Genomic DNA, 60,948 nt, shown 5'->3' on the forward strand with positions numbered 1-60,948 from the left:
CCATAAACCTGTTCCAACAGAAAGAGTGAATATTAATACAGCTTGTGTTTGTACAGTGCCTAGTGCAGTGGTCCATGATCGGGATCCTAGGTGCTGCCGCAATACAAATACATTAATAAATAATAATTACAGTGAATGGGGGGTTGTTAGTAGTAAGGGCTCCTCCCATTGATTTCTCTCATGGGTGCTGCATTGTGTGGGACAGCCCAAAGCTGGACCCGATTTTTACAGTAGTCCCACAGTCCTGTATTGCCATTGAAAAGTTCTGGAGGGGCCGCTGGAGTCAGGAGCAGGCAATCCCTTCCATTCACAACCTGCCACTGGCTAAGTGCTCGGGGACGGGGGTCAGGGGGCATGGCCTGGAGTTGGGCAGGGGTGGGGCCTGTCAGTCGGCAGTGCCTCCTCCCCCATATGGATCTTCCCCCTGCCCCCAGCATCAAGCAAGATGAAGCCCTACATGAATTTTGGAAAGTCACATTGAATTATCCGATCACGATAGGTCGGCGTAAATGATGACTGGTGACTGCACATAGATATAGATGGAATTTTCTCTGCAGAGGCATTGTGAAATGAACAAATTTATCATAATGCCAGCTGGCAATGAGGACACACCCACCTGCGTATGAGTGTCGCTAAAAACCAGAATCCAATACAATTTTCTGCAGGAAGATTTGTGTTAAATATTACATTAATTGCACAGTCTTAGACCTTTATAGAATTAACTGGATCTCCCTGCACTCATTCATTACAATGTCAGGAATGTGTCTGAGTCAGGTCACTTTATTAATTTTAAATGGGGGTGACCCATGTTATTTCCATGATTTAGCCAAGATGATGTGATATCCAGAGGTAAGCAATGTGACCACAGTCAGTCATACACGTCTGTAGTCATGTTTGAACCACTTATGTTTTACTTTTCCAGGTGCAATGCTGTGACATTACCCAGGGCACAATTGGACTTATGGACCAACCTGTCCAACCTGGGGGGCCTTTTACACTCCTTCGATATGAGCGCATCCACTTCTGGCCAGCTCACGCAGCTTTCAGCATGTAAATTACCCCCTATTATACTGCAAGAGTGCATCAGCCAGCCTGCCATCCTTAAATTATACTGCAGAGTGGCACCAGCAAATTCCCAGTCCCAGATTTTCCCCGGAAATGTGCATCTTGTACTGACCAGCACCCTCCTGGACAATACAAGCTCACATAAAGTCCGTCATTTCATTAATCGAAAATGGTATGCACAAACCCTGTTTTCTCAAATGGAATTTCCCAAACTCTTCAATCCTAACACCCGTTGGTTGTGCTAAAACAAGTTTATTAAGTACAGAAAGATAGATTTTAAGTGATTACAAGTAATGAGGCATAAAAGTCAGAATTGGCTACAAGGAAATAAAAGGCAAAGTGTAAACTAATACCTAACTTAACCCACTAAAATGAATTCAAAGTAAAGGAGCTCTCTCACCACATGTTCTAGCAGTCTTACTGGATGAATCTTTCAGCCAGGATCATTCCCCAGTTCAGTGATGTTTCCTTTGTCTTTCAAGCATTGTCAGTGCCGTGAGTCGAGATGAAGGGAGAGATCATTTGTGTCCTCTGTTCTTACTTCTTATAGTCGTTTTCCTCTTTGAAAATCATCTCCAGCTGAGTTCAGGAGACAGAGAGTCTGTTTGCATGGGAATTTCAAGCTGTTTCATTGCCAAGATGTAAATTTCTTGCTCTCACTCTTTTTCCTGCCATTTGATAATTTATTTGATTTTGTTGACACCTGGCTGAGGAGTCAGTTTGACTTTTGTCTCTGAGGAACTGGCTTGGGCTGCTTCCCCAGATTTGGGATATGCCTTAGTAACATCAGACAGTAGACTCTTATAACTTTACATACAATGTTGCCGCACATATTTTACCAGGACAATAATGATCAGCAAATTATGAGTTTTCAAATGATACCTCAAAAGGCATACTTTGTACAGAATTTATCATAGTCTCATAAATGTGGTGAATATCTGGGTACAGACTGTCACAAATGCATTCAAACCTTAATTACCCAAAGGCTGGTTAACCAAAATTCCAGGTTATTGGATAGCTGAATAAATCTGCCAGGTTTGTCGTCAATGCATAAATCTTCAGCTACATCAGTGTATAAGAGTATAGCCTGTTAGGCTAGTTATTCTGTCAATGAAGTTAGACTCCTAAAGTCTGTCTTTAGGCACTGAAATGACACGGCTTTCAAAAGTGCTGAGCACTCACCAGCAGAACTGAGTGAATATTTTCAGATGAGTAGTTTATTTGCTGAAAAAATCAGTTTTGAATTGACCAAAATCATTCATGAATTTGGATCAAATTTGGACAATAGTTTCAGATGAAAGAATGAGAAACTCAAAATGAAATGTTTTGATCTTTCACTTTGCAATGATGTTTTGTTTGAAAATTTAGCTCTCTTTAATTAGAAAAACAAAACAAAAAAGGGTCAAAAACACCCAAACATCCAAAAACAAAAAGCTGAAAACAGATTGTTTCAGGTCCAACAGAATGTTTTGTTCAATCTGAAACAAAAAGATTTTGATTATTTTTTGTTTGGGGACTAAGAATTTAGAATTTCCATTTTGGGGGGACCAATTGTTATGCTCCAAACCAAAAAAATGAATCATTCTCTCTTCTCAACTCACCAACTCCTACTAAAGCCAATGAGCGCTGCTGGATGCGCAGCACTTTGGAAAATCAGGTCATCTAAGTGCCTGGCACTCAACTTGGGAGCCAAAATTCATGCATCCATTTTTGAAAATCCTGGCCTAGCTGTCCAAAGGTGTCTAATATCCCCTGAGACCTTTCTGGATGATTTGAGGTCTCTGTATTGCTTTGAATTTGTACGGTGAACATCTATAATGACATTATAAAGATGAGAGACACGGTGGGTGAGGTAATATCTTTTATTGGACCAACTTCTGTCAGTGACTGGTGGACACACTTACGAGCTACACAGAGCTCTTCTCAGGTCAAGTCTGTGGAAAGTCTGTGGCATGAAAATGGATGGTGAATTTGGGGCATCTCTCACAGAGATAGCCAAAACCAAGAAATGCCTGTGAACCTCTGAAGGGTCACCTACCTTTGGGTGACATCACAGGCCATTTATTGTCAGAGATGTGTTAGCTGAAAGTCCTCATTTTTAAACACAGGAACGGTGGAAGTTCCCTAAAAGTGTGGGGGGGGGGGGGGCTCACTGGTGCCTGAACCATGACCCCGCCCCCCACATTGCCCCGCCCCTGCCTCGCCCCTTCCCCCAAGGACCCACTCCTGCCCCGCCCCTTCCCCTCAAGACCTCGCCTGCTCACTTGCTCCTCTCCATCCCCCCCTCCTGCTCGCCATTATGACTGGTAAAAGTGATGGGGCCATGCCCTCTGCCCCCAGCCCCATTCCAGTGCCCCTGCTGTACATAATAGGGCAAAATTCCCCTCTCTGAACTCACAGTGGAGCTTGACTGTGAAATCCTGCTACATCCACATGCAATGAATGCCAAGGGGGTTCAACCAAAGCTCCATGCAGAGAGCAGATTCCCAGCAGCCATGTCCACTTGTACCCTTACTCACATTGGAGAACAGCTATGCACCTGAGACATCCCATTTACTTCAGTGTGAGTCACTGTTCAGTGGTGTATGGGGTTCAGGATCTGACCTGGAGGATTTACAGGTGTGCTTTCAGCTCCCAGTTGTATTCCATTTTCACATTCACAGACTTAGGCTAGAATTTAGCGGGGAGCGGAATAATTGGATTTAGAATTTGCAACACGAGGATTTGAGATTAGAGAGTTTGAAAGGAATTACTGATAGAAGCTTGACATCGACCTTGGACTCTTTTGTTGCTGAAGATTGTTCTTGGGCATTACAGAGATTTTATGTCGTTTCCAATGTTTGGTTTAACCTGTTGCTGTAACTTAATGTTATGTTCTATTGTTTTTGTTGACCTACAGACCCACGTGGTGCATTGTAAAAATGTATAAGGTAAAATGTATTCAACCACTCTCTTGGCTGGAACCTGGAACAAGGCTCTTGTCTCAGATAGATTTTCCTTCCTGGGTAAGTAAAGGATATAATCACAAATGTAATTCTAAACTTAGGCTCCTTTATGCAGCATTGAAGATTGGTGCCAAACAAAATAAACTGATAACTTTATTGTCCAGACACTACACACTTTCGATGGGTCTGGAAGATAAGTCTTAATTTTTTGGTGGTGGACATGTCTTTTAAGGCCTTGGGGAAAGTTTTCATGTTGATCAACAGATTTGCTTAGGCTCCCGTTGTAAAAAGCAATCAATATACTGGATGTTTCCCTCTTTGGGTGCCCAGTTTGAGCCATCTAGGGTCTGGTTTCAGAGGCAATGAGTCCTTGCAAGACCCACTAACTTTATGGAGTTCTGGGGTGCCCTTGCAAATCAGCCCCTGAATGTCTCACATTGGATGCCCAAAAACGGAAACACCCCAAATTAGAGGATCTTTCTGAAAGTTGGGCCTTTGGCTTTCCACACACTGCACCCCTCTCCTCCGCCTCACACAGAATATTATTTTAACAAACATCTTGAGACTTTGAAATCCAATTCACAACCTCTAAGGAAAGTTGTACAATCTAATGGTCTTTCAGATATAACTTCCCTGTCACTGACTTGCTAACTACGCAAAAGTTCTATTTATTTCTGCAGCCGAGAATGGCAGGGAAAAGTACAGCTATTCACACAATCAGCACTTGTCACCTGCAAGTACTTGAGTGTTGTTCTCATTGTGACACAATTGGGAGCTATTCAATGAAGCCAAGATTTTCAAAAATAAAAGCCTAAGTCCATTTTTAGGCATTTAAATAAGTGGCCTGATTTGCAAACATTCTGAGCTCCCAGTAGCTTCCACTGAAGACAGTTGGTGCCAGACTTATGTAGGATCTTAAGTGGGAGATTTCAAAGGCATGAAGGGGTATTTGTGTGCTAAACTCTCATTCAGAGACCATTATGCCCATGAAAATCTCCCACTAAATATAGATTTAGGAGCTTAACTTTAAGCACCCCGTTGGCATTTACTGAATATTCAGTACAATTGTTCATACATTTTATTTACAGATATTTCTCTATTTCAGCTACTGGAGTATCCAAGCTCCTCACAAACATGTCAACTAGGTAGGGAAATATTTGTTCCATTTTACTGAGGGAGTTGATGGATATGCCCAAGATCACATGGAAAGTTTGTGGCAGAGACTGGTACAGGACTCAGGTCTCAGTCACAAGACCATCCTTCCTCTAAATGGAAACAAAACCTTTCCTCCATCACCTTCTGTAAAGTGTGACCCAAAGCTTGCAGGAATGTAAGAGAAAAAAAACCTGTTGGCATTACATAGCAGCCCAGGAGCCAAGAGGTTTCATTTCTCATTCATGGAAGTGACCCACGCAATCAGCCCCAGGAGGGTTTAAGCAAACACGCAGAGTACGGGTAAGAATAGAGGGATAGGATGACAAATGTAGAATAAAAGAGCCCAAAGTGTCAAACTGCCCCACATGACACAAGTTTCAGGGTTTGGCACACAGAAACCTCAGCCTGCTTAGCACCATGGCAAACACACCGTAAAAAACCCTGTTTACCTTGAATTAAAGATACAGAAAAGCAGGTAAAGCATTTGAAATGTAAAGAACTAAGTAAGGCTTTTATTTTAACATCCCTTGTTCCATCTCTCTTTAGCTGGAGAGTCTTTCAGGGGGAAAAAAAATCCCCTTGTTTAACAGTCTCTTACACGGCATCAAAGATGGTAAGAACAGTCCTTTTGGGGAAAAGAGAAGCTAGCTGAGATGGTTTTGCTGTGTTGCAAAAGGCACAGTTTTGGCTGGCTCAGCCAGACTCTCATGAGACAGAGGGGAAAAGGAAAGGAATGGGAAAGAGATAACCTAAGGGCGGGGAGGAAAAGAACTCACATCCCAGGTGGTCGCTGGGATTTAGCCAAAGCTGTTGGAAGTGGCTCCCTCTCCCTGGCCTGGTCTGTTCAGGACATCACGCAGGATTAGAATACAGACAGTCCAGGGTCCCATGAGACAGTGGGGATGGCAGCCAGAATGGTGAAGCTTGCTTTAGGAGCCAATTTTTCTCCTAAAGTCTCTTTCCTTAAGGACCCAAAAAGCAGCGATGGGTGGAATAGCCCATCCCCTCATTATTTGTCCACGAATTAGGCCTAATTTCGAACACACCAATTTTGGTTCATTGATTTCCAATCTCACGCTGTTCTTGTTTACCAGGCATGATCTTTACACAGTGCTTGAATTATATCATTAGGTCTTTTTTTTTCTGGGCTAATTTAGTCTGTCTCTTTCTTACAGTTTTTTTTTTTTAAACAAGGTCGTTGTGTAAAATGTTGTGAGTTCACTCACTTTTTACACTTGTAGGCTCAATTCTTGCAACAGGAATGACATTAGGATCCTGGACTGAAATGGCTTTATCATTGGGTTTTGTGCTTACATATATCCACCTCAATACCACCTTAAATATACACACAGGGTGTTTCTAATCTGCATTTACTAATTCTATCTGATGCCAGCACTAAGCATTCCAGGCAATGCAGTTCCAGTAGAGATGCGTGGGTTTTGGGGGAGGGGGTTAAGTTAAAAATCCTTGAAAATGAAAGGTTTTATATTGTGTTTGGAATAGGAAAAAGTGGTCAATTTTCATGAGAACACTGTGACAGTCTGCAGAGGGTTTACACGCCTCATTTCACTCAAAATGGCCCTGTCTTCAAGGAAAACAATGGCAATTCTGTAATTTCAGATGGGAGCCATTCCATAGAAATTGATTTGTATTGAAAACCTATGAAACTGTGAAATGTGATGGGGAAATGGCCATTCTTGCTGAGATGGCCTGAAAAACAAAAGTTCTGGGTTATTTTTTAATAGAACAAAAAATCAAACGACAAAAATGTTCACTCCCTCTGTCTCTTCCCCTCTCTTTCTCCTAACTTTCTCACAGTTCCAGTTTCTAGTAAAGAACTGAATATACTTCTCTAGTGGTTCCAGACATTTCACCTTTGTCCCTATTATACAATACAGTCACACAGCCAACTGTAATCTCCCAGAAATGCACTGCTTCCCTCCCAGACATTTTTGATTGCTTACTCACATTTTCTCAAGATCATTTCAGGGCATACAGTGCTTCTTCTGGATTAAGTTTTAATGGGGATTGCTTTCCCCCTTGGTCATTCTGGGAATGCTGATGCTCCTCTGAGCTCAAAATTAGTGAAATCTTATATGTTTAGGTTTATTCCAATGAGTGGGAAAATTGTTCCTGTTCCTGAAACACACTTGGGGCCCAGGAATGCTCACTCCGGCTTCAGTTTGGTTCAGTAATACTTTTGGCTCTGCTTCTAGGTTTCTCAGGTAGCCGTACTGAGGGCTTGTCTACACAAACATTTCGTCAGAGCAGGCTGGGGTGTGAATCTCCCCCACACCGGCCTCCCGTGGACTAACTGTCTCTGTGGACCCTGCTGACACGAACTAACAGTTTGGTGGTGATCTGTCAGGAGTAGATCAAAGTGCATTTGACTAGGAACTGTAAGTGCATGGCAGCGGGGTCGACACAGACAGTTAGTGTGCAGCAAGCTAACACAGAGTTGATTTATACCCCAGCTTGCCATGAGCTAAATGTTTGTGTAGACGAGCCCTGAGTGAAGTGAGGCTGTAGCTATCTCAGGTACATAGGCAGCAGCTGCGCACCTCACAATCTGTAGTGTATTTATCCGCACAACCCCCTGGTGAGTAGGGCATTGCTACTATCTCCATGTTCCAGATGGGGAATTGAGGCACAGAGCAACGAAGACCCAGATCCTTAAAGATATTTAGATTTTTAACTTCCATGGACGTTAGGAGCCCACATACCTTTGAGGAGCTGGGTCTGGGAAGTGACTTGCCCAGGAACCCTGCAGTGGTGCAGGAATTGAACCAGTCATCACCTCAGCCCTGGAAGTACCCTTCCTCTCTTGCCTATACACAGACATCCTTGGGCCACAATGGCCCCCGCCACACTACACACTCCTGAGAACTACATGAGGGTAGACGTGGGTTTGGCTAGCCCAGTGCTAGTCCAGGGTCAAAGCAAGTGCCGGAGGAGCACAGTTCCTTGTCTCTGCCTGGCCTGGGAGCACTTCCACACACACACATACACCCCCCTCATCCTTGGCTGATGCCGGGAGAGCGTCCCTCGAAGCACTGGAGCTAACATGGTCTCCCTGGCCAGTGCAGAGTGGGACAGATGGCGTTACAAACACTCGCTGTAGGGCTCGGTCCCTCAGAGGCAAGACCGGGCAGCAAGAGGCCACCCCCATTTTTCCCTTGGTTTTGAGAGGGGTGTCGCTCAGCTAGGCAGTGGGGGGACCAGGTGCATTGGATGGCGTGCATTGAGGGGCAAGGGGGTCCCAGAAGAGGGTCCTGTAGCTGCATGGAGAGTGTGGCCCAGTGAGGAATGCACCAAGAGAGGGGAGAGGAGTGCAGACAGTGGGACATGTCCCCGCAGTGGACAGCACTTGAGAAGGGGGAGCAAGGGGGACGTTACTTTACAGAGGAGGCAGCTCTCCAAGTGACCCTCTCCCACCACGGTCCCTCTGTCTTCCGGGGCAGGGAAGCAGGCTAGCCACATCTTCCTCCACCACCATTGCCTATAGCAGAGCCTGGAGTCGGACACCAGCCCTTTAGCATAAGTGGTGACTCTGGCAACCTGGGCAGGGCTCCCTTATCATGAGTGGGGGCTGAAGCTCCCAGCTGCTGGGTGGCTTCATTATCCCGTTCAGCAACGGCCGGCTGCCCCGTCGAACAAGCGAGGAACAGAAACTAATTTTAAACAAGTGCAAACCAAGTTCTGTACATCAAAGTCTCCATCAGCATTCCCAGCTATGATCAGGTGGTGGTATGGTGCTTTCTGGGCTACTGTAGAAAGCTACCCTGAGATCATCTAGTGGAGACTGTGGATGCCATTTCAGCATTAGGTCCCATAATGTAGTGCTCTGCTGGGCTGGCTTTTATTATTATTTGTATCACAGTCATGTCTAGTGTCCCCAGGGGAGATCAAGGTCCCACTGTACTTATACATAATAAGAGACAGTTCCCGCCCTAAGGAGCTTCCACTTGGATCACTTGATGATTACCTGTTCTGATCATTCCCTCTGGGGCACCTGGCACTGGCCACTGTCGGAAGACAGGATACTGGGCTAGATGGACCTTGGTCTGACCCAGTAGGGCCATTCTCATGTTCATTCTAAATAGACGAGAGGGACAGAGGGACGGGAAACAGAGCATGGAAGCAACTTCCCCAAGGTCATCAGCAGAATTGGAAAGAGAACCCAGCTATCCCATGTCCCAGTCTAGTGCCCTCCCTGCTAGGCCAGGCTGTCTCTCTGATATGAATGTGTGTCTTTCAAAATAAGAGTATAGACACCATTACATTCATTCCTTGCCTATAAAGAACAGCTTTTAGCGCGAGCTGTTTTCACATAGTGCAGGCAGGCTCAGATTAGATCTAGTCAGAGAAACGTCGTGTTCTCTTTGCCGAGAAGAACAGGCTAGAAAAGCTTTGTGAACTCCACCCACAGACTTACAGGATATGCTCAACTTCTACAGTTTCAATCGGCAAAAACCCTGCTGCTTTCACAACCTGGTGGCACATTTTCGTTCTCTGCGATGGGGAGGTTCCGGGCCCTTGCATTCTTGGGAGGAGCACAAGAGGAGGAACAACTCGCAATCCTAGCCTTGCGTCTGCTGCACAGGGAAATTTCTGCAAAATGTCCCCTTGCTTGTGTGCTACTACTCAGGCTTTGACTGGGGGATTAGCCAGGCTGAAGGATCAGCAGAGGCTAACATAAACTATAGGTAGGTTCAAGGGGGTTGGCTTGGAAAAACGGAAATATTTGCCGGTTCCTCTGCATTTACTCCAACTTTTCTGCCACTATCCCTCCTCCCAAGCAATGCAGAGCCTTTGGCCTCCTCCTGGGCCTCCCCCCGACAACTGCTTCTCAACGACTGCAGCCCTCTACCGAAAAGAGCCCCTCAAAATAACTAAAGCAATCCCTGGGACTTCCCTTTAAAGAGGCCCCCAAGTCTCTTGTCAGCCACATGGGATGAGAGGGGAAGAGTCTCCTTGCTCTGACAAACTGCTGTACCTGCATGTCATGAGTATGAGAGCTTCCCCAGGTCAGAGGATCGTAAGCCACTCCATTCCCAACCCCAACCCCCAGCAAGTAAATGTATCTTTTTATGGACTGAAAGTCCCAGCTCCTGGGAGGCAGAAGAGCATGAGCCACAGGACTCTTGGGGAAATCTCCGGTTAAAAGTGTAGTTTCAATGCTATCTAAGGGATTTAGGCACATAAAAATCATGGTACTTGGGCCTTCGAATCCTCAAGGGGGCTTTGGAAATTTCAGCCCTACTACAATTCACACTGCTGGGCCCCTCCATGGTCGGCGATTGCTGGCTGCACCACAGCTCCCGCTCACTCCACCAGGACAATGGAGCTGGCCTGTCGGAGATCAGCTGAGGTTCTTTTTCCCACTCCACCGTATGTTTTAGATGAGTTCTTTAAACATTTTTGATGACTAGCACTGATTCATGAGAATATGGCTCTCTCCAAGCAGGTCACCACAGAGAAGGGGAATGAAAATGCTACTGTTGTCCATAGCATTGTTTCTCAACCTTTCTGATGCCAGGGACTGGCTTGCTGCCTTCCTAAACGGTGTCAGGGAGATCTCAGGGACCGGCGCCAGTCCATGGACCAGTCGTTGAGAAACATTGGTCTATAGCAGCCCCCGTTGGCCTGGTAAGATGATCCCTTGGCTCAGAGCATAGTGCAAAGGTGAGACAATGCTGCTCATCCAACATATACAGCAGGCATCGCTAATGGCGGGGTAGCATGCCCACGGGTTTTCTAGTTACACGTTTCATCAGACCATAGTTTAATGAGTTCAAAGGGAGGGGGGAAAACGCAGCTTGGTGGTGTGTTTTGGAGTCCGTTTTCACAAGAGGCAGGTGCATTGCAGACAGCAGCTCTGTGAGCTGAGCTTTGGGACACTGTGCTAGCTCCCCTGACCTGAAATACTTCTGAGCAGAAGCTGCTAGAGGTGATAAATTGGTTGGGGGAGGCGGGGTTGTGATTTGCCCAAGCATCTCTTTAGTCTCAAATTAGAACAGCAACCTCCTCCCTGTTTGTGACCTAAAAGGCACATTTGAATTCAGGCCAGTGCAGTCACTCACTGGCTGACTCACCGAGGCCCTAGTCAGGTGTGAATTAGAATGACTCCAGGTTTTGGAATATTTTAGTGACAGCAGCTGCAGTAGCTGATGGCTGGCTCTGTGTAAGCCACTCTGAGATTATTCAGCAGCTGTATGTGAGTGGCAGGCATTTTAACCCAAACATGTACCCATTTCTAGTTGAGTTCACACGCTCTTACCCAGGGCAGGTGAGTTCCTTTCAAACTGCAACCCGCCCTGTAGCAGTACTGGGAGGAATGACTGCAGCTTCAGTTATATCTCAGCATGATGCGTACAACTCTCATGACAGTTATCACATGTTATTGCTGAGGTCCCTCAAAGCGCAAACATCCCCTTCCAGTGGCGAACAATCAAAAAGTCCCACCCACACTTAACCCGTGCACTGTCTCCTGCCTTGGGATCCCCTTCCATTCCAAGCACAACAGAACCAGACTCTCCTGCCTGCACATAAGCAATTCTACCCACGCCGTAAGCATCTCTCACGCACGTGTCTGATACACTCTCACCTATGCCCAGAGTGGTGAGCCCCAGCCATCAGCCAAAGAGAATGCACCTGAAGTCCATCAGGAAGTGATGGGACCATGCCCTTGCTGACAGCCCAACTAGGGGCTGACATAGTGAAAGCAACCCAAGGGTTTTCCTTTATAGTTTCAAAGCAGCGTGCAGACATACGTTCCTGAGACTGACACAGCCACATAGCAGTCTGCTAGCTTCCAAAGGTTTTATATCTGTATAACCCACTCCAGGCAAAGCTGAGAGCAGACAGTGGCTTTGTGAAACAATTACACAAAGGTTTAATGCAGCCACAGGCTAGTGGTAGCCAATGGCTGTGAAGACGGGCAGGGTACTGGATTGAGTGGCCTCAGAAAATCATGGCCTTGGTCTGACCAGTGCCCCCACACCAAGCCAGCTCCAGGCAAAATCAAAACCCCAATGACCCAGCCACCAACTATGGAGGAAAAGATTGGGAGCCGAGCCTCCCGGGTAATTAGTTTTCTCCCTGAATCCATCATTAGTTAAGCCTGAAGAGGCTACGGACTGTCTGTAGCTCAGACTGTTCACTGCTTTAGGTGCTGGCGTGGCACGCAGCTTGCCTCAACCTCCGGCGTCTGCCTCGCTTAACCATACGCTACGCACACTAACATCTGGTGCTGAGGTTGTCTGTGACAGCCACAGCTCGGCGCCAGTCAACATCACCTCTCCACACAGGTTCGAATCCACCCTGTGGGATTTCCTGCCTCCCCAAGAGGGTCATTTTAACCTATTACATTGAAAGGGAACCTCTGCCTTTGCGACACTGGTGCAATCATTGGCTGCCTGCCCTACTGAGATGCCTTAAGCAGCATCATTACGGAAAGGTGTGCCTTTCCAGTGGGGCAGCGCCAGCATGGCCTGCTTCTGTTCAAGTGTGGTTGAAGCTTCTCCCTTTTTACCACTGTCTCATCTGCGCAAGCCTCACACTGTGAGTGTGATCAGCCCATGGCGCAGAAAGAGAACTGGGACGCAGCCTGATGACTTGCCCAAGGAGCCAATGGCAGGACCAGGAAATGAACCCAAATCCCAGTTCAATGCTCCAAGCACCAGGCCATCCTGCCTTCAAACAGGCACGCTCTTAACAAACTCTAGTTTCAGCTTATAAAGCATGTGACATGATAATTTTCATAATTTATTTTCAGTGAAAGCTGCTCCAGAATAGCCCCCCCCCTTGCCCCCTGTAATGGGGAGCTCAGTCTTAAGGGGCAACTTTAAAAGTAGCTCTCTGATTTTTTTCAACCTTCAGATAAAGATCTATCTCTACTATGCAGCAGATGTTGTATTTAAATTAAAAGAACACTAATATGCATCAGCTGTCTTGGCCTTTTATCTTCGCGGTGGCTCGGATTCAAAGGTAGGATTCAGTGGTGTGTATGTAAGTCACCAAGCAGGCTTATTCCTTTAGCAATGATTCCAGTAATGAAGGACTGGCCATTTATTATATATGGCCCTCAGAAGTGCAATTTTTATTTCTCCCTGAGAGAGAAATGGATCCACTGGCAGCCTGTTGGCCCACAACTCAGAAGAGAATTTATATACCCCATAAAAAGGCCATTGTTTCATGTCCTCTCGAGCAAATGTTAAGAAAACTTTTGTGTACAGCAACTTTTGTTCTGCATTAGACACAGGAGGAGATAAAACAGCCTGTGGAAATATGTATCAGTGAGTTACACAGCCTATTGTAACATATGACAGGAGTATTTCGCCGAGGCAGCAGAACAAGGCTGACAAAGAACATCTGAACAGCGACAGCCGGTCTGACAGCCCTGAGCCATTCTGGTAAGGCCAATGGGGAGACAGATTTTGGTAACATTGTCTCCCTCTTTCCCTGCCCCACTGTGATACACACACACTGATGTCGCCTTTCAGCAGGGGAAGCTCAATCGTGCTAACCGAGGTGGCTGACCGGTAGTGCCTGTACCCCATGGATATGCTTCGTCACAAAAGATTCTGGGCAAACCCGGGAAAAGCTCATTTTGAAGCCGCTCAAGGAATGGGCGTGGGGAGATTACCTGTTACTTTACATAGTGCTTTCTACACACACATACACACACACATGACAAGGGAACGGGGTTGAAAAGGACCTACAGCCCCATTTTCCAAAAGTGACGTAGGCACTTAGGCCCATGTTGTCAAAGGTATTTCGCTGACTAACTCCCATTGATTTCAATGGGAGTTAGGCACCTGTCTCCGAGGACCGGGGCCATAAGTGTAGAAGTCACTTTGGAAAATGGGACGAAGGCTCCCAAGTGACTTAGGTGCTTTTCAAAATGGTTTCCTCAGTGCTTACAGTAGCTGAGATGCACACAACAGCATCATAGAGTTCAAGGCCAGAAAGGAAGTACCAGCTCACCTGGGCTGACCTCCTACATAGCACAGACCACCCAGCACCTGCACACTGAACCCAGCAACCCAAACTCTAACCCACGGTGCAGTCCTTGCTGGTGAGCAGAAGTGCCCTGGGAAGCTCTGCAGATGGAAATGTGTGTTTTCAGGAGGGGCTCGATGGAAGAGTAATCAAATAAAAAATTCATGCTTACCCAGCACTTTCCATCAGAGGAGTACCATGTGCTTTATGGAAGGTGCTGAAGTATTATACCCATTTTACAGAGAAACTGAGGGAGAGAGGTTGTGGAATGTGCCTGAAGTCACACAGCTGGTAAATAGTCAAGGGAATACTACCAGCTTTATTAACTCCCAGTCCCCTCTAACCACTTGATTACTCTTGGGTGGGAGGCAGCTCCAGCTGCAGGGGCTGGTATGAAGAGTTACATAGAAGGAGGTTGGAAGAAGCCTATGAGGAAATAAGGGCATAGTTCAAAAAGCCAGAGCAGGGCTGTACAGGGACTTGGAACTGAAGCACAGAGGGAGGGAGCCAGGGAGCGGATTCGAGTGTCTACGTGCAAGGTAACAGATGAACATTGACGGAAGGGTATTTTTTTGCAGGGAGTGGGGAGGTGAAAAGGTTTTTCCAGGCTGATTGAGCAGGTAAAGCAGGAGGCTGGAAATCTGGATTCCTGACTCTGCCACCGCCATGCAGTGTGACCTCAGGGTAGTCACTTGACTTTTCAGTGTCTCGGCTCCCTCCAAGGTAACTGTCCCGCTATTAACAGTTCATAAGCAGAGATATATATGATGCACCTTGAAATGATTGTTCCTGAGACCTGAGTACTGGCTATACTGCATCGTAGGCTCTAATTAGGTCGGGGATGACTTTTTCTAAGGAGGTGGTGGGAACTGGCCTGGAAGCAGGAAGGTTTGAGGTCTGAGTGCCACAGGAATTTCTCACCATTATCTTACCTGGCACTTTTCCTCTCTGTGTGTCACTGCTAATTCCCTGGCTCCGTCTGACTGACTTGGATCACTTGATGATGCCCTGTTCTGTTCATTCCCTCTGGGGCACCTGGCATTGGCCGCTATCGGAAGACAGGATACTGGGCTAGATGGACCTTTGGTCTGACCCAGTCTGGCCGTTCTCATGTGTTTGTACTTTGATTACTTGAACTCTGCAGCAGCAGCAGGTCTGCCCACGTGACTAGGAACCCAGAGGAACGCCTCATCAGCACTCTGGAATTACACTCAGTAATTTCTCTCCAGGCCGTGAACTGCTTTTGACACCAGCTTTAAGCACCGTAAGCAGGCACTGAAATAAGAGTCTTATAGGTAGCTCTCCAGGGACTCTTGCAGTGCAAAAAGGGAGGGGGAGGAGCTTGCTAAAATGAAGCAGTGCGTCATTTCAACATGTGTTTGCGGCAGGGTCACACCCCTAGCAAGTCACAACAAGGAGAGAGAGCAGCACCAACTGGAATGGGCGGCTGCTGACGCAAGAGAAGATCTCGCTTGTCAGAGCGGCTCCTTGAGTGCATCTTTGCCGCACAGGTGGCTCAGCGAGTGAGGCGTGGAGGCTGGGACCGAGACAGGAGGTGTAAAGCCTTTGCTGCCCACCGCGAAAGGAAACAGAATGCAGCACTGCACTACAGCCACGTCCCAGCGTGAAGCTGGGTTGCTGTAATGCTGGACGGTACAGGCCAAGATGGGCAGATTGTACAGGCCAATTCTAGCGTGCGCATCAGCTCCTTGAGCAACTTCCTGATGAGTCATGCTCTGTTTCTTCAGGAAGCCACACCTGGTCGACAAGCCTAGAAGAGACTGCGGTCACCTGACTTCGCATGGCACCCAGTGGAGTAACAGCCACAGACTCACCCCTCCTCTGCCTCCACAGCATCAGCTCGTGTCATGGGGCCTGTCCTTTAGCTACACTTATGGATCCACTTCACAGCCCCTGAGTCATACCCCACGGTGGATTCAGAGCCAGGCCACAGAATAAGACTTCTCCTTTTAAGCGATGGGATACAGGCAGCCCCACCTGGAGCAGCTCACGGCCCAGGTTTCCACCCTTCACAGTCCCCAGAAAGAATCCAAGCAGGTTTCTGAGCACAAAGGCCCCTGTTGGGTTATTATTAAATGAGAGAGCCCTGGGCACGTGCACCAAGTCCCAACGCCAAGTCCCACAACAACCATAGTCCAGACAGTACATCGAGTAGAGCCCCGGTGTCCCTCCCACGCCTCAGCTCTCCGGCACAGCCCCGCTGTCCCGCCCTCATGCCCCAGCTCTCCGGCACAGCCCCGCTGTCCCGCCCTCACGCCCCAGCTCTCCGGCACGGCCCCGCTGTCCCTCCCCACGCCCCAGCTCTCCGGCACGGCCCCGCTGTCCCGCCCCCACGCCCCAGCTCTCCGGCACGGCCCTGCTGTCCCGCCCCCACGCCCCAGCTCTCTGGCACGGCCCCGCATTTTCCTGGGATCCTGAGGAAAGATTTTTAATGAGTGAAGTGGCACTGGCACACATGCTTTGTCTTGCTTTTTAAACTGTGCGCTGTTTGGGGAAGTGACTATTGTTTCCTGTGTATTTATACAGCACAATAGAGCTCTATACTGATGGCTAATACCACAATGATGAGCATCATAAAACGCTGATGTTAAAATAACCTGTAATGATGCCAGCCAGTCATGCAGTGACTTAGCTATTTCTTGTACAAAAAGGCATGCGTCTCACACAGGTGTAACTCAAATGTTTTGAATAGAGAGCACCACATATAGGAATGCTTTTGAAGTGCTATTAGTTTCCACATCCTTTCTGTCCCAGAGCTACAGCAATACATGAAATGCTGGAAATTCAAAGAGCTGAGAACTTTCAAATGATTCTCAGCGTTAATAGCCCTTTGGGCGTTCGAAGCACTGTCCAAACGTTCACGTAAACGGGTCTTTCTGTCAGATTGGGTAAGTGTGCAAGCTCTTCCTGCTGAAACATTTGCATGTGAGAAACTAAAATTTAGTGTCTGTACAAGCTCAGACAGACACCTTTGCAATTCTCTTTCTGTGAATCCCTGCCAGTGAAACTCGCTTCAGACAAATGCATGCAGAAAGGAGCACAAGAGACATGAGCGCTGCTACAGCAAATTCTTTTCGAGTAGTGAGTGAATATTGGGGGAAAGAATTTTCCCCAGCCCATAAAATGAATATTTAAGTATCTATGAACTAAATTTAACTTTACATTTGGCTTGAAAACTTTTAGGGCCTTAAAAAAAGTTTGCAATGAAAATAAAGTCTCCAGTTGCTTTTAATGACTCATTGCCTAAACCAACAGCAAGATTCATATTTTCCCAAAGTATTACAGATTGTCTGTGGCCAAAGCGAGAGAAAGTGAAGCTTGATGTTCAGCTCTTCGGTTATATGTATGATACATTTCTCAAGCTGATTGTATTGCGTGTCATGCTTTAGGATTTCAGTGTTTGTTTATTTTTAGTGAACAAAGAGCGACAGATCTGTTCCCCTCTGCCTACAGGAGAGAGTTCATCTAAGATGTCCCACTATTCAAGGTCATAAAGCTTGTGGTAATAAGATGATACTATTAAAAGAAGCAGCTGGCGTATGGTTCAGCAAGAAGTTGGATTGTGGAATCTTAGTTCATTTGTGAGAGAAGCATTCCATGCCAGCGGGACTAAGAACTACAATCACATTAATTAGCAATGGGATTCCAGCTTTTAATTCCCAGGCATGAAGGTGGTCTTTCTGTTGGTGGCCTTTGGGAAAGAGGAAGGGGAGTTTCGATCAGTTATATAGACCTGAGCCAGTCCAAGCCACTGCAGCTATGGCTAAGGAGTGCAAGGGGGTGGGCAGTACAGAAGGTAGGTGATACTTGATATGTCTAATTAACAGCATTACGGGTGAAACTACACCAGATATGCACCCTGGCATGATAATAAAAGTGTAAATTTGGGGGCTAATAAAACGTTTGTTATAGCTATGAAAATAGGAGAGGAAGCTAAAAAGGTCAGGTAAAGGGAAGTGGAAGTGCGATTTGCATTGATCTACGCTATCTCAGTACACAGTTATGCAAATATTGGCCTTAAGGATATTCTGCTTGACAACTACGATATTTTTTCACATAAAAGTCTCATCAAACCCCTTGGTTAAAATGTATCCAAACCTGGTCTACCCATTACAGTCTTCTAGGGCTGCAATTTTTGTTTGGCAAAATTCACCTTTAAAACTCACATCTACAATTAGTCTGGGCTCTGATTCAACTGCCCTTCACCCGCCAACGGCACTAGATCACCAGAAGCTATCGCTGGTCAGAGGAGAATTTGGCCACTGGTCATCTGGATTCCAATGACCGACGCCACTTTACAGAGCTATAGCATAAACCAAATCTACATGTACTTTAATTATCAGGTTAGTTTCTGCAGCAGATGACCACTACCTCAAACTTCAATACATCGGCTGTAGTGAAATAGGTGTTTCTTTGTATTTTTCCTTGCATAGATCGACTGCATTTGAATTCACCCACTCACACACTGTTAGCTTCTGTGATGGGGATGAATGAGTCAAACAGAGAGTATCTTTTCCCACTTGGAGTCTAGATACAATAATAATTTTGATTCCCCGCCAGGCAAATGTCCCAGAACTACTCTTTTCCCAACAACACACTCAGCAAAATCTGAAGAACCATAAAAAATAAATCCAGATCAGAAATACATGCTCAGAGAAACTCTACTACATCACACTTTTTAAAACCAATGCAATGTTAGTGGTATAAAGGGCCACCCAGGGTCTCAGTGAGACTTTATTTGTATTCCAATAGTGCACAGAGTCTCCCAGTTGGGATTCCATTGCACTGGCTACTGTACGTATGAATGGACACAGATACACACACACACACACAGAAGAATCTACAGGCTAGACTAGGCAGACAAAGGGTGGGAGGGGGACACAGCCACCGACATGCCCTAATCCCCAGAACACTTATCCACATTTAGTTTTCCACAAGTGAGTAGACCTACTGAAATCAAGAGCAGGGACAAGAACCTGTGTAAGGCTAAGCACAAGCATGAATGTTTGCAGGATGTGGGCAATAGTCAGTACAAGAGATAATGTAGCATTACAATATTACTTATTGTTAAGAGGTAACACAGTTATTTTTTTTTAAGTTTACAGTTATATTTCTCAAGCCAGTTATTTACAGTATGTAAATGCTGCATTTACTTTCTGCACTAACGATAATTTTATTACAACAACTGGTATTTCTACGTAACTATGAGGTCCCCAGAATATACACTACCCGCATTAATTAGTTGTCTTCATGCTAATTGCAAGGGAAAATGAAAATGTTTTTAATTGGATGGTAAATCAGCCATGCAGAACTGTCATGATAATTTACCAGGCCGTGCACAAAATCTTCTCTCCCACCCTTCCCACAGCAAGAGAAAACAAATGATATTTTGCTCACTCATGCAAACAAAGGTTCTCGAGGGGGCAAAGGGGGATGGTCCATACTAGAGCACTAGGAGTCCCACTGGACTGCTCCAGTCACCGCTGTCGAGAACTGGAAATCCAAGAAATCCTTGTGTTTGAAAGACACAAGGGCAATCATTTGGAGAGATTATTATTGGCTTGTTATTATTTATTCGCAGTATTCGGGGCCCAATTGGGCTAGACAAGATTGGGCTCGATATCAAAAAGAGAGTCCCTGCCCCAACAAGCTTACAATATGAGAGAAAACAGGTAGATACAGACAGATAAAGGGGAGAGGGTGGGAACACAGGGTAAGAATGAGACCAGAATTAGTTTCAGAGTAACAGCCGTGTTAGTCTGTATTCGCAAAAAGAAAAGGAGTACTTGTGGCACCTTAGAGACTAACCAATTTATTTGAGCATAAGCTTTCATGAGCTACAGCTCACTTCATCGGATGCATACTGTGCATCTCTGTGTATATAATGTCTTCTGCAGTTTCCACAGTATGCATCCGATGAAGTGAGCTGTAGCTCACGAAAGCTTATGCTCAAATAAATTGGTTAGTCTCTAAGGTGCCACAAGTCCTCCTTTTCTTTTTACCAGAATTAGTGTAATAAACAGCAGTTAGAGCACACAGTCTGCCCTAGTTGTTAATATACTGTAAACTGTTTCCTGAAAATGCTGTTCCAAAAAGAGAGAGAATCTGGAAACTATCTAATCGGGGGGTGGGAGGGGGAATCTGGACTCTGCCTCCATGGCTGTGCAGGGCCCCAGCTGCACTGGAACGCGTATGGTCGTGCTGCACAGAGTGAGCATGTGTGGGGAGCCCATGCAAGGGGGGTGCCTCAGAGCAGTGGGAGGAGGAGGGATGGGGATAGCAATCCTGTTGTTGCATGGTTTCACTAGCCATTGCCCACTTTTCCCAGGGCACAGGAACAGAGGACGCTACTGCATGCTGAGGGATGGAAAACAGCAGGTCGCTACTCTATTGCCCGGCTTCCCCATCCATGCCCCTGAAGAACCCCCCACAGCCAGGCCAGTCAGCCTGCACACCAAAACTTATGTTAAGCGCATAATTCAGGAAAAGCTTCTGGCCTCTAACATTCTTGGCTCCTCTGCTCATACATTTTCTTTATTAGTCTGGGGATGAATAAGACCTCTTAGAGATCCAGAGAGCCAAAATCTGGCCCCTCACACAACCAGCTATTGCACATGAAACCACAGAGCACTTGGAAAGCCACACCATTGGGCTTCACACCACAGAAAGAAGGTACAAGTCACTGAGTCAGTCAGGCTTTTCTGCTCTCGTGATAAATTGCCCAGGGAGTGTAAGCAGCGTGGGATGCCACTGCAAACATCTGACAAAGGCAGTGCTAGCAGTCCGGCCAAAATAGAGGTCAAATTCCTGTTGACTTTCTTTCTTTTTAAATACCCCAAATGCTGTTTGCCCCAAGCTTTACTGAATGCACTCAGCTGTAAAATATTCCCTTCAGTCTGAAATTTGGCACATGCAATCAGAACTAAAAGCAATTTTTTCCAGATATGAAAGAAAGTCTCTTTGCACTTCTGAAACCGGCAAGCCTCAGCCAAACCAGACCTGCAAGGCTACTGGCCTCAGACGCATTTGTCATCAAACAGTAGTTTGATTTTTCTTTTGTAGGTTTTGTACGTTTTTGTAGGTTGTGTTAGCCCTCTGCCAGCCACGCAGGCAGATCGGAGTCAGCACATACATGCCATGAGCCAACTCCCCTTGCTCACAGCTGTCGCTCACAGAAGACAGTGATGAGGCACTACTCTGGCCTGATTCCAAAACTTTATGAATAGTTGGTCACAAGACATTTAGTCCCTGGTCCAAACTCCACTGAAGTCACTGGAAAGACTCCCATTGACCTCAATGAGCTTTGGATCAGGCTCATATAAGTTACATTTAAGTAGATACTTAAGTTCAGGGCCAGTATTACTCAGTCCTGGGTTTGCAATGGCTCCACTTGCTCCATGGAGCTGGGCCCCCGCTCAGAAGGGGCCCCGGCCTGCTCCACTTGCATTGCGCCCCAATACGCCTCTGGCTCCCCCCACCCACCCCTTGCTCGTCTTGGCCTGCCCGCCTGCTGCCTCCTCGGCCCCACCCCCCTGCTCCTCTCTGCCCCCTGGCCGGACCCCAGTGCACTTCCGGCTCCGGGCAGTCTCCGCTTCCCACCACCTGTGGGCCCCACCTGTCTCCCCGGAGCTGAGCTGCCTGGGAATGGTGCAGAAGCCTGGCCCCTCTCAGCCGGGGGGAGGGAGGGCGAAGGGGACAGCGCGGGGAGCTTGGATGGGCCCCTCCGGGGGAAATGCATCTTGAGGGAGCCCGGCCGGGGCAGACCCTGGCCTGGCTGATTGCGCCTCTCCTGAGGGCCTGGCGCGATTCCCCGGCCCGGGACCAGCTCTGGCTGCACTGCCGGCTCAGCCTGGCAGACACAGCTGCCTCCCAACAGGGCCAGTGAGTGCGGATGGGAGGCAGGGTGTGGGGGAGAGGGTTTCTTGTGGGGGCTGCGAGAGGGCAGGGAAGATGTGTACGTCGGGGCACTAGGGAGTGGGGGTTCTGTGTGGGGTGCTGGGCAGTTGTGGTGGGGCTGTGGGCAGGGGGGTGCTGGGCAGGGGTGCTGTTGTGCAGGGCGCTGGGCATTTGTGTGGAGGGGGCTGTTCGGGGTGCTGGACATAGTGGAGCTGGGGGGCTTCTGGCCATTGGGAGTGGGGAGGATGTTGGGTGAGAGGGCTTTGTGGCACGGCATGGGCCTGCCCTACAAGGGGAAGGGGCATGTTGGCAGCACAGGGCTGGGCGGGCCACTGTGTGTCTGGCAACTGCCAGTTTGCAAATAGTGCCCTCGCACTGGGCTGGGCGGAGCTGGGCGGCCCCTGCCATGCCATGCCCCATGGCCCCTGGCTGGCCCCTCGCTCCGGGGACTGACCTCCCCGCGCCATGCTCCATTGCCTCAATGGGGGCCCACAAATAAGCTTGGCGCTCGGCCCACAAAAGGTTCATCTGGCCCTCGTATTAATACCAAGTGACTTGCCTGGGAAGGGAGAAAGTGTGTCATTTCATACGTGGGACCTCAGAGTAACACAACACTTCTCTATCAGTGTATGTGTGACTTAAAGCAGGAATCAATGTATTTCATTTTTCAGCTCATAATGAATGAACTCCCTTTCAGAGTTCTTCAAAGAACTCCAGAGTTCTTCAAAGCACCAGTGCTCGCAAATCAAACTGCAAATAGTGATTGCTATGTCTTGACCAGTACCTGTATTTTTAGTATCACAATGTAAACAACTTGTGAGGTTTCATCCTCTGGGAACACAGAAATACTTAAAACCATGAGATTAAAGCAGCTTCACTGTTCAAGCAGGAAGTAGCAATAAACGAAGCTTTCAGATATTCTGATGGAACTCAATGTAGAAAATACCCTGGGGAAATGTCAGCTGATTTTCTGTCAGGATACCCTAAAAACAGAATTTCTGTCCAACTCCAAATCAGAATGAAAAGTTGACATTTTTTTTGCAGAACAGAAATTCTGAAAACGTCTATTCAGAAACATCAAATCGTTTTGATAAGTCAAAGCAACACATATAAAATAAAACAATACAATTATTAGAATACAAAAGCAAAAACAAAATGTTTTCCATTATCAAAATAAGAATCAAAACAATTCAACATTTTCCCATCAAAAATGTCCATCAGCTCTACTTAGAAGGATATGGGCTTTGCTCCAGCTCCCACCCACGTCAATGGGAGTCTTTCAACTGACTTCAGTCAGGTCCACATAGTGAGACCGTGCCACTGAAGAGGGAATGGAAAGACTCCTGGTTGACTTCAGTGGGCTTTAGATCAGGCCCTGAGAGAAGATGGGTAGGTGCAACTGTCTCCTTAAATAGTGGGAAGTCAGACACAGTTAGCTGGTATATATAAAGTCTTCCAAAGCAATCTTGAAGGTGCTGTACTCTACACAGCACAGCAGTTTCTGAAGGCTTCACAAGGCAACCCAGGAGTAGGACTGTTTCAGAAGTTCCTTCAGAAGCACAACCTCATGTTGTTTCAAATCTGGAAGAAATACGGATAACTGAGGTAACCCCAGACCCATCGCATTAATTTCAAACTAGGGAATTATTTTAGCCACCTCTTTACAAAGGTACTCAGGGTTATTCTCGCCACCACTACATGCCAAACCAACAGATTCCATTAAAATACATTCCACCCAAGATACGTTTTTGTAAGCCAAAAGGATGTTGACCAAAATGGTGGCCACCACCTTAGAAAGAGTTGGGGAGAGGGAAGCACTTAACTGAGTTTGCTGGGATTCTCTGTCTGGTTTTAGAGAAATTCAGCTTCAAGGAAGCATTTTGTAACTAGCTTAGACTGCTTGACACTGCTATTGAGGCCACATTAATTCCTAATAGGGCCCAATCTATAGATAGTTTCGCACCTTTAAAGAAACTAGGTGATGTGGCAGCATCAGATCTTCCCTCAATGCAGCTGAGTTATTTGCGAATAGCAGTGTCCTGGTCCATAACAGAGGACCGCAATCCAAGGAATCTGCTCAAGAGAAAAAACTATCACAGTAGGAACCCATGTTGCCACAGTTCAGGGCTGAAATGCATTTGCAGAGCTCTGTGGGGAAGCCCACACCTGCCCAGACTATACACAGCTGAAGTCTGTCCCATTACTCACTTCTTTGCTTCCCCTGTGTTCCCTTAAGAAAATACCCCGGACCGAAAAAGTTATTTGGAAATGAAAGGAAAGTGAACATCCTGGGGAATACCCACACAAAACCCACAGCAGTAGGACGTTTATGGCTCTTTTAGACACTATATTTTATAAATGAAGGCACTGCATAAGTCCAATTGCTAGGAACTGTTTACAGTCTCCCTGTAAGGAGTTAAGTGCTTTCATCTGCCAGCAAAATGGAAGCTCAGGGAGCACGGCAGCTCAACCACTTCCATTTGTTGTGTGGGAAAATTAATGGTGATAATAAATGGTGGGTATTATAGCACTTGACCCTCCAACGTGTCTGTGGGACTGATAAGCAAGGTGCGTGCATGGGGCCCTCCCTAGGCTTAGCTGAATGGCTCCTCCACCTTGTTCCCCCTGACTGGAGTCTCCTGGCACTTTGCAGTCCAGCACCCTGTGTGACTGCACAGCACAGACCCAACATAACCCTTGTGCCAGCTGCTGGACCAAGGATTTGTCCCTCAGTCCACTAAATTGAAAAAACGTCATTTATACAAGAGATGTATGGCCACAAAGGCAAACTAGAAAAGGTCCTGGAGGACAGGTCAATGTGCAGTGCTGGCCTACTCCAGCCATAGGAAATGGCATTGCCAAGTGGATACAGCACCCTTCTCAAACCAGGGCATGACTAACACAGGCTTGCAACACAATTGGATCATATGGTAACTCTTGATTTTAAGCTTGCAATGTCTCTTCATCCTGTCATGTGACAATGACAAAGAATCACAAAGTTGCTTTCTTCTAACACTGAACAAGGAACCTTATTAGAATAAGGAAAGCTGCATTATTTCTCAAGCTACTGTTTCACTGTAGCGCTTCGGCCCAGGCCCCTTCCCAGCCCCATCTCGTCTGGCTTCCTGCTGCAGATTTAAAGGAACTTGTTCTTGTAGCCGACTGTTTGCTTTGTGGTCCTGAGTTAAATTTTGATTTAAAGGTAGGTTTTGAAGAATGGCCAAGTTAGTTACACACTGCACAGTTGTATGCTGCACCCTGTCTAACTGAACTGTTTTAGAAAACCCCGTATATTAGTGAGCCCCTTAATATTGCCCAGGATTGCTCTTGGAGTTTGTTCAAGGTTAAGATACTCCCTTGCATAGCAGTTTGGAAAGACTGGCAATTGTTGACAAAACTGCACCACACTAGTACTAGCAAAGTAATACAAGGAGAGAGGTGCATATCTCCCCATATCCACAGCCTAACTCTCTAATCCAATTTCTGCAGCTTTTTTAAAAATTATATTTTCCCCCTCTTTACTTGTATGCTTAAAACCTGTCACTAGACCATATTAATACAGCATGTTGCCACAGGGGGAAAAAAGTGACAATGAAAGTCATATTAAGACGAGTACCCTAATCTAAGTAGGTCACCAACGCCAAGGGAATTTGCAACAAGATTATGCAAGCTTCCAACCCCCCTTCTCACCCACCCACTCCACACTATTTTCACTTATGCACTTCTTCCTACTTCCACATATTTAGATACAGCTAAAATATGCAAAAATAGTTTTCAAAGTTTAATAGTTAAACTAATGTTTGGATTAGCTCCTTGGCTGAATATATTTTTCAATCAAAGATCATCAGTTAGATAACTGCATACACTATTTGAGCAGGTTTTCGTCTTCAGAGTCAGTGTGACCTGGTTAACAATAGAATTCACGCACACACACTGAGTTACTGAAATTTGAGTCACTTTTTTTGAACTTTATACTTTGTATTATGAAACTAAAAGATAAAACGGCAGAAAAAATTTACTGATGCTAATGGGAAATACTTACTAGATCTTAGGGCAAACAGTAGCATATTATTAATGAGCTGGATGCTGATTAGGGGGAAATTATGTATGCAGGATCGAGCTTGATGTAGCAGGAAATCTCTGGAATTTATCTAGAGAGACTGAACGGGAACATCACATTCTAAAAGCTTGTGTTCTTTTCAATGTGATACACTCATCATCAAGCCTAAATGCTTCCTTGAGTCTAAGCCCAATTCTGATCGCAGTTCACACCAATGTAACCCTGTTAGCTTTTATTAAATCACTCCTAATTTATACCTGAGTGAAACCCACATCAGCCTCTCCCTGTATTTCTTGCTCTTACTCCTGGTTCGAAAGAAGGATTTTTGCAGTTTGACAGAGTCCGTTTTGGAAGTTTCTATTTTTCCAAATTTTCTTCATTAAAAAGAGTGTGGAAGCAATCCCAAAAGCAACCAGCAGGTGGTGACAATGAGGTAGCTGGTGACCCCCAATCATGTAAGATCTCTATAGAGTCATAGATTATAAAGCCAGAAGGGACCACTGTGATCATCTCATCTGGCCTCATGTGCAACACAGACTACAGACTTCCCTGAACTAATTCCTGTTTGAACCAGAGCAGATATTTCAGAAAAACATCCAATCTAGATTTAAAATTGCCCATGATGGAGAAACCACCACAACCCCTGTTAAATTGTTCCAATAGTTATTCACCCTCATTGTTAAAAAAAAAAATCTGTCCCTTATTTCTAGTTTGAATTTGGCTGGAAGCTGAAGCTAGACATTGGACCTTGTTATACCTTTGTTTACTAGACCAGTAGTTCCCAAACTTGTTCCACCGCTTGTGCAGGGAAAGCCCCTGGCGGGCCGGGCCGGTTTGTTTACCTGCCGCATCCGCAGGTTCGGCCGATCATGGCTCCCAGTGGTCGCGGTTCGCTGCTCCAGGCCAATGGGAGCTGCTGGAAGCGGCGGCCAGTACGTCCCTCGGCCCGCGCCGCTTTCTGCAGCCCCCATTGGCCTGGAGCAGCAAACCGCGGCCAGTGGGAGCCGCGATCGGCTGAACCTGCGGATGCGGCAGGTAAACAAATGGGCCCGGGCCGCCAGGGGCTTTCCCTGCACAAGCGGTGGAACAAGTTTGGGAACCACTGTACTAGACTGATGAGCCCATTATCAAATTTTTGTTCTTCATGCAGGTACTTATAGACCAGGGGTGGGCAAACTTTTTGGCCTGAGGGCCACATCTGGGTATGGAAATTGTATGGTGGGCAATGAATGCTCACAAAATTGGGGGCTGGGTGCAGGAGGGCTGAGGGCTCTGACTGGAGGTGCAGGCTCTGGGGTGGGGCCAGAAATGAGGAGTTCAGGGTGCAGGAGGGCACTCTGGCTGTGTTAGGGGGTTGGGGTGTGTGGGGGGGGGCGTGAGGCTCCGACTGGTGGTGCGGGCTCTGGGGTGGGGCTGGGGATGAGAGGTTGGGGTGCAGAAGGGTGCTCTGAGCTGAGACCGAGGGGTTCAGAGGGTGGGAGGGGGCTCAGGGCTTGGGCAGGGGTGCAGGAGGGGGGCAGGGTGCAGGCTCTGGGCAGCGCTTACCTCAGGCAGCTCCCAGAAGCAGCGGCATGTCCTCCCTCCGGCTCCTATGCGGAGGCATGGCCAGGCAGCTCTGTGTGCTGCCCTGTCCACAGATGCCGCCCCTGCAGCTCCCATTGGCTGCGGTTCCTGGCCAATGGGAGCTGCAGGGGTGGCGCTTGGGGTGGTGACAGTGTGCAGAACCCCTTGGCTGTCCCTATGCGTAGAAGCCAGAGGGGGGACATGCCACTGCCGCTGGGAGCTGGGCAGAGTGGGGCAAGCCCCAGACCCCACTCCCCAGTGGGAGCTTGAGGGCTGGATTAAAACGTCTGGAGGGCCGGATGCGGTCCCCGGGCCGTAGTTTGCCCACCCCTGTTATAGATTGTAATCAAGCCACCCCTTAACCTCCTCTTTTGTTACACTAAATGGACTGAGGTCCTTGAGTCTATCATTATAAAGCAGGGGTCGGCAACCTTTGGCATGGGTAATCCACTGGTGGGCCACGAGGCATTTTGTTTACGTTGACTGTTCACAGACACAGCCCCCCGCAGCTCCCAGTGGCCACGGTTCACTGTTCCCTGCCAATGGGAGCTGCAGGAAGCCGCGGCCAGCATGTCCCTGCCGAAGGTTGCCGACCTGTTATAAAGCATATTTTCGAATCCTTTAATCATTCTATACAGCAGTTCAATCTCCATGTTTGAGAACTGATTTAAATTTGATAATTGACTTTACAGAACTCACCACAGCCGCATGAACCACACCAGATTAAGTACAATATATTTCTCAAATAAATATTTCTTGCAACAGTAATTCTTCAAAATAAGTTCTACACACATAAAAGCTGCCATACTGACTCAGAGCATAGTCCATCTTGCCCAGTGTCAGGTCTCCATCAGTGGCCCATACCAGAACTTCATGAGGAGTGTACAGAACTAGGCAATTATGAAGTGAGCCGCCCTAGTCTTACACTCACAGTTTCTGGTTGTCAGAAGTTTAGGGTCACCTAGAGCATGGGGTTGCATCCCCGATCATGTTGGCTAATAGCCATTTATGGACCTCTCCTCCATGAACTTATCCAGTTCTTTTTTGAACTCAGTTGTTCTTTTGGCCTTTCCACAGCAATGAATTCCACAGGTTAGTTGCGCGTTGTGTGAAAAAGTACTTCCTCTTATTTTCATTAAACCATGTATCTATTAATTTTGTCAGGTGACCCCTGGTTTTTATATTGTGCAAAAAGGTAAATAACAAATGTCTATTCACTTTCTCCCCACTATTTATGATTTCATAGACCTCTACCATATTGCCCCTTAGTCATCTATTTTCTTAACTGAACAGCCCTAATCTTTTTAGCCTTTCCTTGCACGGAAGCTGTTTCATACCCTTGATCATCTTTGATGCCCTTTTCTGAACCTTTTCCAGTTCCACTATTTCCTTTTGAGACGGGGCGACCAGAACTGGGCACAGTATTCAAGGATTTATACAGTAGCAATATATTTTCTGTCCTATTTTCTAGCCTTTTCCCAATAGTCTAAAATACTGTTAGCCTTTTTGAGCATTGCTGTGCATGGAGCAGAAGTTTCCACAGAGTTATCCACAGAGATGCCCCGATCTCTTTTTTGGGTGGTAACAGCTAATTTGGCATCCATTTTGTATGTATAGTTGGGATTATTTTTTTTGAGTGTGCATCACTTTGCATTTATCAACATGGAATTTCACCTGCCATTTTGTTGCCCAGTCACCCAGTTTTGCAAGATCCCTTTGTAGTCTGCTTTGGACTTAACTATCTTGAATAATTTTGTATCATCTGAAAACGTTGCCCCTTGGGCACATCCCAGGAGTTGGGAATGCATAGAGGTAGGTAATCTTGAGGAAAAATTTGCACTCCCATGATTTCTAGGTGGTTTCAGACTGGAGCCTGCCCATACCTTTGTTGTGTCCAGGAAGAGAGGCCCGTGGCAGTGATAATAAGTGGCTAACAATTTTACTATCAATGGAAAGGCTGCTGCAGACAATCACTTAAATTATTAAAATCAAAGCATGTCTCAGTGAGAGGAAGATAAGTGATCTCTTGGTTGAAATGTGGAATCAATATTTTGTTTTAAACACGGCAAACATACTTATGACCGGAAAATATAATGGGCGTGAATGAGGAAAACATGTCTTCATGACTTTCATTAGCTGGTTAAACAGCTGAAAAAAACCTTTACATCCTTTCAGATGCCCAATCAATTTAATAGTTTATTATTAGTCAGTCTATTTACCCAGAATATTCCAGTAATTCAATCTACCCATTTCCAAAGTACAAAGGAGCCTAGGTTATTGTTATTTGAAATGACACCTGACATATATGTACGTATATTGTATGTATGGCATAAGAAATGACACACTGGGGCAGGAGAGCTGGTCCACTGAAATTTCTGTCCTATGGGAAGTTCCAATGTTTTGACATTTGCTTTCATCTGAATTAGGCCAAAAATCAAAATCACAACAATTTTCATGTACCAAGGGGTAGCCGTGTTAGTCTGTATCCACAAAAACAATGAGGAGTCCAGTGGCATCTTAAAGACTAACAGATTTATTTGAGCCTAAGCTTTCATGGGCAAAAACCTCAGTATAAGAAGTGAGGTTTTTACCCACGAAAGCTTATGCTCAAATAAATCTGTTAGTCTTTAAGGTGCCACCCGGCTCCTTCTTGTTTTTTAACAATTTTCATGGAGAAGAAGGTTTTGACTCAAGATGTGATGTAAATGTCAGAATGTTTCATTTTGGCTCTGACAGACATTGAACTGAGTCCGCCTAAGCTGTTGCAGTGCCTCATGGGAGTTGTAGTTTGGTGCCTTTTGTCCCCATTCTCTGCTATAGGCTGGGCTTTGCAGCTGGACTACAACTTCAATTACTACTTCTGGGAGAATTCCACACCAAAAACTTAAAAATTCTGCACACAGTATTTTAAAATTCTGCATATTTTATTTGCCAAAATAACATTGCGTTTTTATTTTGGTAATTTATTTCAAAACACCTGTCAGCAAGTCTGTCTGTAACAAACAACAAAAAAGATTCAGGCAACTTTTTTGACAGAGATTCCTTACTAGGCACAGTAATACAGAACTTGATGTATCTTTGTATCTTCTGTTTCAGTGAAATTAAATATTTCATTTAAACAAAGTAATTATTAAGGATAAGATTATGTCACAGAGGTCACAGATTCCATGACTTTCAGAGAGCTCTGTGAAATTCTCTGCTTCAGCCCTGGGGTGGGAACAGTCAGTATGTGTGGCCCTGGAGCTCCAAGTAGCCACAGGCAGTGGGGGACCCAGAGCTCCCAGCTGCTGTCTGTTGCAGGTGGATCCGGAGCTGCTGTGGGCGATGGGGGAACCCAGGGCCATCAGCCACCACGTGCAGTGGGGACCTCGGGCCTATCAGCTGCCATGTGCAGTGAGGGCCCCATAGCTCCGAGCAGCTGGGGCTGCGGCAGGGGTCCTGGAGCAGCCAGTTATCGGGGCGCAGGGGCTGGACACACACACACACGCACGCTGGGCTAGGGCTTCAGTCAGCCCCCTCATCCCCCATTATTTTTAGCAGAAGTCACAGACAGGTCACGGGTTCCCATCAATTTTTATTCATTGCCCGCCACCTGCAATAGCAGGTACTTAGCATGGGGAAGGGAGACCCAGGGTAGTGTGTGTGTTGGGACACGTGTGTGTGTCTGTCTGAGTGGCCTGAGTCATGTACATGGTTCGCCAGGCAACACCCCTTCATCTCCAGAGGTGGTATATATGCCCCAGAGCCAGGTGTGGGCAAGAGTGCTGGTGGGGGGGTTCAGGCTATCAGGGAATATAAGAGGGAGGGAGGCGCCAGTCGAGTTGTGCGCCCAAAGATGTTACGTGTGTATGTAAACAAACGAATACATTTGAAATGCGCAAAACTGAGAAAAGGAAGCAATTTGGTGGAAATAAATTCTGCATAAAAAAAATAAAACTCTGCAGGGAACATTAAATTTGGTGCAAATTCTGCGATGCCCAGTGGTGCTGAATTCCAGCAGGAGTACATTATGGGTGGCATTAAGAAGACTCCTATAATGCACAGTGGCAGTTCCTCCTGACCCAACATGATGTATTTTGTCTCAGTTTTCTCAGCAGAAACTCTGTTTGGAGATGTGGGGGGTTGGTTTTTGTTCTAGACAAAGTAAAAAAAAAAAAAAAATGGAACAAGCTGATGAAAATGTGTGTTTTAATTTTGTCAGCAAGATTTTCTTTGGGGGCAGGGAAATCACCTCGTTTTCCTACCTGTTCTAATTGGAGCCAATGATAATTTTCTTAAATTTAGGTTTTCTACAGATCACAGTTATATTCAGGCTCCTGCCGTTAATTACAGACAACTTTATGGCCCCAGCTTACACAGCATAAACACAAGTTTGTTCACAGGCTCCATTCACAGAGTTAAGTTAGTCATCTGTCCCAATGTCTGCAACTGTGTGTGACAGAGAGAATCTCTGAGCCTATCACAACTGCCTACAATTAGAATATGAAGGATCAGTTTACCTACAATTTGTGTCCTCACATTGTAAAGGCAGAATGTGAGGGAGTAATGGTCAATGCTACATGGAATCTAAATATTGTTTTCAGTTCCTAAGTAGGTCACGATCAAAAGTTTTGCCAGGAAGAGGCTGATATCCATTGCTGGTTAAAATATGTCTGAAGATGGGATTTTCAAGAGCACCCAAGTGACAAGGAAGCACAAGTCCTGGCAAAGTCAACAGGGGTTTTGCTGCCAAGTAACTTTGGCCCCGGAGAGTTAGGCACCTAAACATTTTTGAGGATATGGGCCTAAGTCACCAAGATGAAATTTTATGGGGTGCCTTATGCTGATTTGCTGGAGTGTTTGTCCAGACATACAGCCCAGAGGCTAGATAGCACTTGGTAGGAAGGTGTGGGCTGGAAGCTAAACATGACCTCTATGCCTCACACTGGCAAAAGAGGAGGTGTTTTGAAAAGTACACTGTAGTACCTCAAAATGACATTTATATTTCACACACACCTCTCCCTTATACGAACATTTAACTTCACACCCTGAGAAGTCCCCAGTGAAGTCAATGAACCACTTAAGCACATGCTTAACTTCCTGCACTATAAGTCTTTGGAGAATTAGGGCCTCAGGGTGTTAGATTCAGATGGCGACATGGTTTTCAGCTACCATAAGGAGTTAAGCAGGCCTGCTTCCCTCCCTTCCCCCTCATCAAATGCTCTTTAATCAGTGAACAGTTATGCAGCAATGTTCATGACTATTACTGCCAGGCACATCATTCAAAGGGTGAGTGTCATTGCAGACGACGAGACTTTGCTTTGCAGAACAACTTCAGAGCATTGTCATTTTCTTTTTAAAAATCAAAACCCTAAGCCAAAAAGACATTTGATCCATCACTTGACTAGTTTACTATATGTTTAAAACAAAATTTGGAAACCTGGATGCCTAGAATTAAGCTCCTAAATATATAGAGAGAGAGAAGCCTACATTAAAGTTGCCCAATTTCTCAAAGGTTCTGAACACCCACAGTTTCCATTAGTTTGAAATGAGTGGAAACTGCTGAGCAGTGACAGCTTTGCAAATCAGGGCACTTTTTTCAGTTCTTAAATATATTTAGGACCCTAATTTTAGGTAGCCAGGTTTGCACATTTTTGCTTTAGTGCATACTAACAAACTGCCTACCAGCCCTCCAGCAAAAATAGCAGCAACTTTAAAAAGGAAATGGAGTTTAATATAGAGAGATCTGGTTTATAAAGGCGATGAGTTTAAAGCAGTTTACATAACACTGATCTTTTCTTAAGTCAAGAGAGTTATACTTCAGTCAGTTTTACCAAAATTTAACAATCTTGTAGAGATGGACTGAACCATTTCAGAACATTTGGGCAGAACAGAAAGGCTTTTAGTGCTAAGCTTTTGCAATGCTACCAAGATGTTTAGTTCCCCCCCCCCCCCCCAATTACATTGTCTCAAGATTCCACAGCAGCCTGAACCATCGCAGGACCGTTATTGTAAGATGTAGCACTTTCTGAATGTTCCTGTAGAATTGCGTAGCATGAGGGCTAGCCTATTGCCTTTCAAAGGTGGTCATTCTAGGACTTTATTATATAAAGTGCACTAAAAGGCATTTTGGGGGTACATACTGGTGCCAAAAATTTTTATCTAACTTCTCTACTTTGAAGAAGCTTATTAGTTACGCCTTAACTGTGCACGTGGATGGCTAGACAGCTGTTTCAAATGGAGTATATGTAAGATGGGTGTGAGACACACTTGCACAATTGGTTAGGTATTCTTACTGGATGTATTCTGCTTGTGCAGGAGGACTGATTTTCCCCCGTTCCCATGTTTCAAAGCAGCACTAAGGTGGCCCTGTATTTATTTTAGATTAGCTGTTAGACAAAAACAATTAAGTCAATTTTAGTGGCTCATGAAAGCTGCTGAATTGATCTCCCTGGAGATTTGTGGTCTGCTCATTCACAGAACAGATGGCTGCCCTGACCGCTTCCCCTCACAGCAGCCCCGGAGTGTGCTTAACCCCCGTGCTGGAGGGACTACACAGTTCTCCCTGTCCATTCACAGCTGGACTGGCTGCTAACACTCCCAAGAGCAGTGCCAAATATGACTGAAGGCCGGTCCAGACCAAGAGATTTTAATGAGTGTTTCCTGCCCACAAGTGTTTTCAAATGCTGCTTAATGATTCAAAACAAAACAAAACAAAAAAAACCCACACAGCACAGGAAAGCTGCTGAGAGCTATATGCGCAGAACTTACATTAATATTTACTTTCTTGTTAATATGTACCCTGTGGTGTCACATGCCTTTGATTTATTGAACAGTAAAGGGATGATGATTGCAGATGTTAACTGTATCTTTTTGTAGTGCTGTGATTTTGAAAGCCAAATTACACTGTATTCATACTGAACTGTACACAGGGGGTTATTTATTTTGTTATCTCCCTCTAGGGTGGGGCTTATTCCAAGGGTCCCTGCACTTTCATGCAGAAAATTTGTACTGGAAATTCTGGAAGAATATTCCACCAGTACAGGACATGTTGGAAGCAATATCATAAAAAAAGCTCTTGTCCTCACTCTAGAACTCCCTGGGTGCTCATTTCAATTTACCAGAACACTTCAAACAGTGCCACAGTATCAGGAGTAGAGTATTTGCCCTTCATTGTAGCTTTTACAATCACTTCAAAAAGTCATTGTGCAAAACAAGCCAGAACTTTTATTTTTTAACTTTGAATCATTGATATCAGCCAAATATGCAGCACACTTCAAGAAATTTATTTTTTATTTTATAGCTGGACATGGTGGATACAGCTAAACTTCTCACCGCTAGGTTAGTTTTAAAAGAAGTGTTAGATACAGGGAAGGACTGCAGGTGACCCTGTAAAAACATGCCTTTGTGAACTCCACATTCCCACCAAAGGCTGTATTTACCACCACAGGGTTTTTGGGGGAATACTTCCACAGTTTCGGTAACAGTAGTACAGTACCACAAACAGAGTGTATGTCCTAGACCATACCTGATACAGCGGTATCTGACAGCCACAGAATTTCACACGGCAGTTAAATTGTTTAAGTTACTTTAAAGACAAGAATAGCACTTTGTGCAGGAACTTCATACACCATGCTGAGTAGATGAGCACGTGGCTAGCACAAGTGTGCAAGCCTCGGAAGCAGACCTTAACAAGAAGACCCTACTGTGGCAGTGGAAAGGGACCTTTGTCTAAATGAGAACCAGGCTCCTACATGCTGATATTTAAGTGATGGCCCTCAGGTAAAACCCTACATCTGAACAAACTGCAAGTTGTTTTTTATAGCAGTGTTAGTTCACACCACCTTGTACAGTCTATTCTGAATCCATAACTTTGCTGAGTTTAAACAGGCTTAATCCAGTCTGTATGCACATACGTCTATTGACTTCAATGGCAGATACACATGTCTATCTGCAGGCAAAACTGTGCGCTTTATGGGCAAGTCAAAGTTGCTGAGCGACTCAACTTGGGTATTTAGAGTTCTAACACAAATATCCATTTCTGTAACAGACTATAAAAAGTTAGCCTTAAAATGGTTTGCAGTTTTCACTGATTACATGTAAGAATAAAAGACCAATTGTTTTGTGGCCTTGACATTCTCATTTTATTACTGATAAGTACTAATTGGCTCAGGGTATGAAATGAATGTGAACATTTAAAAAAAAAAAAAGTGATTGCTGAAAAGTGACTGAAAATGCCCCCCCAGTGATTTTCAAATCAAACTCTCTCAGTGTAAGAGCTGTAGCTCACGAAAGCTTATGCTCAAATAAACTGGTTAGTCTCTAAGGTGCCACAAGTCCTCCTTTTCTTTTTGCGAATACAGACTAACACGGCTGCTACTCTGAAACCAATGTAAGAGTAATAATGGTTGCTTTAACTGCCAGTCCTGCAAACTTATCTGAGAGAGATTCCAGGCTATCACCAGAAACAAAAATTATCAGTCATGACTGGGCAAACTCACGGAGCAGGAAGACTTGCACTTGTGTTCCAAATTCCACCCTCCGTTGCACCACGAACACTTCTGCCCTGTTTGAGGCTGAGCAATATCTAGCTTCCCCTCATGGAGCAGCATTAACTCTCTGCAGGCCCACAAGAATCAGAATCTTATCACTAAAGGGAGCAGATATGATTGAGAACACCCAGGTAACGGAGCCGTTGAGATAAAGCAGTGCCATCTTTGCAGTTACGTTTCAGACTTTCATTTCATTCCAAACTATGCTGTTTAGTATCTGGCGTCCCTCAGAATAGGAGTTGCTGATTGCACAGTCCTGTTGAAAACCGACATGATTCCCAGTTTTATCACTGAGCAACTGGGATCTTTAGCTCAGAGCTAGGGGCTGCTAGCATATACATCTAAGAACACTAGAGACGGTCAGAACTCTCCGACAGAGTTTACTGGCCGGAAAAAGAAAGAAGGGCAAGGGGTCTTTATAAAGTCCTGTTGAATCAGGCAACCTCATCTGAAGCCCTCTCAGCTTTTCTCCCTCCCACATGCAAAAATAAACTCTATAGGTTCTTATACTGCAATCATTACCTGCCACTGCCCTGCTGTGTGACACTGGGCAAGTCCACCTCTGGCCTCAGCTTTCTCATCTCTAGCGTGGGAAGAACGATGCTTGCTTTGTCAGGCACTGGAGATTTATGGACAAGACAAGCTAAGTAGTTATTTTAGGAACACCAGTGGGGTCCAATCTACCCAGGTTGCTGCTGAGATCGCCCCTTGAACAATTCCGCCCATTAGGAACAGCTTAGCTAAAACACACAAACTCTCCCTGCACAAAAACAAGTTTAGCAAGAATGGTTCTGCCCCCCTACACACACACACATCATCCCTTTCCTTTATGTGTCTAGTAAGAGCAGGAAAGAATGTGCTAATATTCCTTATTGGACAGATAAAGGGTGGCCTTATCCTTTAAAAAATCTACCTAATTATTTCAACTTTCAAGAGGCCATTGAAAGAGTGAAAAGCTCAATCCCTGACCTTGACTTTAACCTTTGTACTCCTCAGATTACACTCCCTGTTGAGAGAAGCAGCTTCTGAGATGCTGTTAGAATCCACACCAAGCAATTTATGTTTGAAATCTACCTCTCCTTACTATTTCTAGCCTGGATAAGCCCCAGTCCTCCTCCCACCCTACCCTTCTGTATCCATAGTTAGTTGCAACTTACAGTGTTTCTGCATTTTAGACACTTATAACCCATTTTTCCAGTAACAGCAATAAGCAGAAAATGTAACTCATCTTGGAAAAATTAAGGGTTCCAAACTGCTGTAATTTAACCAGTTTATTGAACTGTACTCAGATGTACAAGGATGTGCATTATTTTATTCCTAGTGCACTCTTCAGATTTAAAAAAAAAAAAACCCAAGGAGCCCTTGTGGCACCTTAGAGACTAACACATTTATTTGGGCAGAAGCTTCAGATTTTAAGGTATTCTGCATTTGAGCTGATGTCTTAGCACACTCCCAACATGTGCACCAGTGCTCAAGTAAAGCGTGTCTTATTTTGGCTCATTGGTTAAGCGTATTTCTATAATACTAATACTTCCATAATAGCTATGAGATTTCATAGCAATATTCTTACAATACCGTTACGTGGCAAAATTCGTCACTATAAACTATTCCATTCTAAACCCCTATTCTTTCCCTTTGCTGTGTGATTTCTCTGCCAGGACATCTGTAGCCTCAATTGCACAAAATTCATCATAGCAAGAGTTCTAATACAGTTCTAAGGGGAGAGGTTTACAGGGAAAGACTTTCCCCAATACTAATTTAAAACTCATTTAAGGTATAGGAAAACATCCAAATAGTTACCATTGCTTCCTAAGCTCACCACATACACACACAGAGCATGGTTGTTTATGGGAAATCTCATGTCAGTAGATTAGCTTAAGTCTCCTATTAATTGATTAGAACATTTTATTTTTTAAAAGCTTCAATAGCCTTTTGCAAGGCTGCAGAGAAAGAAAACAATACAGTTGTAAATCGAGTGCTCGGCTATGTCTACCCTATAGCCTATGTGAGCAAACTGTTTTCGCTCGGGGTGTGAATATTCCACACACCCCGCCCCGAGGGACATAAATTCCACCGACATAGAATGTAGTGTGCACAGTGCTATGCTGGTGGGAGAACTTCTCCTGCCGACCTAGCTTATGCTGCTCATGGAGATGGGGTTTTTTATGCCAGCGGGAGAGCTCTCTCCTGTCGGCACAGAGAGTTTTCACCAGACGTGCTACAGCTGCGCCCACTGCAGCGCTGTACGTAGAGACATGCGCTAAGTAACATTAACGGAGATGCAGAATCTTTTTAAGCGCCTGAGAAATCTGAGCTGCAGACTTCCCTCTTTCTCTGCCAACGGGAGTGAATCAGAAGTACCCTAAATGGATAGAGGAAAGAACTATTCCATTCTAAATCCCTCTTTTTTCCCTTTTTTAGTTTGTGTGATTTCTCTGCCAAAACATCTGTAGCTTCAATTGCTCAGGATCTTCGGGAGGAAACCAAGTATGACGTTAATTATGTTTTTCATTAGTAGCCACGTACTCCCCACCCCTCTGGAATCTTACAAATTCATATTCAGCAAAACTTTTGCTTGATGAGTCACCCCTGCAACTATGTATTCTTTTCTTGCTCATGGGGCACTAGGTTTCCAACTTAGCATTTTAGAGGTCTCTTCTGTCTACTCAAAAGAATTGCCAACTTAAAAGGGAGCAAGAGAACAGAGCATGAGAATGATGGAAGTGGGGCTCTTGATGCAGGAAGTTAAAATGAGCTCTCCCCTTCGGAAGGCAGTAATTGTATCACAATAAGAACATCTGCACCATCTACTAAAGTATTTCTCCTGCTCTGAAATGCAAAAGAAACAAGTCTTCATAAGAAAGAACATATTTAATTGATGACAGACCAAGTTCGGACTCAGCTGCTCTTCACATCAATATCAAGACTGGTATTTAACTTATTCCAGACACCTTCCATTACTGTATCTGTACATGCATACTTTGGACACGTAACCAAAACTGAAGAGACAAGATGACTTCACCAGTGAAAGGGGGTGGGGGGGAGGAAGTAGAAAAACTTCACAACAACAAGCTTAATATTCAAGAGACCACCAATAGTTTTCCAGGAAAAACTGAAGTAAAGATAAATTTTGTTTGAGAAACCGTGAAATTAAACAAAATCAAGATAAGTGTACATATACCAGAAGAGTTAGGGACAAAAAAGCAAAGGGATAATGTTACATTTGAGCAAGATCTCCACCCCCTGCCTTCTAAGTCTCTCCCCTTTAAATCTACAACACAAAATAATTCTCTCTGAAGAATGATCAAAAGGCAGGATTGATAGATGTGTCTTTTGCCAGAAGTCCAGACCTCACTTACTCACTCCCCCTATCTTCCGTTAATACAAAGGAAAAGCTATTATTAGAATGCCAAACCTGGAACCAATGAGGGATGTACCATCCCCTTCTAAACAACCATTCATTGCATTTGATACTTTATACTAATAAAGTTTACAATCTTATTTGCTTCAACTATTGCAGCACAATGAGCAGATATGGCTTAGCTGTCAGGAGCCTCTTTTTCCTGCAGGAGTTAAAGCTAGCTCAGATTCCCTTATGTCATTCAGTTCTGTTTTTCTCTGTTTGTTGTCTTGGGCAAGACGACAAGCACATCTGCAGCCCTGTTGTCAATTTTTAAGTAACAGTATGAGTTTCATTGCTCATAGGAAGTGCTGGGCTAGCAGCACTGAAGACTAAGGCCTTGTCTACACAGAGTTTTGTCAACGCAAGTTACACAGACGATCGAACACCAGTATAATGACATGGTTTGTGCATGTACACACAACGTTCCTTCTGTCAGCAGAGCAGGTCCACAATTGGTACTCTAACATTGACAGAGAGCAGCACACTGTGGGTAGCCATCTGTCCCGCCTCTCAATTTTAGAATTTTCTTTTAAAGTCTCTCTCCACACCTTGCATTCTTGTTTTTCAGCCTCTGAGGATTGGAGCACCTCTCGAAACATGTCCTCCTTGGTCACTTCCTTATATGGCGGAGACACTCCGCCGGTGTGTATGGGGTTCCCCTGAAGGCCACATCTGCAGAAGCACAAGAAACAAAGAGAAGCATGATGGTTAATGCATACACAGCATCGAATCATTATAATAAAATGCACCCTTTTTAAAAATACAAATCAGTTTCTCACTGTCCCTTGGCAAGCACACAGCTCGATGAACGCCCTAAACATGGTGAGTTCAGCCCGGGGGGGGGGGGGGGGGGGGGAGGGGAGGGGGCACTCAAGATGGGGCAAAGAGTCTTGGTGGGTTGTTGTTTTTTTTAAAGGGGATCACTGCAGGCGATTAGGGACAATATTTTAAATTCTACCACCATTTTCCACGGGCGGGGATCATTGAAGCCGATATCTCACTCCTAAGGGTAAGCAAGGAGGCACGGGTGCATCTCCTGTATGCGTGTGGATTCAGACCAGGTCCCTGTGTGGCTCGCCCATGTGCCAGATTGGTCGCTGCACAAGTGATTGCCAATTGGTGCAGGAAAGTTTCCTACAACTGGGGAAGGAACAAAGCAGCTCTGCCAAGGACCCTTCGGTAGAGGACTGGCGGGTACCTGCAGGAAAGTTTCCTAGAGCTCTCTCTGGAGGAGTCCCATGAAATCTTGATGTGCATTAACACACAGTTCCACTGCACTGCTTAGCTGCACAGGGGGACGTGAAGCACACGCAAACATAGCTAGTCTTGTACATTTCTATCCCTTCACCACTTCCAGAATATACAAAGCAAAGGACAGCTCTACCTCATAACTGAGCATCATCAACTCAAAAAGATCAATTACCACAGCTCTCCTCTCCTCCATCATGCACACCAGAGATGGGCTGCTAGGACTGGCTAGACCCGTCTGGAACGGAAAAGAGGTCCTGGCTCGCCATGCCACCAGACGACCCTGCTGTGTGCGCCACATCGTCCTCCAACTCGACCTCCTCGTCCACAACTTTGTCCTCGGGGTTGAGTCCGCTCTCCGCCATCTCCAGCCCCACCAAAGTATCCACAGGGCTCTTGGCAGTGGGAGCAGGGTCGCCACCGAGGATGGCATCCAGCTCCTTATAGAAGCAGCAGGTCTTCGGCACAGCACCAGAGCGACAGTTTGACTCCCTTGCCTTCTGGTAGACTGGCCTCAGCTCCTTTATCCTCACATCGCCCTGCTGCATGTCCTGTTCGTAGCCCTTCTCCAAGATGTCATGAGAAATCTGACCATAGGTATCAAAGTCCCTATGGCTGGAGCAGAGCTGGGCCTGTGCAGCCTCCTCTCCCCACACTGCCAGCAGATCCAACAACTCAGGGATGCTCTACACGGGACAGCATTTACTGCGTGGAGCCGCCCTGGTCAGCTGGGAAGATGCAATGTGAGTTGTCCATGCTGACCAAACAGGAAGTGGAATTTTAAAAATTCCCGGGCCTTTAAATGGGGGGTGGGGGGGACTGATATCTATGTACCTGGGTGCAGGGCAGTGACATTCAAACGGCGGTCAGGATGGGCATGTGGGACACCTCCTGGACGCCATTTACAGCAACATAACCAAGCGCAGGGTCTACACTGACACTTTGTCAATACAACTTTGCCGCAAAAATCTCTACACCTCTCATCAAGGTGGTTTTATTTTGTTGGGAAAGCAGGAGAGTTTTGTCGGCGGGAGGAGCATGGTGGTGTGTACACCTCCACTGTTTTGTCAACGAAAGCTGACTTCTGATGACAAAACCCTGTAGTGTAGACAAGGCCTAAGTCAGACAAATAAGGTGTGGGAGCAGTTCCAGCTTCCCCTCAGAGTGCTCCAACTGTACATGAGGAAGGATAGTAAAGTCTATGTTCACTCAGTCCCCAGTTCCTCAGACTACCCGACAGACACTTAGTGCTAACTGGGATCTGTAATGTGGATGCTTGTGCACTAGAAACTGGACTGAGCTCGTTTCCTACACACCTCACTAAGCAGCTGTCCGATCACATCTGGCCATTCGCGACCTGGCTGGATTTAAAGTGGTGCCTTCACATGAAGAGTTCTGAACCAATCACGGGAGCCACTTAGGCCTAATTTAGGTTTGTTAAATTACTCCACATTCCACCATAGCGCTCCATCATCCTGGCTACTCTAAAATGTGTGTTGCCCACAGATGCCACCACTTCATTTCACTCCATCTTTCAGGTCATTATGTAATTTAATACCACAGTTCCTCATCCTGAGGCAATTTGAGACAGCATATTAAACCCTGGACAATCAGAATTTGCAAGGGTGCAGAATTGTTTTGCACCTGCACTGCACATGACTTCACACAGGGAAAAACTGAGAACGAGCATCTGCTCAGTTCTCTGCATGAGGACCATTGATAGGAGATATTACCTGGTTTAAAAAAAAAAAAATCAGCTTATTGAATGCCCCCTCCTGCCCCGGTTAGCTGGAGCATCCAATGCACCATCTTATTTACTTCATTTTTTTTCAAAACGTAAGTCACATTTAAGAAGACTGCTGTATGCTGCACAGACACCTCAATTCAGATACCAGGACTCCTTCATGAAGTGACTGATGTAAGGAAGTATAGCTTGGGGGAATTTCTCTAAAACAGTACTGATTACATTCACATACAGCCCATTGCATTATATAAAATTGTGGGTTTTGATAGTTATAGAAGGGCAAGAAATGTTTTCTAAATAAATGACACACACAGTACATTGGATGGGCCCCATTTCAGGTAGGCCTCAGATGTTTGCAGGCATAATTTTCCTTCTATAAATAGAGGTAGAACTTATAATTCCTTGTGATTAAAATTATAGTTTCCCCCAAATAGGGAACAGACAATCAGTACAACCAGCTCCACCCTAAGTAACAAAAAATGGTGGATTCCAGTCAGGAGACCAAACACATTGTAAACGTTTTTAATGAGAAGCTTTTTAGGTGTTCATGTTTTAGTTACCCCACTACAATAGGGACCCAGGCAGCCCAGCTGCTGTAGGGAGGGGACAGGGCAGAGGGGAAAAAAAAAAATCATACCTCTTTTCAGCCTACTATTCTTTGAAGGAGACAAGTCCACTCAAAATGCTGCTGCTAAAATCATTGCCCTAGGTCATGGCTCTGGCCATGACAATTCCCTCAAACCCTGCATAGGCTTCCCCTCTACCACACAAACTCTCATTCAAGCTTTCAAAGCCCCCTGAGCTATTCCTCCTCCTGTCTCATAATGAAGTTGACGTCCATCTTCACTCCAGTTCGGTCAGCCTCTCCCAGCGTATGTTCTCCCATGTGGTTGCTTGTGCTGTGTTGGGGGAGAAGTCAGTCAGAAGCCATATGCTTTATCCTCCTTCCATCTCACTGCAGAAAACTGCTACCTGATAACAAGTAGAGAGTTGATGAGCTGATTGATTGGCTACATTGGGCAGACATCTACTCTGTGCTAAATATTGCTTTTGTTACCTCACTCTCCCCATCTTTGCTTGTTTGTCTCCTTCACCTGCTAAAGGTCTTGTCTTTTAGACTGTAAACGGTCTAGTGCAGGGATTATCAATTACCCTGTTTGTATAGTGCCTAGAACAACGGGGTCCTGATCTGGTTGAAGACTTTAGTTGCTACCACAATATACATGTTTATTAAGTGGTGGATAAAAGAACTGGTGGGCATCACAAGAACTTCCAGAGGTCTTTCTTAAAATCCCTCACAAGGGGCTACTAAGCAGCCATGGAGGAAAACAAATTATAGATTAGAAATGTGTTGAGAGAAAACTGTATGAATAAACTCACTCTTCAGCATAAAAGGATGATATAGGAGTGCCTTAAATCTCCACCCTGGAACAAGTGCTATTTCATAATGATCTAAAGAGGGGTGAACAAGAAAGTGGTAAGCTTTGCAGATTCGGGGGGGGGGGGGAATCAAAAAAACTTCATCAAGAGCCACTCCACTGTAGCTCACGAAAGCTTATGCTCAAATAAATTTGTTAGTCTCTAAGATGCCACAAGTCCTCCTTTTCTTTTTGCGGATACAGACTAACACGGCTGCTACTCTGAAACTCCAATAAAGTGTAATTGAAGTAACCTGAGTTGCCGAATTGGCAGAGACTCTGAAACAATAGCTGAGATGTGAAGTTCCACATTCGTTTCAATAAGTAATAACTCAAATGTCACTGATATTAACAGATATTTAAAGTAATTTCACTGGTCAGAGCATGCAAGAAAGAAGAGAAAGTATAATCTACACTAGTGTTTCCCACCATGGAAGGGGGGACAGGGCAGACACAGATGTATAAAGAAAGATTTGTAGGCCTCTGTTCACACATAGCAGGGTTGCATGAGGATTAAACTGGATTTAATTTCATGAAGGAGGGTTCAGCTTCCAAAGGTTTGGGAAAACAGACTTGCTAAACTGTTGCCTGTGACAAAAAGGACAGCAGTGATCAAAATGGGAAAGAAAAGTGATTATTAAGAAAGGGACAGAGACTAATACCAACTTTGATTGTAAATTCTTTGGGCAGGTCTTTTGTTTGTACAGCACCTAACACAATGGAGCTGGAACCTCTAGATCCTACCACACAATACTAATATCTAGGACAATATTCTCTCACCTTGAATACCACAGTCAGTTTCTATAACTCTGTTTCAAAAAGGATATAAGCAAGAAATAGAAAAAGCCCGGAAGAGGACAGCAAAAGCGGCCAGAGACATGGCAAGACTTTTCTGTGAGGTAAGATTGAAAAGTTTAAGGCTGCTCAGTTTGAGGAGATATCTGAAAGGAATGTAGAATCATGGGAGTGTTCTTACCCTAGGAGAGGGTAAATTGGAGAGAAAGGAACACCCAATTAAATTAAAAGGTAAACTTTCCAGGTTGATAAAGGGAATTGTTTACACAACACAGTTAACCAGAGGAACTCACTAGAGAGCAGGATTTGTTAAAGAATTAGGCATAATTACAACATAGAGTTACACTAGCTAAAGACAAACCCGTCATGCGTACCAGGACATAACCCAAATAATTACATTGCGCTAGAAAACGATTTCCCTTACAGCACTGGTTCTCAAACTGTGGGGTGTGCCCATGCCATGGTTATTAGGGGGCACCAGGACCTGACTGTGCTTAAGAATTTTTTTGTGTTTCTTCAAAATATTGTTGATAAAAGAAGAATTCTTCTCACTAAGTGTCTCCCTCCAGCTCCTGCCAGGCTGGAAGAACAAGGGAGAGGGAGGGATGAGGAGCAGCTTGCCTCTCATAGGTTGATGCACAGGCACCTCGTTGGGAGGTAGTTTCTCCCTGCTCACACAGGCCCTTGCACATGCATGCTGGGGATTGTGCTGGGGCCAGAGAAGCTTGCAGCCTGTGAATCATCATGGGAGTGTCCCAAGGGCAGGAGCCCAGCCTGGCTGCCTATGTCCTGCCGCCCAGAGCATGTCCCAGCCAGGGGATGTTTGCAGGCTGGGGACAAACAGGGCATCCAAGCCGGGATGGTCTCCCAGACTCCTGGCATCTACAGAAATTCTGTTTCTTAGAAAGAGGAGGGTGTGCATAGGATGTGAACCTCCAAAAGGGGGTGCAGCAAAAAAAAAAAAAAGTTTGGGAATCTTCGCCCTATAGTTATTTTAGTGCCTAAAAGTGACCATTATGGGGGGCATCTTCTTTGGTTGTTTAACCACACATTCTTCTGAAGCAACTTATGCTGGGTTATTGAGATATGAACTTTGACTAGACAGACCATTGTTTGATCCAGTATTCTCACTTCACCACCTCTTCTGAAAGACAGAGGAAGCGAGTGACAAGCAGTCAGTACACCAACTGAATCTTTAATGAAGTGGGTTAGTACCTCTGGGCTTCTGAGGGCTTTACCACCAGCTTTTTGTTTTTTAAAAAGGTTGTTGCCCATCTATTGTTTGTATTATGGTAGCACCTAGGCGCTCCAGTCATGGAGCAAGGCTTCATTGTGCTAGGTGCTGTACAAAAGAGAACAAAGAGACAGCCTCTGCCCCAAAGAGCTTACACTCTATAAGATAAAAAACAGGTGGGGAGGCACAAGGAAAGAAGGAGAAATATTTTGTCATCAAGGTGGCTGCGTTGGTGGATAACTCAGCCTGAGGGTACGTCTGCATTTCAAGCTAGGGGTGCAATACCCCGCTCAAGGCGGCACATCTGTGCTAGCTCTGAGGCAGCATGCTATAAACAGAGCGTAGCTATGGCAGCGCAAGGGGCAGGCCGCCTTCAATACGTACCCATCTGAGATGCTGGGCATGTACTCAAGGTGGCTAACTTATCCTACATTGTCCTAGCTCAGACAGAGTTACTGCACGCATCTCTCCTTAAGCTGGGATTTACACACACAGCTCAAAACTTAGACATACCCCAAGGCCCAGAGGCTGCAAGACCATTAAATGCTAATCCTTGGACCAAGAGCAAAATGACACCTGTACAGTGGCCCCAAGACCATTTTGCATACGGTCCATTCCCACCAGCTCAGGAGAATAACACCCCCAAAACCTGAGACTTAAAACCGTCACTTAAAAACCGTTAAATTGTTCTCATTGATTCAAAACAGTGTAACAATGGAAAGATCATTCTATATATTAATCACTAAAAGGCATTAGAAAAATAGAATTCAGGTATGTGGCTGGTGGGTCTGCTCACCATATTTGGGGTCAGGAAGCATTTCCCCCACCAATTCAGATTGGCAGAGATCCTGCGGGGGGAGGGGGTTACTTTCCTCTGCGGCATGGGGCACAGATCGTTTGCAGGTTTAAACTAAGTAAATGGTGAATTTGCGGTAACTTGAAGTCTTAAAATCATGGTTTGAGGACTTCAGTAACTTTACCAGTGGTATAATAGAACCTCAGAGTTATGAGCCCCAGAGTTACAAACTGACCAGTCAACCACATACCTCATTTGGAACCAGAAGTACACAATCAGACAGCAGCAGAGAGGAAAAAAGAGCAATTGAAGTACAGTGCTGTGTTAAACTACTACAAAAATAAAGGGAAAGCAACATTTTTCTTCTGCGTAGTAAAGTTTCAAAGCTGTATTAAGTCAATGTTCAGTTGTAAATTTTTAGAAGAACGACGAGAATGTTGTGTTCAGTTACGAACAACCTCCATTCCCAAGGTGTTCGTAACTCAGATTCTACTGTAATGGATCTGTTTCAGGGGTGGGTGGGTGAGGTTCTGTGGCCTTTGTTGTGCAGGAGATCAGACTAGAGGATCAAGATGGTCCTGTCTGTCCTTGGAGTCTATGAATCACAAGTGTGGCCAGAACTGTAAATGGTTATATAATGCAAGTGTGTTACTAGTTTATAGAACGCTTTAATACTTAGCTCTTGAAGTGCTTAAATGCAGACAATATCCAATTCCATTTTTCCTTTGAGAAGGTTGACAGGACTTCAACAAGGAGTGGCAAACTTGCCCCTTTGCTGAGAGTGGGGGACTGAACTATCAAGTTTGAAGAATTTAAGCTTTATTTTTTGTGGGCACAGCTATATCAGTCTGGGTGTAAAACAAACAAAAAAAACCCACACACGGTCACCACCCCGCCCCCCAACATAGCAATACCAACAAACCCTCCAGTATAGATGCAGGAATCACAGCAGAAGAGCACAACACCAGCAAAGCATTTGTTGAGTCTATAGTCAGTTCTAATGTTGCTCAAAACTTCATTCTGCTGCTTGAGAAAGCGAAGAGGCCTGGCTTTGCTTCATTGCTGCTACTCAGTACCCTATGACCACTAAAATTGATTACAATGTATCAGGTTCCTTCTGCTGCGGCGGCTAAGCAAAGCAACGAACAGCAGTCAAGGCAGGTTCTAAAAGCTATTCAGGAGAGAAAACTATACAAAAAAACCCAAAGCCTGAAGGAGGGGCAGAGCAGCAGGCATCCTGCTGGCCCTCCCCATGAATCAGCTAGGAAAAGAGACCCACTCCAAACAGTCAGGAGGCTTGAGGATAAGCAGTAGGTGAAGAGAAAACGGTCTCCTCTAGCAGAAGGTTGGTAAAATGAGCCTCAGAGCAAGGTCCAAGCACAGAACCTTGGCACGGATCCAAGCATCCCTCACCTTCATCCAGCAGCTTTTCTATCTGCCTTTGACAAGTTTGGTTAGTCCTCAGGCTAGCAGGTGACTTTTTGCAAGCGCTGGGTATTGCAAAGAAAACAAAATTCACAATACAGTTGACAAAGGCTGTCCCCAACTCTTTTTAATGAGGTAATTTTATTTGTATGATAAATACAGCGCTGAAAATAAGGCAGATAACTATTTGTCCCTCCTAGCTAGATTAAAAAAAAAGTTGTTCCCAGTGTTTGGCAAACTCAGGATTGCTTTTTTATTCCCTATATCTGAACCTTCCACATCATCAGACTTTGTTTTGATGGGGGAGCTCGACCAGAACCAAGCCATTTAGTCTAATCTTGTGAGTTTGCAAGCAAACGCTTCCTCTTGGAGGGTATAATAGCATATGCTACTGGGCTCACATTGGATTCAATTACTGCTAAGACAACGGATTAAACCCATCCCTATATGATGGGGGAAAAAGCCTCCACAAGAGCTGAGGCAGTTCCAAACTAATCCAGCCCCTGGGGGGAAAAGGGCATTCATTATGACAGATGTTTAACTAACACTGTATGAACACATTTCAGTGCACCTAGTGGTAACTGAAAAGTTGAAACAGCCATAGAGTTAATGGCTTCATTTCTAGAATAATATTCCCAGTTTCCAAAAGAAATGTTAAAGGAAGTTCCTCAGGGTAAAACAGCAAAAATATGAATAGCATAAGGGCTGAGTAACCCCACATTCCTTATACTGTGAAGTGTAAGACCTACTTCTGAGGAACGCAGACCAACAAATGTTATTTTCAAGTTTAGAAGCTGTCAACGCTAGAAACAGTGTCAATTAGACCTTGCAGTGTTACCCAACAACACTGCAAACCAATATAATTTAAAACATTTATAGAATATGAGTTCGAACCTATTATTTGCATCCTTATTGCATTCATGTAAACATGGTGCGTGGAATGTTTTTGCCTGTATTCTGAACATTAACAGTCACAGTGCCAAAGCTGGTTTTCCCTCTAATAGCTGGTAATACCAGGATAAGTATTCATACAGACTAATCTCAGCACAAGCCCCTCTCCGCCCCCCAAGGACATGTATGAACCTTCATTTAAACACCTGTATAAGTATCAAAACTTAGTACAATACATGAGTAGGATGTCATTACAGCTGAAAAACCCACGAGATTTTTAGATATCAAAAGACATAGGTCTTAATGGACAACAGCATAGAAATAATACTGTTCCCTTCCTATGGAAGAATTCCAGCTAAACATCCAGACTACAGCCTTTCTAGAAATGAGAAAGTAACACTACCTCTCTCTCTCTCACACACACACACACTTGCTTCCCAGTCTAGTTTTTACCAGAGGGGGCAACGCAAGAGATATCCACCCTGCCCTCAAGTTACCTTCATACCTTATGAACTCTGAAGTGTTACATACTCAACTAGCTAACCTGAATGTGAAACGCACCTCTATGGAATATGATCAATCATACAAGCATAATTGCCTGTGTCACAAGTAATATGGCACAACAGCCACATTTTCCAGATCTGCTTTTTCCCTTGTCATTGACAATACATGGGATGCTCCGTTGCTCCCACTCTCCTTTGGAATTAAAGAAGAATTTGGGGGGGTGGAGTTAGGTGTGTCTGCACAAAATTTTCACTCCTTTTGCTGTCATTTCCATTACCCATTTAACTGTAGAACTCATCTTTAGAACTAGAAATAATGCGGTGTGATTCAGCATTTGCTTTTTTTGTAAACCGAAATATTTCTACAGAAATATTTCCATTAACAATGCTTCTACCTACTATTTGAAGAAATGCCATCCTCTGAGTCTTGCCCAAGTACTGTGCCTACAACCAATTTTGGTTCAGTTCGTGCAGCTCCAGGGGTTACATTAGTCCTGCCTTGAGTGCAGGGGACTGGACAAGAAGACCTCTCAAGGTCCCTTCCAGTCCTATGATTCTAGGAGTACAGAAGATAGAAGTACTTAAAAGGTGACCTGCAAAAGGGGGAAAAAAAATGAATTTTTTTTTTGCACTTCATGATTACATAATAGACCTGAGACAAATTTAAAAATTGTTTTTAAAAGTTAAGAAGTCAGGTTCTGTGTACGTTTGATCAGCATTTCTCAACCTTTTTGATACCAGGGACCAGCTTGCTGCCTTCCTAAATTGTGTCAGGGCGATCTCAGGGACCAGAGCCAGTCCACGGACCGGTCATTGAGACCGCTGCCTTAGGCAATTCCATAAAGATCTAGAGCACTTACTGGATGACACCGGAAGTGAAACCTTATTGAAAAGAAAAGCGATTTTTATTCAGACTGTTTTAAAAGCTTTGTTATTTGTGTATTTAACTTGAGACAGAGAAACAGAAGGAAGCTTTTAAGATATTTCCCTTAAATAACGAGCTAAATTAACAAAAAAAGTGCCTACATGAGACTACTTTTGATGTCTCTGAACACACACCAAAGGACTTCCGGCTTTTTTGTTCAACAAAGCCTCCAAAAAGGCAGCTGGGAACCCCATTTAGGAGCATGGCATTGTAGATTTGATTACATGCTCTGAGGAGGAGGTAGTTAGTTCCATAAATGGGCAAGGAAGAATGGTACCAATAGTTTCGATGCTACCAGTGAAACAATTTTTCTATTAGAATATCTACAGATTAAATTTGGAGGCAATAACCCAACAGCATAGGTAAAGGCATCCAGTTCTTATTTCCCCCCCCCCCCCCCCCCGGCTCCCCCTAGAAGTTATAGTACTATAAACATATGCAAGCTCATTATCCCTTATTTTCCATTCCATCTTTTACAAAAGTAGGTACCATCACAGCTGTCTCAAACTTTTATGGAACTAACTTCCTCCCCAGACCACAGGCATCAAATCCACCATGCTGCGCTCTTGCACTGGAATTGCATTTATTGACCAGCATCACCTCACGTGGACAAATACTAAGTATCAAGTATCAGAGGGGTAGCCGTGTTAGTCTGGATCTGTAAAAGCAGCAGAGTGTCCTGTGGCGCCTTATAGACTAACAGACATATTGGAGCATAAGCTTTCGTGGGTGAATACCCACTTCGTCGGATGTGTAGCATGTCGGATGATACATGTCGTAGCTGTTGGTAAAAGTTGACATTGTAAGGGTGACTGTGGGTTAGTTCTCTGTAACTGTGTGTGTTCATCTTTAGCTTCATTTCTTTATTAGAATACCATTCTTGAATTACTATTTTTTGTGCATGCATCCGATGAAGTGGGTATTCACCCACGAAAGCTTATGCTCCAATACGTCTGTTAGTCTATAAGGTGCCACAGGACTCTTTGCCACTAAGTATTAAGAGTAGGATTACTTGAAAATACGAGATAGACCCATTCAGCTCACCTATTTTATCTCTTCAAAAATGCCGCTCCCAAAAATTATCCTGCTTTTTATGATACTTCAAATGGTCCTTCTGACATTTGATGTTCGTTTAAATAATTTGCTTCACCCCTAAGTACTGAAGGACAACCTACGCAGTATAGAATCCTAGGGTTTTTTTTTTTTTTTTTTTAAAAAGAGTTAAAGGTCAACGTGAGACTTAAGTGCTAAAGTATCACAATAGTAATTCTTCCCCCACCCCTCACTGGATTAAATGCTAATACTCTGTACAAATAGTGCTTTGGAGTTTACACTTACCTAGGGCTAGTGGAAGTTTTCCCACAAAGTACCAATATCTTCTGGGTAATTTAAGATTTTTATTTTAGCCATTAAGGTTGCAAACATTACAAACCCAAACCAAGATTATACCAATGCAATGTTGTTCCTAACAGTTCTGGTGCCTCTGCTGCTGCTGAGACCTTCCACAAATTACAAAGTGAAAGCTGACCAATCTTGTCAGTTTTGACTACTTTTTCCACCCCACAATTCTGCTGGAAACAGTGAAACTGCCAGTCAGGTCAATTTGTCAGATATTTAATTAATATAATTTTCATTTGACCAGCCCTGACAGTATTACCATTTATATAACATGTAAATAGAAAGTCGATTGACTGGCAGTGTGCTATTTAAATAAAGAACGGTACATTTTTAAAATGAATGGAAATGTGGCTTTAATTTGAGGGGCACTGCATGCCTCTGGGAAACAGGTTTTTTTGTTTTTGTTTGCAGGGTTAGTCTTCATTCAGGCTAGTAGGTGGCAGGCAAATTCTTCCACGCCTTATCCATAAATACCTATTTTCTCCAGTGACTGGAAAAGAGACTGGTGAAGGCTTTTCTGATTCATAAAGAATAATAATTCAAGAATGGTATTTTAATTAAGAAATGAAGCTCAAGCTGAACACACACACAGTTACAGAGATCTAACCGACAAATGGTCACCTTTATAATGTCAACTTTTACCAACAGCTACGACATGTTACCAGATTTACAAGTTTATTTTTCTGAGGTTGTATCTACGCACACTTGCTCTGGTTTAACTAAATCAGTTTTAAAAGCCACATCCCTAGCTAAGGTGGCTCAAGTTTATGTGTAGACATGACACAAGCTAGATCAGCGTTTCTCAAATGTGGCCACATCCTCCTGGGCTGTGATGGGGGACACAGGGCGGGAGAGAAGCAATGGCCCCTCTCCCAGGGCCACTAGTGGGGGTTTAGCCCTGCCCCCACTCCGAAGACACAAATGCTGGAGGTGCAAGCAGCTGGTGAATGCCCCACTTTCCCCGAGGGCAGGTGGGCAGTCTGGCCATGGGGATTTGGGCTCCATCCACACGATAGCAGGCTCTGGTCCCAGGCTCACCACCCACACCATCATCGCTGGGCCCCATGGCCTCCTTGCCCTCCTCTCCATCCAGGGCCTAATTTGTCCCAGGGCTTGCTGGGGCTGAGTATGCGTGGTGTGAAAAGTGATATTAACAAACATACAAATATCACGTTTCACAGCAGCAGACTTACTAGCCAGCAAGTTAAAAAAAAAAAAGAGCAACCAAAAAAGCAAAAGAAGCCATAAAAATGCAAGAACATGCAAAACACCTTGTGTTTCTATTCTGTTTATGTCCAGTAAAGAATAGAGGCCACTGTACGTTATTTTTATTACTGAGTCTGAAAAAACCCTACATAAATAAATTACAATGATTTGGACATGTATATATACACATATTTGTTTGTTCTTCCTAAAGTTAATTAAGTAGTTTAGGAAAAATTGTCAGTGCAACCACCAGCAGGAGTTGGTGGCCGCACTCTGAGGCCACCAAAAAATTTGTTGTGAGAACCCCTGAGCTAGGTTCTGAAGGGTAATTTTTTTTTTTTTTTAAATATTGCAGCCACTGTACTAGCACCAACACCACCTGGATACACCTGAGCACTTGAAAATTGATTTTTAGGATTAGGTTAAGGCAGTGGGACAATATTAATGACTCCCAAGTCACCTGTGTACTCCTGATCTTTCGGCATAAGTGACGAAAGGTGACCAGAAAGTGTTGCCTTTTTTCCTTGATGTCTCATATCCACTTCAAAGGCCAGTATCTCTTCTATCCCTTCTCAATGTCAACTCAACCATCTTCAAGCATGTCAAAACTGCCACTCTACATCCAGATTCCAAAGTCTGGTTAGCTTTTCCTGTTACATCACATTTCTACCCTCCACTCTGAAAAATTACTTTAGCAGCTTCAATTTGTGTACTGTTCTAGCCTTATCCCTACTCCCCTTCCAAATTCCTTAACTGCCTTATTGCTGAACTAGCTGCTTCATTCTCAACCTCGGAGCTCCACACAACTTCACTCCTTTACATCTCTACCTGTAACTCCTTACATGCCTCTGTAGTCTCTAACAGCTCTCGACTTCTTATAACAATTTTTCCATTCTACCCCTTAATCTAAAAAAGCACCTTCCCTTCCCTCTACTCCTTCAAAGCCATTCTCTTCATGAAACTTTCCAGGACTGATCACCTCATCATCAGCACCTCTGTGCTTTCTGGCAGGTAAATTGTTCTGTGCATTATATTTGTCCAAGTTACAATGTAAGTTCCTTAGGGCAGAGATCTTGTACTGAAGTATTTTACAAAAGCATAACATATTAAACATTAAGTTTACTGAAATAAAAAAAGCCTGTAATTGGAAGTGGAAATATTTTAAAAAGAAACTTGTCTCCTCTTTCCAACTTTTCAATTGTAATTATGTGACTTAAAGAGTCCTCAAAAGAGAAACTAATAGCATTACAATCTTTAAAACCCAGGTTAAACAGAACCTAGGCCTCTATGTAAGCAGAAGGAACTACTCCAGCATATTATAGAGATCCTTTCTGGTTTTACCATATTCAAATATAAGTAAAATACCAGGAGAGCTGCACTGTATAATTGCTTTATTTTCTGCTCATTAGTTCTTTACCAACACTACAACCATATTGAGAACACAAAATTCCTGTTTACTGAGATCAGGGAGATGAAAATCTACAGACTCATTCACTTACCAGACAAGAATAATGCCATTCAAAAAAATGTACTCCAGTTTACTTTGTAAATTCGTAAGAACACAAGTTGATGCACTTATAATTCAGTTGTAAGAATTCTGATAAAAAAAAAGATTGCCACTTTAACCTGCAGGCTACAATTACTTGCATTGTTCTCCCTCCCCCCGCTTCCTTCATAAAGACATTTTGAAAATGAAGCCTGTATATTTCGTTCAGTAGCAAAGGTCATTTATTTTTGAATTATCTGCCACACAAGTTTCAGTAACTTTAGAGTCTTTCCCCCCAGAATAAAACATTTAAAAATTCAAGAGTATAATTAAATTTATCATTTTACCTACACAACAGAATATCTAAAGTAACAAAAATTACCAAAGAAATACAAAATTGTGAATTCAATTTAATGTAAAAACCTAGTGAAATTTAAACTTGCCCCAAACAGTGTTTGAAGAGAAAGAATACAGTAAACACTTTAGACTGAAAGTGAAAATCCAACTTTTCATTTTGATTGAGATATGTTTAAGAAAGTTTGAAAACTATTAATAGAGCTTCAAGTCTTCCAGTTTAGGCATTTACCTTGTGCTTGGCTTTTTTTATATTTGTTCCAGAAGAAAACAATTGTACCCTGGTGTTTGTTTATACACCTTTATACTACCACACTATTTGACCAATTACATTAACTGAAATGAAGAATTTATTGAATTTATAAAAACTAGAAAATGGAGCAACAATTCAAGAAGGACTTAAAAGGACTTCCAAAATGAAGACTTTTAGTTTCCCCTTCAGAATTATGATTTAAAGTAATTCAACTTGCCTTGCTTTTCTAACAAACTTTTTCCTTTTATAAAATTGTTTCTGAATCATTGCTATATTTTCTAGTATCATCCAGAATCCTATCACTGCCATTGCAACCCACATTTAGAGTGTCCCTCTCTTGGAACCATATTCTAAACAAAGCATTTTTCTTCAAGGGGTCCTAAGCATTAACTTTTTAGGAAATGAACTTCAATATTTTTATCTCCCCATAGATCTTTGGTAAGAGCTCCATAATACACTGTACTTAACATACAGAGTCAACACTGCGGAAATGTAGTGTAATGCCCCGATCTAATGTAAAACTTACACCCTCAAAAAATTTTTTTTTCTCTTCTTCTAGTTTTGTAGAGTTACATTCCTAGAATTCCCCAGTTGAGTTTAACTCCTTGAGGAAATCTGAAGTTAATCCTTAAGGCTGAATAAAACCCAGCTGCTTTACATTTTTTGCACCCAGTATTAATACTTGATTGAAACGATACACTGATTTGAACTCTCAATCTGGGTGGGTTTGGTTTGTTTGTTTTTGCCATAACTTCCCAGTCAGAGACAGCTGAAAACTGTGTTATGGCAAGTGAGCTGCTTGCCCTTTAAAAACTATATATGGAAGTTTACATTCATAGTCATATGCTCACTCTACACCCCACCCTCATTACTAATTACTCAATGGATTTAAATTCAGACATTCAACACAGTTCCTTTCATAAAGAATTATAGTAATGTTACTGAAACAGAGGGACAAAAATGTTTAAAATGACTTTCCTGGGTTAGATTGTGGTCTTGCAAAAACTAAATCGTGATATAAATGACTTCTTCAAACGCCAGTTACTCAAAAGTTAAAATGATTAATTTCTGTTAAAGTTTAGAACTGAGCTTGTGTATTCAAATGATTATGATATGGAAACAAATGGGGGGTTTTGCAGCTGATAAAGATGCATGCGTTTCAGAAAACATGAGATTTTCAAACTTTGGAAGAGGAAATGTCTCCAAAAGTCTCAAGATTAACAAATGCATCTTTCCTATATTGTAAGAGAGGCAAGAAACAACTTGATTTTTGCCTAATGGTAAATTATTTAAAGTAAAAGGAACAGTAATGCTTACACATTACTGCTATACTTTCTGGAAAGATGATATCTCGCACTGTGAGGAGACTGACACATAACTAGTTAAGACTGCAGCTAAACATCATTAACTTTGCAATGCAAGACATAGGAACTGTGAGTAGAGTATAACTTGGAACTATTACATCATTCACATTTTATTCATTATATGGTTGCTATGCAATATGGGGAACTTATTTGCATCCCTACTCATGCATGATGTATGGTTCAGAACTTCACAGCTGACATTTCAATGCAGTTCTTACATTACCTCTGATATGTACTTTGAACATATTACAATGGTATTCTCACTATCTGCCACTGTAGGCAAGGTTTTATTTACCATGTTAGTTTTAGATATGAAAAGACAGATTTAAAGTTACTATTTAGTTACAGATTAAGGACTTCTTTTTAAAAAGAAGTCCTCAATATAAAAAGACAGACTGCAGTTTGATTTTAAGCAATAATTTTCAGTTTACTGATGAAACAGACCTATCAACATATTCTGCATGAATGCAAAAAGAAGCAATCTACAGCAAGTGATAAAGAAAAAAAATTTCAAAAAAGTAGAACCGGAAAGCATACATTGAAAATGGTTACCCCTTCCCCGCCCTGCAAAAAAAAAAAAAAAAAAAAAAAGAATCAAACCATTATAAGGGCTAATCAAGAGAGGAAAAAAATTACTTAGCAAATCTACAGTGTGTCTTTCCCCGTTTGCTGGAAGTCTGCCATAGCATCTAGTGCTTGTGTTCGTGTCACATTTGGAAATTACAGCATCCTAACGCCAAGCAAGAAGAGTTAAACAGGAATCCAGTCAGCGTGTAGAAGGAAAGGGTGGTAACTGGAGAAGAAGTGATCATAATCCTATGGATGCTTGGTTTTACTTTTTCGGTAGAGAATCATTCTTCTAGGAAACCAGGCAGGCTATTTTTTTTTTTAATTATCTGCAGACTAAGTAGTTATTGTTATCATTAGGATTTATAATTGGACGTTAACCATGTCAGCCCTTCATAGAGTCCATCCCCTGTGGTAGCACAGGAGGGCTGCACGTACCAATTCCTATCCCTGATCCGGGTGAGGCCCAGTTTCTCCTGGATTTCATGGGGTTTCATAGCATCGGGCAGGTCCTGCTTGTTGGCGAAGATGAGGATGATGGCGTCCCGCATCTCCCGGTCGTTGATGATGCGGTGCAGCTCCTGGCGCGCCTCGTCGATGCGATCGCGGTCGGCGCAGTCCACCACGAAGATTAACCCCTGCGTGCCCGTGTAGTAGTGCCGCCACAGGGGGCGGATCTTGTCCTGGCCCCCGACATCCCACACGTTGAACTTGACGTTTTTGTAAGTCACCGTCTCCACGTTGAAGCCCACGGTGGGGATGGTGGTGACGGACTGGCCCAGCTTCAGTTTGTACAGGATGGTGGTTTTACCGGCCGCGTCCAGCCCCAGCATCAGGATCCGCATCTCCTTGTTGCCGAAGATCTTGGACAGCACCTTGCCCATCTCGGCGGCATCCACGGGGCCCCCTCGGGGCAGAGCGGAGCCCGGCGGCCGCTGGCACACGGGCTGCGAGCGGGAGGCCGCGGCGTCCGGGCCCAGGGCAGCCGGGGCGAGGCGCTCGGCCTGGGGGACACGAGACCCAGCGCCGCAGCGGGCGGGAGGCGGGTTCCCGGGGGAGGCCTGCGGGCCTATCCCGCCCCAGCGGCCGGGGCGAGCCGATCCCCCGCCAAGCCCGGCAGAGCGGCCGCCAGCCCGCCGCGAGGAGACCCGCGGGGAGCGTCAGCTGCGGACCCTCCGCCCGCCCGGGTGCAGGCCCAGCCCCCTGCCCTTCGCCGCCGGGCCCAGGGCGGCCCCGCGCCCGGCTCCTTCCTTCGCGCCGGGCGGCGGCTCCTCAGCTCATGGAGGGCGGCGGCTCCTGCCTGCAGAGGGGGCGGAGAGAGAGGGTGACTGCCCGGCGCCGGCTGCCGCGAGCGGGCCCGGCCGCCCCGTACCTGCGGTGCCCCCCGCCCGCGCCGCGCCGCGCCGCTCCCCGCCTCGCGCGGCCAGCCCAGCCGCCGCCGCCGCCGGAAAAGGTGCCGCGCGAACCCACCTTCACTTCCCCTCGGCCGGGAGCGCGCCTGCGCACAGCCCACCGGCCCAGACCCCGCCCCTTAGGCAGTACGAACCAACCACGCATGTGCACAACCGGACCCATCCGCCTGGGCAGGAAGGGCCTCACAGAGGAGTCTCCCCCCACGGTCAACTGCGCATGTGCAAAGCCAAGCCCGTGTCTAAGGAAATCTACCTCCCCGACCACCATCCCGCTATCACGCATGCGCGTGGCGACCCCACAAAGTGCTTCGACTTTTGAACAAATGCGCTTTTCTCTGGCTTCAGAGATGCGCATGCGCTCACCCACCAAGCGTCCCACCTCTGACTGATGTTGCGCAGGCGCCGTCAAAGCACAACCGGACGAGCAGGGAGCGGCCTCTGAAGAATCCCGCCTAATTTGCCCGGGACAAGATTTGCGCATGCGCTAACGTGTCAGCACTAGAGCCTTACTTCCGCCTCGCCACGGACGCGCATGCCCAATAACATTCCCCCACCCAGCGCGAGGGGGCTGATCTCTGTGAAAATCCCCGGGCAGGAACTGCGCATGCGTGTGGCCAAGGGGCGTGTCTTGTATCAGGAGAGGCGCCCGGGTGGTCACACGTCGGCACAGGCACGCGGGTAGAACGCCACGGCTCCCTCTTAAAGGGCCAGGCAGTGGGCGTGTGTGCGGGGCGGGCGCTGTTCCCCAGGGTGCCGGCAGGGGGCGCCCGAGCGGCGTCTGGCCCCATCCCGCAGCCTGGGGCTGCACTGTGCGGCTCGGGGTGTCACACACACACACACGATGCGGCTCGGGGTGTCACACACACACACGCGCGCGATGGGGACGTGCAGGGAGAAGAACTGGAGGGGCATGGCATTGGCTGAAGGGCTTTGCAAATCACACTTATGACTGTTTGTTACCGAAGGGTGAATAAGTCACCAGGACCAGGGGGTGTTCGCCCACGAGTCCTGAAGGGACTCAAAGGTGAACTGGCAGGGCTACTTAACTGTCGTCTGTAACCTATCATTTAAATCAGCTTCTGCACCAAATGACTGGAGTGTAGCTAATGTGACGCCAATTTTTAAAAAGGGCTCCAGAGGTGACCCCGCCAATGACAGGCCGGTAAGCCTGACTTCAGTACCGGGCAAACTGGTTGAAACTATAGTAAAGAACAAAATTGTCAGACACATAGATGAACATAATTTGTTAGGGAAGAGTCAACATGGTTTTTGTAAAGGGAAATCCTGCCTCACCAATCTACTAGTATTCTTTGAGGGGGTCAACAAGGATGTGGACAAGGGGGATCCAGTCGATATAGTGTATTTACATTTTCAGAAAGCCTTTGACAAGGTCCCTCACCAAAGGCTATTAAGCAAACTAAGCAGTTATGGGATAAGAGGGAAAATTCTCTCATGGATCAGTAACTGGTTAAAAGATAGGAAACAAAGGGTAGGAATAAATGGTCAGTTTTCAGAACGGAGAAAGATAAATAGTGGTGTCCCCCCGGGGTCTGTAGTGGGCCCAGTCCTATTCAACACATTCATAAATTTTCTGGAAAAGGGGTAAACAGTGAGGTGGCAAAATTTGCAGATGATACACAACTACTCAAGATAGTTAAGCCCCAGGCAGACTGCGAAGAGCTACAAAAGAATCTCTCAAAACTGGGTGACTGGGCAACAAAATGACAGATGAAATTCAATGTTGATAAATGCAAAGTGATGCACATTGGAAAACATAATCCCAACTATACATATAAAACGATGGTGTCTAAATTAGCTGTTACCACTCATGAAAGGGATCTTACACTCATTGTGGGTAGTTCTCTGAAAACATCCCCTCTATGTGCAGCAGCAGTCAAAAAAGCGAACAGAATGTTGGGAATCATTAAGAAAGGGATAGATAAGGGATAGCTAATAAGACAGAAAATATCATTCATATCATATATAAATCCATGGTATGCCCACATCTTGAATACTGCTTGCGGATGTGGTCGCCCAATCTTAAAAAATATATATTAGACTTGGAAAAGATTCAGGAAAGGGCAACAAAGATGATCAGGGGTATGGAACGGCTGCTGTATGAGGAGAGATTAATAAGTCTGGGACTTTTCATCTTGGAAAAGAGATGACTAAGGGGGAATGTGATAGAGGTCTAAAATCATGACTGGTACAGAGAAAGTAGATAAGGAAGTTTCAGAGTAGCAGCCGTGTTAGTCTGTATCCACAAAAAGAAAAGGAGTACTTGTGG

The 60,948-nt window shown here is 44.9% G+C and overlaps 1 protein-coding gene across 5 annotated transcripts; it reads right to left on the reverse strand.

The window, feature by feature from the left end:
- Positions 1-33,046: 33,046 nt before the first annotated feature.
- ARF6 (ADP ribosylation factor 6) lies at positions 33,047-59,243 on the reverse strand. 5 transcript variants are annotated; one of them, XR_006291586.1, is made up of 2 exons: positions 59,041-59,243; positions 33,047-40,314 (listed from the first exon to the last, which is right to left on the reverse strand). XR_006291586.1 is itself a non-coding variant. In XM_043548845.1 (2 exons), exon 2 carries the CDS (start codon positions 58,131-58,133, stop codon positions 57,606-57,608), a length of 528 nt encoding a protein of 175 aa, XP_043404780.1. In that variant the 5' UTR covers positions 58,134-58,549; positions 59,041-59,175; the 3' UTR covers positions 57,560-57,605. The 5 variants fall into 5 exon arrangements, 2 of the variants coding, with proteins under 2 accessions (XP_043404780.1, XP_043404781.1); XR_006291588.1 differs by having other exon boundaries at positions 59,029-59,243; XR_006291587.1 differs by lacking the exon at positions 59,041-59,243 and adding an exon at positions 58,720-59,019.
- Between the last annotated feature and the right edge of the window lie 1,705 nt (positions 59,244-60,948).

The sequence above is a fragment of the Chelonia mydas genome, chromosome 6, assembly GCF_015237465.2.
Source record: "Chelonia mydas isolate rCheMyd1 chromosome 6, rCheMyd1.pri.v2, whole genome shotgun sequence".
Lineage (NCBI taxonomy): Eukaryota > Metazoa > Chordata > Testudines > Cheloniidae > Chelonia > Chelonia mydas.

What these genes read in the sequence shown, in the direction of transcription:
- ARF6 (XM_043548845.1), bottom strand. Translation starts at nt 58,133, where the DNA reads ATGGGCAAGGTGCTGTCCAAGATCTTCGGCAACAAGGAGATGCGGATC.